General features: G+C 36.9%; 5 protein-coding genes and 2 long non-coding RNA genes across 12 annotated transcripts in view; 3 read left to right on the forward strand and 4 right to left on the reverse strand.

Moving 5' to 3' along the window:
• Window positions 1–5,309: 5,309 nt before the first annotated feature.
• LOC110928067 (probable amino acid permease 7) lies at window positions 5,310–8,000 on the forward strand. Its single transcript, XM_022171295.2, has 7 exons — window positions 5,310–5,478; window positions 5,550–5,783; window positions 5,864–5,957; window positions 6,191–6,405; window positions 6,579–6,712; window positions 6,802–7,029; window positions 7,488–8,000. The coding sequence occupies exons 1-7, from the start codon at window positions 5,424–5,426 to the stop codon at window positions 7,887–7,889; spliced, it is 1,362 nt and encodes a 453-aa protein (XP_022026987.1). The 5' UTR covers window positions 5,310–5,423; the 3' UTR covers window positions 7,890–8,000.
• Window positions 8,001–9,900: 1,900 nt separating this feature from the next.
• On the forward strand, window positions 9,901–14,083 carry LOC118490707. Its single transcript, XR_004889935.1, has 2 exons — window positions 9,901–10,398; window positions 13,856–14,083. It is a non-coding gene; the product is annotated as an uncharacterized LOC118490707 (long non-coding RNA).
• LOC110929895 (proteasome activator subunit 4) lies at window positions 10,683–24,578 on the reverse strand. Its single transcript, XM_022173078.2, has 35 exons — window positions 24,204–24,578; window positions 23,458–23,560; window positions 23,257–23,369; window positions 23,014–23,136; window positions 22,819–22,920; window positions 22,569–22,734; window positions 21,714–21,830; window positions 21,561–21,628; window positions 21,355–21,456; window positions 20,600–20,816; window positions 20,035–20,268; window positions 19,813–19,940; window positions 19,587–19,704; window positions 19,269–19,487; window positions 19,018–19,173; window positions 18,849–18,925; window positions 18,112–18,320; window positions 17,816–18,023; window positions 17,649–17,728; window positions 16,889–17,006; window positions 16,652–16,822; window positions 16,399–16,567; window positions 16,268–16,311; window positions 16,092–16,134; window positions 15,852–16,000; window positions 15,663–15,757; window positions 13,914–14,812; window positions 12,779–13,060; window positions 12,598–12,693; window positions 12,321–12,499; window positions 11,821–11,902; window positions 11,451–11,575; window positions 11,268–11,360; window positions 10,990–11,143; window positions 10,683–10,898 (listed from the first exon to the last, which is right to left on the reverse strand). Exons 1-35 carry the CDS (start codon window positions 24,362–24,364, stop codon window positions 10,857–10,859), a joined length of 5,442 nt encoding a protein of 1,813 aa, XP_022028770.1. The 5' UTR covers window positions 24,365–24,578; the 3' UTR covers window positions 10,683–10,856.
• Window positions 24,579–26,077: 1,499 nt separating this feature from the next.
• Window positions 26,078–27,154, reverse strand: LOC110928066. Its single transcript, XR_002586110.2, has 3 exons — window positions 26,719–27,154; window positions 26,462–26,575; window positions 26,078–26,363 (listed from the first exon to the last, which is right to left on the reverse strand). It is a non-coding gene; the product is annotated as an uncharacterized LOC110928066 (long non-coding RNA).
• A 22-nt stretch (window positions 27,155–27,176) lies between these two features.
• On the reverse strand, window positions 27,177–38,654 carry LOC110929894. 4 transcript variants are annotated; one of them, XR_004889938.1, is made up of 6 exons: window positions 37,042–38,654; window positions 36,591–36,939; window positions 30,423–35,850; window positions 29,971–30,319; window positions 29,143–29,219; window positions 27,177–28,127 (listed from the first exon to the last, which is right to left on the reverse strand). XR_004889938.1 is itself a non-coding variant. In XM_022173077.2 (2 exons), the coding sequence occupies exons 1-2, from the start codon at window positions 37,423–37,425 to the stop codon at window positions 36,811–36,813; spliced, it is 513 nt and encodes a 170-aa protein (XP_022028769.1). In that variant the 5' UTR covers window positions 37,426–38,654; the 3' UTR covers window positions 36,219–36,810. The 4 variants fall into 4 exon arrangements, 1 of the variants encoding a protein (XP_022028769.1); XR_004889937.1 differs by having other exon boundaries at window positions 29,143–29,230; XR_004889936.1 differs by having other exon boundaries at window positions 29,143–30,319.
• Window positions 38,655–46,586: 7,932 nt separating this feature from the next.
• On the reverse strand, window positions 46,587–47,940 carry LOC118490515. Its single transcript, XM_035988191.1, has 3 exons — window positions 47,743–47,940; window positions 46,781–46,835; window positions 46,587–46,693 (listed from the first exon to the last, which is right to left on the reverse strand). Exons 1-3 carry the CDS (start codon window positions 47,938–47,940, stop codon window positions 46,587–46,589), a joined length of 360 nt encoding a protein of 119 aa, XP_035844084.1.
• Window positions 47,941–68,632: 20,692 nt separating this feature from the next.
• LOC110929892 (phosphatidylinositol/phosphatidylcholine transfer protein SFH13) overlaps window positions 68,633–71,081 on the forward strand; it is a 7,947-nt gene continuing 5,498 nt past the window's right edge. For 2 of the 3 annotated variants that reach the window (XR_002587491.2, XM_022173075.2), the window contains exons 1-5: window positions 68,633–68,801; window positions 69,638–69,715; window positions 69,803–70,106; window positions 70,202–70,301; window positions 70,824–71,081. The exon at window positions 70,824–71,081 is cut by the window's right edge and continues 9 nt beyond it. Coding sequence is in view for 2 of the 3 variants with exons in the window: in XM_022173075.2 (XP_022028767.1) it covers window positions 69,709–69,715; window positions 69,803–70,106; window positions 70,202–70,301; window positions 70,824–71,081 (669 nt within the window). In the remaining variant the exon portion in view is untranslated. Of the gene's footprint in view, window positions 68,802–69,637; window positions 69,716–69,802; window positions 70,111–70,201; window positions 70,302–70,823 lie in introns of all 3 variants that reach the window. The other variant, XM_035988517.1, reaches the window with a different exon arrangement.

The following is a 71,081-nucleotide window of genomic DNA, read 5'->3' on the forward strand; positions in this document are numbered from 1 at the left end:
ATTAGTTTGCATCATCAAACAACGAACTTAGCTAGATATCTGCATGAAACAGCGACCTTGTCTTACTTTTTTAAACCAAACAGCGATCTTGAAGGAAATTTGTTTATCAAAACAGCGAACTTAACTTTTGCACAGCTTTTCCAGAAGTGTGTCAGAAGGTGGTGAGCTGAAGTTCGCTGTTTCATTCAGCGAAACACCTATATTTGAAAACAAATTGGTTGACCACCTAGCAGCACTCTTTTGTAGCTCAAACCACCTATTTCTGCAAAAAAAAAAAAAAAGAAAAAGAAAAAAAAAAACTCGGTCTTCTACATCACTATCTACAAAGAGCGACTTGCCTCTTACAAGGTTCTCCATCATCATATAAACAAGCACCCCTGAATTAGACCGGTGGTAAGGCTCGGGTGCCACACAACGAATCCTCTCCCAGGCCCACACTTGTAGAATTGACATTGGTCCGGTAACGCTTACAGCATCGGGTGCTGTAGCGTTACACAGGTTTCTGTAGAGAAAGCTTAAACATCACTGCCCCAGCTAATATTGGCACATGAACTTAAATTCTTTAAGTATTGTAAAAAAATGAAGATTAATCCAGTTGTTCGAATTATCTGGAAAAACTGTACAACCTATTAGATAAAATATTATTAAACGTGAACGTATAATGCACTGATCGTCCGTTGCCTCAGCTTCAGAAAAGTAGACTTTAACTCAGCGAGAATACGAACAGAGCTAACTCGTTTACCGCTGAGCTGATTTCCCACTGGAGTGAACCCAAGCAGGAGTACACACGTGTCCGCAGCCTCAGAAAATGTAACGGCGTTATCCGCCCCACAAACCGGCACCCCCTCAATTGGCAGGGCCCACGAGACGTTAACGTCCTGTAACGTGACAGTTGTTTCCTCCACTGGGAGATGAAACGTGTGGGTTTCAGGCCTCCACCGCTCAACCAACGCCGTTATTAACGAGTGGTCTATATAACGGTACCCACTATCCAGCACCCCACCAAATCCTGCTTCACGTATATAACCTTTCACACGTGGTCCTATAGGATTTTGCCTCACCAACTTCCAAAACGAACGATCAGAATGCTTGATGTTTACGGGTGACCGGAAATTTTCCGGGTGACTATAAACCTCTAACGCACGGTGTTCCTTGTGTAAAAACAAAACCACGTTACTGAGAGGACCAGGATTCAATTGGTAACTCATTTTTAAGTTTGAGAATTTCTTATGTGTGCTTAAACTAGGGTGAGGTTTTGGTCTGGATGGTTTGTATGAAAGTTTTTTTAATACGGTTTTTGTTGTATCAGTAAACCATATTCTAGGTACATATATGTAGCAAGATAGGTATGTGGATTCCATTGATAATCTGATATGACTAGAAATGTAAGGTGTGAGTAACCACAGTATTCCGCAAACTACTATTCTAAATTGTACAAAAAATGTAAGGTGTGATTAGATGGCTCTATACAATACTATTACAAGAATCTGCGTATCATACATATGGTTAAATGAATGCAATGCAAAATTTAATTATATTTGAAGAGACTATTCTCTGCAAAACACTATTTCCCTATTTCAAATTTTATCATTCAATACACACATCTCTTTTTTATGTTTTCAATGTTGCATGGCTGATGGAAAATTAATAAGGCTGCATGACAAAAACTGAAAAGGAGTCACGTGAAGCCTGCAGTTTAAAAAAAGAATCAAGATGGCACAAAAAAACAACGAGCTTCTTTAAGGTATTTGTAATAAACAGCGAGGCTCTTTAAGATTTTTGTAATAAACAGCGAGGCTTCATAGCTTTGTACATACAAACAGCGAGGCTATTGAGCCTTGTACATATAAACAACGACTGCATGACAAAAACTGAAAAGGAGTCACGTGAAGCCTGCAGTTTAAAAAAAGAATCAAGATGGCACAAAAAAACAACGAGCTTCTTTAAGGTATTTGTAATAAACAGCGAGGCTCTTTAAGATTTTTGTAATAAACAGCGAGGCTTCATAGCTTTGTACATACAAACAGCGAGGCTATTGAGCCTTGTACATATAAACAACGACGTTCTTTAAGCATGCACAAACAAACAGCGAAGTTATGTAGTTGGCTGAATAAATCAGCGAGGTTTCTTAGAAACATGTTGTTCAAAACAGCGAGCTTGTGTAGATGGTGGTTATAAACAGCGAGGTTCGATACATTGCTATTATAAACAGCGAGGTTCAGTCATATGTCAGAAAAGTGAAACCTGCAACAGGCTTTTGGCAGAATTGTTATTGAACCTCGCTGAATGAATTGGCAAGGTACCTAAGAATGCTTGTTTTCTTGGTTTGGACCTAAAGGTAATCTTTGGGGGCTTAAACCTCCTATGTAGGCAAAAAACTTAGAATAGAGTGAGAAAGCTATGGGTGACTCAATTATCTGCCTTTTCATTTTCACGTTTTTGTTTCTTAGTATTTATTCTCATTTTTTTACTTAGTAAACTTTTATTATAATCCTTTAAACCTTATGAATACACATTTGTAAAATTAAAAAAAAATGCGATGAACAAGAATACCAACTTAACCAGTAACCCCATGAATCCACAATACAGTAATCTTGCGTATTTTTATTCTTTTTTGTTAATTTAATTTGATTAATTGCATTTAAAGTTTGACTTTTATTGTAGTTAGTTTAGTATGAAAACCGTATTTTGATTTTGGTTAAAACTTTATATTTCATAAAATCTTTTATATTGCGTACAAAAAAACGAATAATTTTTGAAAAGGTTTTTTGATGAACCACACACACGTCAATACCCTTCTTTTTTTTTTTTTTTTTTGAACGGCCAACAAACTCAATCCCGAGCATTCTCGGGGACCCACTGGACAAACGGAGTACTCCGAGGGTAACCCGAGTCCACCACCAATTCCGGGGAAAACCCGGTAACCCACCCGCCCGTAGACACGACAGTGAAATTATCGGTAAAACCCGTTTGGCTTAAGGATCCAACCCAGGTTTCCCTGGGTCTCCTATCATTGCCCACCAGTGCCTCACTCTGCACCAAGTGGGAGTCGAACCTGCATCTCTCAAGAGAAATGCAAGCCCTCCACCACTTGATCTAGAGATCATTGGCACGTCAATACCCTTCTAGACATTTTTTGTTGATACTCTTTTAAACATATTTTTTGAATTTATTTTTCAACTTTCTATTCGTTTTGCTATACCAAGTGCACCGGAATCGACCGAGTTCTCAAAGCCACAATGCGCGAGATTTATCCCACCACTAATATATAAAATATATTGAAATGATACTATCGTTTGCTATACCAAGTGCATCGAAACCAACCGAGTTCTCGATGTCGCAACGTGCGGGGTTTATTCCACTATTAATATAGAACTAGGTTTAAAGAAGTTCTCCACGTTGCGGCGAATTTCTTTTGTTATTTAGTCTGTGTTTACATATGTTTTGAAATCACTACGAGCGTGTTGCAAACGGAACTGCTGACAAGAATAAAAAGAAAATGTAGAAAAAAACACTAAAAGATAACCGAAAGAAAATCAACCAAAAAGTTGTATGGTAACGATGTTGTTCGTATGAAACCCGTGGTTACCAGTACCAAATTTGCCGAACCGAAATATCTTAAGTACCAATTCGGTACCAACTTTTGGCATTTCTGGTACCGGTTCACTACCGTTTTTTACCTTCATACACTGGTACCGTAACCGGTATTTTCGATATCAGTACCGATTCTGTATCGGTTGGCACCGAGCTCATCCCTACCCCCTGAAACTAAAAAAAGAAAAAATTAAAAGTTGAAGAAAATCAACAAAAAAAGTTGTATGATACCGTTGTTCGTACGGTAACCGTGATCAGAGATGAGCAAATGGTACCGGGTAGCAGCACTGAATTTCCCGAACCAAAAGATTTCCAATATCAATTCGGCACCAACTTTTGATGTTTTCTGTATTAGTGCCGGATTTTACCTTCATGTACTGATACCGAATAGGACCGTCCCGGTATTTTCGATACCAATACTGGTTCGATACCGGTTGACACCAAGCTTATCCCAACCCCTGATATGAAAAAAAAAGATTAAAGTTAAAAAGTAAATAAAATAACTATTATTATAATATTAAAATCATATTCATTTCATTTCCTTATAGTAATAATATATTAAAATTATATATGTATTCTTTAAATTGGCTATTTAGTTATAATTACACGAAATTTATTTTCATCTATTTAGACTTTAAACCGAGCCAATACCGGCATTGTAGGAATTGAAGTTTTTTTCGGTTTAAGTTCGATTCGTCTACGTTCTACGGCACCTTTCGGTATAAGTTCGCATTTTTTCGACGTTTTATGTCACTTGACAGTATAAACTCATGTTTTTATTGTACGATTATTGTCGGTTTAAGTAGTCGTTTACCTACTACTTAGCGCGGTTTTACGACACCTCCTCACAACGCGGAGGTTAAATACTAGTTGAAAACAAATAAGGTTAACAAAAATTATAATAATAATAATAATAATAATAATAATAATAATAATAATAATAATAATAATAATAATAATAATTTTGTGCATTCAAACTCAAGTACTTTTATATTTTAGCAAGTCTTATATATGGCACACAACATAAAGATTTTATGAAGAAAATGAATATATTACAATTTAAGTGTAAGTTTAGATTGAAACATTGTTGGAAAATCAATGAAGCAACATGTACAGACAAAACTATAATAATAAAACAAGTTATACCATTGACTTTTTATTAGTCTAATCACTAGTTCAAAACTTTCACCAGAATCGCGTAAGAAGCGGCATGCAAAAATCCATGAATGAGATCTTCAGTTTTATACCACCCCACCATCTTCTGTTACCACAGAAACCTCCATCTCATTTTCATAAAATCTTTTAAGTTGCAGTCACGTTGTAGCAGCCGGCGAGTAAGTTTCGTCCCGTTGAACACGTTCCGTTTGATCACTCGTAAGCTCAAAATCATTGGTTCGGTATTAAGGTACAAAATCGAAACCTAATCTAATCTTATTCGGGTTGGGGTGTTGTTAAACGTCAGCTGCCAACTCATCATCATTTTTTAAACTTTTGTAGGTAGAAAATGGAAAATCAAAAATTAAAATTTCAAACTTTTGCATGAGCCAATTTTAGAAGGTGATCTTATTGGACCATCTATGGCGGTGCATATACATGCCATCTTTTTCAACTACTTCTTTCCATTTATATCCATCCAAAAATCACAAAACATTTATTGCTTTTTGGCACACAACTGTTAAGAAAGGGAGCCAAGAATCTGGACAAATATTTTTTACAAACGTTGAATCTGGACACATTTGTTAAAACAATGACATTAAATGACCATAAATGTTTGTGTAACAAAGATGCAATAAAAGTGGTTTTGGTTCAGTCAAATTCTTTGTGGAGAGATGGCAGTAGAACAAGGTTCCATCATTGATGATCATGACAAGACAATAAGAACAGGTGAAAATGATTTTAGCTTTTTTAAGATTTTGGTGAAACTGGTCTGAAAAGATTTTGTTGAACTTAACCAGGCACAGTATGGACCACGGTTGCACATATTATAACAGCGGTGATCGGTTCGGGTGTACTGTCACTGGCTTGGAGCACGGCTCAGCTCGGTTGGATAGGCGGGCCGCTTGCATTGTTTGGTTTTGCGGTTGTGACGTATGTTTCTGCGTGTCTTTTATCCGATTGTTACAGGTCTCCTGATCCGGTCACTGGCACTAGAAATCGGTCTTATACAGATGCTGTTAGAGTTATCTTAGGTGACAATGTTTGATCAGATATTTAGCAATCTTTGATCTTTTATATGATGGTAAGTAGTAAATGATGGTGTGTTTTTCAGGCGAAAAACAGGCGTGGATATGCGGTTTGCTTCAGTATGTGAGTTTTTATGGAGCTGCGGTTGCTTATGTGGTGACAACTTCTACTTGTATTAGGTAGTTAATCTCGCTTAAGGTTAATAATTGTCGGTTTCGTATTTGTAGAATGTCTTAATAGCTTTGAGGTTCTATGGTTAAAATCATAATAGTTTTTGACCTAGTCCACACCTCCTAACTCGAGTCAATTGTTTATTTCGTCTTATGTAAATTTAACCATACTAAAACGATTTTGATGGCGTTAAAATCACCAACACTTATGGGTCTAATTGCGGTTCTTGATAATTCATCAGTGCGATTCAGAAAGCCAATTGTTACCATAAAGAAGGACATGATGGTGATTGCGAATATGGTGGCAACTTTCATATGTTGGTGTTTGGAGTAGTGCAGATTTTTATGTCACAGATACCGGATTTGCATAGCATGGTTTTTGTGTCGGTTGTTTCAGCCACAATGTCGTTTAGTTACTCTTCTATTGGTTTGGGGCTCGGTTTTGCTCAAGTCATAGGTACAAACCCTTTTTAAATCTCTACCCCCACTCGGGTTTTTATGGGTGTTTGATGTTATGAAAATTGAAAGTGATTATCTTATTACAGTTTCTTCGTATCACAATTACTTTCAAAACACAATGCCGGACACCCTGTAATTAAATCGCATGTTCTGATTATTTGAAAACCACAGAAAACGGCAAGATTGCTGGGAGCGTTACAGGAGTACCGGCTGTCAGTGTAGCTAATAAATTATGGCTAACTTTTCAAGCACTTGGAGACATAGCATTCGCGTATCCGTTTTCTCTTATTCTCTTAGAAATTCAGGTTATTAATTTGTTATTTATTATCAAGTTAAAGTTAATCTTCAATTTTGGTATACACATGTTAAAGATAAAGCTTTTGGTGTATTAAAGGATACTGTGAAGTCACCACCAGCAGAAAACAGTAGTACTAAACGGGCTTCAGCAATTGCTATGGTTTTGACAGCTATTTTCTACCTCGGGTGTGGATGTTTCGGGTATGCTGCATTTGGAAATGATACACCGGGAAACCTCTTGACGGGATTCGGGTTTTATGAACCGTATTGGCTTATCGCCTTTGCTAATGCGTGCATTCTGATATATCTGCTAGGAGGATATCAGGTAAACCTTCATTACTTCACATAACCATTGACACTCTTTGACTTTTGAGGTCAAATTAATGACTTTCAAGTTAAAATGGATATGGGTTTTGATAAAGCTTCTATTGATAAAAAAATTCTTATGAAAGATTGAGGTTTATTCAAATATTAAAAACTGTAGCTGATAGTTTGACCTCAAAAGTCAAACTGTTCTTTGCTATCAGACTTTTAAGGTCAAAACTATCACTTTTCAGTTTTCATACTGAAACTCATGGGCATTTATCAAATTTTCCAGACCAAAATTATTCACATATTTGTATTTATAAGATTATCAAATAGTGAACTTTCTACCTTCTGGTTTGACCTTAAAATTCAAAGTGTTTCTTTTAACAGCTTTATGTTCTACTTGACCTTAAGTCAATTTCTTTTATTTGTAAATATATAAACAATGACCAACACAATTCTTTCGGTTTTAAACAGTTATACAGCCAGCCAGTATTTGCATCTGTTGAGAGATGGTTAACGCAAAAGTTCCCCGACACTGAATTTCTCGAAAGATTCCATGAATTGAAGTTGCCATTATTGCCGGTTTTTCGGTTCAACATGTTCAGGATATGTTTCAGAACAGCATACGTTGCAACGACAACCGCAATTGCGATGTTGTTCCCATTCTTCAATGAGATTCTGGGTGTGTTAGGGGCACTGAATCTATGGCCATTGTCGATATATTTTCCGGTGGAGATGTATATAGTGCAAAGAAAGGTGAAACCTTGGAGCCGAAAATGGGTGGTTCTTGAAATATTCCATGGTGTTTTGATGGTGGTATCGGTGGTGGCTTTTGTTGGGTCGGTAGCTGGACTCATCCAAGCAAAGATGAAGTAGTAAATTGAAGAAATGCTGATACAAATTTTTGGATGGTAAAAATGTTGTAAATGATAATCAGAGACAAAGGATAATCGAAAAGAACTGAATTTTATTGATTTAAATCTTGCATGCAAAACAGGAAAAACAAGCCTTTATTTAGGGGAGTGGGGTGGTCACTAGTGATGAAATTCCATCACTCACAAACATCCAATCTTGTTCCGTCATGTCAGCAACCATTTTTCCATCACTCAGAACCTTTTTTAGTTGTAATGGTCATCACTCACCACCACACCCAACAATTTCCCCCCAACCAACAATTTCTCTCACAAAATCATATCACGCGTTGAAAAAATCACGCGTTAAAGAAATTGGTATTTATCACGCGTTATAAATTGATGGTGGCGGTGGTATCTTCCTATTTTCCACGCGTTGAAAAGCCCATCACGGAACTTCAACGCTGCCACCCCCAGTGGCCTTATAGGCTTTACAAGAACGAATCCATTATTTTTCTAAATTATTTTTTTTCTTTTTCTAACACTCCCCCTCAAGTTGAATTATGGGATTTCCAAAATTCAACTTGGCCATTTGGGTTTTGGTATTCGATTTGATTTGGGTTTTTGGGTTTTTGGGTTTTTGGGGATTTTTTTTTTTTAGGTTTTGGTTTTGGGTTTTTGAGTTTTGGGTTTTGGTTTTGGTTTTGGTTTGTTTTGGTTTTGGTTTTGAGTTTTTGGGTTTTTGAGTTTTTTTGAGCGGAAAGGTAATATTTTTGACAAGAGCACTTCGCCTTTTAGGTGCTTAGTGCCAGGTCCAAAGATTTCCTTCGGAAGCTTCACCACCACCATCCTTCTCGGCGCTGTCGTTGCTAGTAGCACACTATAGTTGCCTATGGCAGTGGCAACCTTACCCTCTTGATTAGGGTTCTTGGTTTTGTGATTGTCACTCTACCAGTCAGGAAAACCCACGATTTTAAAGCACTACTCTTTGGTGTGTCCCCTCATATCACAGTGACTACATTTCAGTTTGGATTTGTTGATTCGGGATGATGATTTTCCAGTGAAATCTGACCACCGCTGTCCCTTCGTGATTAACCCTTGTCCATCGATTTCAGTGGTTCCGCCAGCGACAAGCCCCGCTGCCACGCCGGACTGTGAAGTTTCAGAGATGGTACCAAGGATTCCTTGATGTGCCATCTCCTTCCTTACAGTCGCGTAGGCTTGCTCAGCCGAGGGAAGTTGATCCCACCGAAGGATTTCTCTTTTGACTGGGTCAAACTTCCTGTCAAGAGCATTCAGGAATTGGAATAATTTTTGTTCAGACCTGATATCATATGTTGCTATGTCAGCAGAGCAGGTCATTGGGTTCGGATCCATTCGATCTATTTCTCCCCAAATGCCTTGTAACTTGATCCAAAAATCTTCTAGGGCCGAGCCGTTTTGCTTGAGTTCGTTTGCTTTGACGTGTAAATTGAAGGTTTGTAGTTTATCTTTCCCACTGCTATATGTAACCACCAATGCGTCCCACAACGCCTTCACAGTGGAAACTCGGTGAGGTTACCGGCTAACCCTGGTTCAATGTTTTGTATGAGCCATGAAAACACGACTAGATCGTCTTGTTCCCACTGCTCGTATTGTTCATCTGACGGGTTTGATGGGGCAGGTTTTCCTGTAATATGGCTCAACAGGTTCTTAGATTTCCCCCCTATAGCAACTCGAATCATTCGAGCCCATAGAGCGTAATTTTGACTATTCAGCTTGATACTGATCTTCAGACTATCGGATAAGGTTAGTTTTGGTGTTTGAGATTGGGTATTAAGGTTGGTTCGAAGAAGATTCGCAAGTTGAATTGCGAGATCGTCATTGTTGGTACGGTTGTTTGGGCTATCGTCTCCGGACATGGCAGTTGTGTAAACGCTAAACTGGACACTCGCAGCTGTGTTAGAAAAGATAAGCGTAAATTCGAATCCGCAATGCTACGAACACTAACTGAATATTTTTTCTTTCTTTTTTGCGCCAACACAAACACTGCCTCTTCCTTCTGCCTTCTATCGAAAATAAATAGAAATAAATAGCCCCCTTCTGTCGTCTTGTTGCTTTTCGAAAATTCTAATAGTAGGCACCACTGATGTTGTTGAATAAAATATGGAAACCTCCACTAATATTTTTCGAAAACAATATATTGAGCCCTCTGCCTTGTTGTCGCCTACTGTTTTTTTTTCAAGACCAATGATAGCCAATCTCCTCCACCAATAATAATCCCAAAACCTCACTTCATGCCGTTGTCTATTATTGAGCCCTCCTTGCCTGTTCTTTTCTTCGAAAATAATAGGGTATAAAGGTTCGTGGCGAAAAGTAGGTTTAAGGAATTCTTCGTGGGTTGGAGTGACGAAGACTGGATGTTCGTGGAGATGGTTCGCGGCGAAAAGGTTTTGGGGTTTTGCAGGAAGAGGTTGGATGTGGCGGCAGCGGCTGGTGTTGGCGGCTGCTGCTGTTGTTTTTGATACGGATTGGGTGAAGAACAAAGACGACAGGTTTGATGTTTGATTTTTGTTGTGATTGATTGTAGAAGATGAACAAGATGTTTCACGGACCAAAACTCTACTCTGATACCATGTTGTAAATAATAATCAGAGACAAAGGATAATCGAAAAGAACTGAATTTTATTGATTTAAATCTTGCATGCAAAACAGGAAAAACGAGCCTTTATTTATAGGCTTTACAAGAACGAATAAAAAGGAAAGACTTAAATATGGAGATGATGTTGATGATCCATTATTTTTCTAAATTATTTTTTTCTTTTTCTAACAAAAAATGTAATTAAGCACAGCTTATTTTATCTTATATGCCATTAAGAAAAATTATAATATTCTAAGAGAATAACTACAGTTTCTATCAGCAGACTAATTACCAAATTTTACTTTAATGTCGTTCTGCTCGTTCATCTATTTGTTCCCCACTCTGACATGAGAATTAGAATACAATATTTAATCAAGCAAAATAAGATGATGAAGACGATGTATCTGCCAACACCTGCAAGGATCGACAATAATTTTAGAAAAATTATTAATTTCTTTTACAGATTTTCTTTTCTTGGAAACGAATTAATGAGTTCTAACGCTACCTCAAGTTGTTCTTCAGTGAATGAATCTTTCTGAACACTCCAAGTATCTGCATGGGTCCGGCGGAACTCCGCAACTGCCTTTGTAACGGTTGATTTTACTGGTGATGGCTCACCGACAAAACGTGCCAATAAGGTGGCATGCTCAGGCAACCAACTAAAACATAATAAATGAGTTTCAGAAATTTTAGAAATAACTATTTTTATACATTTATTTACAAAAAAAAAAAATAATAAAAATAAAAATAAAAAAAAAATAAATTGTCTGTTAAAGAGGGTACCTGGGCATATCATAAGGAACCGACAACACACAAGCAGCGAGAGCAAGAACACGGCCATGTATGGAAGCAACAGAAGAACCACCACTTGAGCTTCTGCAATACACAATAACAATTAAAACATAAAATACATTCCGACAATAATAATATAAAATAAAAGATGAAACGAGTAGAAAGACAAACAACCTTTGTTTTCGTCTTTTTTGAAGCTTCATAGCCTCGGTGTAAGCTCTTTCACGGAAGTCCTTTGATAATTCTCCATCCTCACCTTTCATTAGGCCAGCTAAAACCGCTGCTGCATGTTCCCTTACCTGTACCAAAACAAATTAATGAATAACATAAAAGGATTAGATTAGTATTTTAACCATTTAGTTTCCACCAACTTTATTTATACATAAGTATTTATAAAAGCTAAAAAATGTTGATAGGCCATGGGTCGCCCCAAACAGGGCCCAACAAAAATTTTACCCGTTTTTTAACCAACTACCCAACCCGCCCATTTAGCCGCCTTATATCCATCCAACTAAGAAAGAAAGCCTATTCAAAGACAAATTACCTCCACTTGGTTATCTGTAAGTAGCTTCTCAACTGTTTTCCAGATTTTCTGTTTCTCATCATTGGAGAGAATGAATGTGTGCCTGTGAGAATTAAAAACCGAGATAAACGTTTCCAAATTCGCACAATATAAGTTTTAGAAAAAAAAATGCATTGAATAACTTCATAAAATATATAGGGATGAAGTTTGTAGAGCATTTTTATCATTAAATTACAAATGACTAAATTGCCATTTTCGTCCTTGAGGTTTGGTCATTTTTGCGACTTTCATCCAAAGGTTTGTTTTTCCGCATTTGGGTCCTCGTGGTTTCAAAATCTTGTCATTTTTGTCCCTGAGAGCCAAACCTCAGGGACGAAAATCCCAATACATTGAAACCACAAGGATCCAGATGCGGAAAAGCAAGCCTTTGGATGGAAGTAGCAAAAGTGGCCTAACCGCAGGGACGAAAATGACAATTCACTATAGAGAAAAATTAGATGATGGAAAAAAGTACCGCATACCTGTACATAAAGCTCCTTAGAAAAGTCAAGGTTGCAGATCTGGTCCGCCAGTTGGGATCTTCTGCTGAAGATAAAAGAACAGATACTGCTTTTCTAAGATGATCGTCCGTGAATATTCTCCATTTCAACAACTCAAAAGCTGCCTTGGCCAGCATTGATAAATCTTTATTCGACGTTTCCTTAAAAATAACAAATAATTCATTACAAATATATCTTTCATTACTTGATATATATATATATATATCTATCATCGTTAGTAAATTAACAGTTAACATACCTGTAATGAGATCACAGGGTATAAAAACCCCACAAGAACATCCACTAAGAACGCAGATCTTCCAGACTTCATTAACGAGATAACAAAATGGAACAGCTACATATACAACAAACAACATTTTAGTACGTCTGTAGTATTAAAATTTAAACAATAAAATAACCACAAATTTATTATGAATTACCGTTTCCATCCACTGAACATCATCTGGCGAACTACTACTACTATCTGACCCTGAGAGTGCGTTTGTCTCTGCTAAATTTTCTAAACTGTCAGAAGGATTTGCATTCTGAATTGCCACCACTAGTTCAGATGCCCGTTCTTGTAAAAGCCGATCCCAACTATCTGCGTTCTTTCCGTTTATAATATTTTTCCCGTTCTCAAATGAAGAATCTTTATTAATGGATACATGTAGTCGTATATTTGAGCACAGCACAGATAGTGCAATTGCAATTGCTTCCCTAACCTGTTGAGATATATCCAAAACTATAAGCACAAATATTATGTATATAAAATTATAAAGTTAACCAATATGTAGGCCTGTAAATGAACCCCATTTAACTTTAACCGAACATGAACATATAATCGAACACATTTTTTGTTCATGTTCGTTTTTTAAGAAAATGAGTACGTTCGTGTTCATTTATGTTCATTTGTTTAAAACCTCAACCAATCGTTCACGAACGTAAACGTAAACGAACATAAGCAAACAAACTTAAGCGAACATAATTGAATAAACATAAATGAACACAAATGGACATAATTTACTTGACATAAACGAACAGAAAGTAACTTTTTATATAAAAATTAGTGATTAATTATGATAAATTCTATTGGAAAACCCATTTTTATTACTAGAAAGCCCAATTACCATTTAGTTATATTTATATAAGTAGTTAGAAAGTTCCTTTTATGTTTAATATTTATATAATAATAACTACTTATGTATTTAAATTGAAACGAACATAAATGAACAAATGTAAATAAACGAACATAAATAAACACAAATAAACGAACATAAACGGACGTTCACGAAGAAAAATGAACGAACAAAACGTGTGTTCATGATCATTCATTTAATTAAATGAACACAAAATTGTGTTCATGTTTATTAAATAAACGAACATAAACGAACTTCCCGCCGAACAAATTCACGAAAAACGTTCAGTTCGTTTACAGGCCTACGAATATGTTAAAAACTCATTATGCATAAAACAAGTTGGTTTACTTTTTACTTCAAATAATCAACTCTTTTACCCAGGAAAATGCATCAGTCTTCGGTTGCAATATATAACTATTGCTAGCTAAAATATACTCACATGGGCAGTAGGATGACTCATGTTATCCAGCAATTCCTGTAATAGTTTATAATGAAGCTGAATTTCCGATAACGGCATCCTCGGGGGCGATACCTCAATTAAAGCAGCAGAAAGAAACGAGTAGCGTTTGGCAACAACTGTTGTGGTTACAGTCTGGGGTAACGGCTCAACCAAACAATCCAAAATCCGTTGCCTTAAAAGCGGTACTTTTATTCCATATTTACCCTTCCCAGTAACTGCATACCGTATACAAGCAGCCCACTCAGGAATTGACTCGACTGATGGTGCAAGAAGTATATTCTGCAATTGGGCCATCATCCAGCTATCCCAGGCCTCCACAAGCCCAACAACATCAGCATGCAACAAGCCCGCAAAAGCTTCAGCAGCAACACACTGTTTGGATCTCTCTTTGGCATTTACAAACTCGTTTAACGCAGTCTTCAACGACAGTAAAACCGGGACACCACACTCTTGAACTAAACGTTTAAATATGCGAGCGAAACTTGAATAAAAAGTGTCGGTTCCGAATAAGGAAATCCAAGTGGGTGTACGAGGCCATGAAGATGAAAAGTCAAAGTAGAAACGGGTGATTGACTTATCTGCTAAACTTTGAAATGAAGAATTTCCATGACCGCCCCTGGAAGAGTTTTCGTTGTCGCTTATAATATGGATGTTTGAAAGGCTGTCGAAAGTGTCGCTAAAGAATCCTTCTTCTTGAAATATATTACTTAAAGTGCCTTCGAGAGATGATTTGGTGTTTTCTTGTGAGTTTTCTGCGGAAATGGGTTGTTGTTCTGCTGATAATTTGTAAGGTGATTCTTTTAGCAACATATTTAGAGCCGAGATTGCTAGTATTCTTGTCTGTGGAAGCTGACTTTTCAAATTCTTTAGGAAATGACCTAAAATTCATACACATAGGTGTATATATATTCCATGTTAAATACTACACAATTGCAAAGTAAATATCATGAGTGGGTCGGGCAGATACGATTACATGAATTATATAACTTCAAAAAAAATCTACTTTTAGATAAAATTAAGAGTAAAATGCCATTTTCTTCCCTGAGGTTTGGCCAGTTTTGCAACTTTCTTCCAAAGGTTTGTTTTTCCGCATCTGGATCCAAAAGGTTTGAAATCTTGCCATTTTCATCCGGCCCGTTAACTCCATTCATTTTTCTCCGTTAAGTCAGAGGTATTTCCGTCTTTTTTGCTAACTTTAAGAGCAATTCGGTCTTTTTCAGGGGTATTCGGTCTTTTTAAATAAAGTGAAAAAGATCGAATTGCCCTTTAAGTTAGAAAAAAAAAAAAAAAAAAAAAAAAAAAAAAAAAAAAACCGGAAATACCTCTGACTTAACGGAGAAAAATTAATGGAGTTAACGAGCCGGATGAAAATGGCATAATTTCAAACCTTTTGGATCCAGATGCGGAAAAACAAACTGTTGGACAAAAGTCACAAAACTGGCCAAACCTCAGGGACAAAAATGGCATTTTTACTCTAAAATTAAATAAAATGGATTAGAAGCTATAATGTATTAGTAGTACACTTTGGATGCCTTCTAACCCATTTGACCCGTTTTCCCTTTTTTACATTTTTTACTCTTACCAATTTGGTCCGATAAAGCCCAACCCGAAATAACCATTTATAGTTGATGGATCAAAATTCCCATCTTTAGACTTCAGAATGATATTGCAGTGAAAAAATTAGGCCAGCTTAATTCACAATATATCAACATAGACCAAATAACTAACCGGCAGCTTCGTTAAGAATCTTTGGTGACATAGTGGGTTCATTTCTAGATGACATAGCCAACAATAGTAGAACCCTGTTGGCCATCAAGTTATACCTAGATGAAACAATTAAACAGATTCAGACTTCTTTAATTAAGTGGAAAAAAGAACATATATATATGGAGATGAAGAAGCATCACAAGCCCATACCTCCAATGTAAGTTAGTTGACTCGAAACTCATAGAACCTATCTCAGAAACCAAAGCTGCAAAGTCTGTCCCAGAATTGCCCTCAGCCTCAGACTTCCTGAACATCTTTCTAGAGATCCCCGCAAAATAGATGTTGTATTTGACAAAAAGCTGTTGATTTTGAATTTTTGTTAAATAATCGGTATAATGGAACAGGTACAACACATAAATGTTTGCTATGGAATCATCTTTGGAAATTTACCTCATTGATAGCTTTCTGAGATTTCAAGGATTCATGCTGAGAACTAAAAGCAAAAAAAAAAAAAAAAAAAAAAAAAAAAAAAAAAAAAAAAAAACAGAAGTGTGTCACACGAGTGCTAAATTTAACAATCATACGTTCATACTTCATAACTTGAATAATATTTTATATACACTCGCCTCAAAAGGATTCCAAGAAGAAAAGATGAGAAAGATTTGGGTTCCTGTATTTATATAAATCATGTAAGAAATAAAAAATGAAAGATAAAATTTAACTTTTAACTTATTATAATAATTGTATATTAATATACCAAAGTGAGATGCTTGAGAACAGTTTGAGTTCCAAGAACGGCACATGAACCCAAAACCAAAAATTCCGGTGAGCTCGGGGTTCTCAGGTTCTCAGTGAGTGTAAGCACACACTTTGCAATTAAAGATGGCCATCGTTTAATCATTTTCACAAGTGATCTCCCAGCAAGCCTGAAGAACAATATATGATATAAAAGTAACAAAAGAACATTACACCAATAAAGTTAACCGGAGGGTATGTAAAAAAGAACTCACGTCCGAACGGCATCATAGCTATGCACACATAGATTAAGAAGATCATCCATCAGAAGATTCACATTGTCTGAAGGAGATACGTTTTTACTTGTACGATACAAATGATACGATGATTGTGAAGTTCTCCATGTATTGTGCATGTATGCTTTGTCAATGAGAGCCCACCTTGGCCTAAAATAATAATATAAACAAATCAAAACCATATATTCAAAAGTAAATATATGTAAGAAACTTTACCTTTTCTTTCCTTTAGATTGAGATGGCACGATAAAGTTAACCGGAGGTTCCATAATGGCAACTGATTCTAATTTCCATGCCTGCCTATGGTTAGTCCACTCTTCATATTCAGAACTTCCTGTACAGCAAAGTTCGTCAATAAGTATACAAAAATAGATGATATAAAATGGAGGTTGCAAGTGAGCAGGTTGGTAACGGATCAAAACGGGTCAGGTCAAAACAGGTGAATATTTGAGCAGGTCATACGCCAATTATTAGTGTCAAGTATCAGTATAAAAATATATAATTTCACTGATAATGTAATGTTTTGAGTAAAATGCCATTTTCGTCCCTGAGGTTTGGCCAGTTTTGTGACTTTTGTCCAAAGGTTTGTTTTTTCGCATCTGGATCCAAAAGGTTTGAAATCTTGCCATTTTCATCTGGCTTGTTAACTCCAACCATTTTTTCTCCGTTAATTCAGGGGTATTTTCGTCTTTTTTCTTAAAGGTATTCAGTCTTTTTACATAAAGTAAAAAGACCGAATTGCTCTTTAAATTAACAAAGACAAAAATACCCCTCACTTAACGGAGAAAATGGACGGAGTTAACGAGCCGGATGAAAATGGCAAGATTTCAAACCTTTTGGATCCAGATGCAGAAAAACAAACCTTTGGACGAAAGTCGCAAAACTGAAACCTAAGGGATGAAAATGGCATTCTACTAATGTTTTAATGAAATGATTTATGAGGTCAAAATGATTCCAGTAATGCAGTCTACATTACCATAGTTCCCCAAAGCCTCAATAACACGAATAAGGAGTAATAAAAGAATGCTGTCATCTGATTTTTTCTCAAGCAAGTATCTGCAATTCCAGTGGACATATAATTATGCGGGAAAAAATAAATAAGGGAAACACGAGGAAAGGTAAACTGAGAACGTAATTATTTACTTGGAGGCGACGTGGATAATATTAGCAGCCTTTTCACGCAATCCAGTGCTACCAACAATTGAACCCGTTGCTCCAGCAATCAAAAAAGGCGGATTTTCCACTTTCCCATTTTTAAAAGACGGTATAAAATCAGGCAAACATGACAAAACACCTTGTAATGAAGAATCAATTCGCAAAAGAGTCACTTTCAAGTGGTCCTTTTCATTTCCTGTGCAACATAATAAATGGGAATTCATATAACTTATTTTCTTATGATAACAATTTATTGAAACTTGATTGAGAAATTAAAATTTTACCTGGATCCGAGTGAATATTATCTTGACATATTTTCAGAAGCTCGTCCAAAGCTGATTCCAAATGCAGGTTTAACAGTTCATTAGCAAATTGAATTTCTTCATCGCTGGGGATGTGCCACGTGGGGCCCATAGATGGTTGATCATTTGAAAAATCTTTATTACTAATCCATTCCTCCAGTAGGGTCAATGAAGAATGGTTTGAAACAGACCTGTAAAGTCAAAGACCATAGAATTTGATATGATGCTCATATTATTTAGAGTAAAATGTCATTTTCGTCCCCGAGGTTTGGCCAGTTTTGTGACTTTCATCCAAAGGTTTATTTTTCCGCATGTGGATCCAAAAGGTTTGCAATCTTCTCATTTTCATCCGGCACGTTAACTCCATCCATTTTTCTTCCTTAAGTCAGGGGTATTTTCATCTTTTTTCTTAACTTAAAGGGAAATTCAGTTTTTTTTCACTTCATGTACAAGCATTTATCATAATATACAAGCAAGTCCTTAAGTGAAAAAGACCGAATTACCCTTTAAGTTAACAAAAAAGACGAAAATACCTGACTTAACGAAGAAAAATGGAGTTAACGAGCCGGATGAAAATGGCAAAATTTCAAAAAACAAACCTTTGGACGAAAGTCTCAAAACTGGCCAAACCTCAGGGACAAAACTGGCATTTTACTGTATTATTTGTCATTATCGTTGTCATTGTTAGTATTATCATGAAACCACCAAAAGAAACTTACCTGTACTGATCAACAGGATAATAGAGAACCAGACTTCCAAGTAGGGACCGAAGGACTTGATCACCAGCTATGTTAACCTGTCAAGTTACAGAATTTAAAACAAATTATTTAGTCCAACGAAAAAAAAATAAAAAATTAAGAACCGTAAATCCAAGAGATTTAATAAAACCTTCCAAGATGGAGATTCAAAGGCAGAATGTATAGCCTCCTTAAACTGGTCCTTGTAATGAAGAAGTGACGGGCCACCATAGCTGATTGCAATCGACAACACCTTTAATTGGTAATCAATCGATGTTTCTAGGGCTGGAGAAAGTGTAGCTCTTGCCTGCAAATATTTAGTAAAGAAATAAATTTACCAAAAGATGAACGTCAAATATACAATAAATCATTATAAATTAAAAAAATATGACAAAAGAAGACCTTGTTCAAAGATTGGCCAGTGAAATTTCCACTTCCCCCAAAACCTGTGAGAGGGATTCCTTTCAAAGATGATATAACCGAAGATAAAAGCGGTTCAACAAGTTGATTAACGGCCAGTTCTGGATTTGAATGAATGCAAGCACAGCATAGCAGCCCAACTTCAGCTATCGCTCCAGGTAGAATATTTGTCCGCACGAATTTCGAGACTTTTTTAATAGCCTGTTCAGTATAAATGAAAAAAGTTACGATTTACAACCTTGAATAAATTTAATTTGAAATATTGGAATTAATAATGATTCAGTTTAATTTGGATTATACCTGGTTGTACAAGGATCTTGAAAGTCTTCCGAACAATATTTCCAACATGCAGAAGTACTGAGGACCATCTTCAACTAAGAATGTTCCAGATGTTGCGGGTGAATGAACATCTTCATTTCTGCAGGACATCAATTTTTTATGAATTACCAAAAATAAATAGACAAAAGAGCAAAGTTCCAAATTACAGGGGGTAAAAATGTAAAGAAGCCAAAATGGAAGTGCTTACAAAACACTACTAGGTTCCAAGTGTTGTAACAATGAGAAAAGGCGGCATAGAAACTCATCAAGCCATTCCGAGAACCGTTCCGCAGGCATGAATGACAAATTATCTGTGTCATCATCCAATGTTCTCATCTGTAATTAGCATTTCAATTAGATAAACTTATAAAAGACATTTTCTTTAAAAATATTGGCAGAGTTTTTAAATTAAATTAATATTTGTGATTACATTGGAAAATATGGAGGCAATGAGTTGCATAGTTGCTAGGGTTTTGGGTGGATCGTTGGCATCCATCCCAAGCAATGCATTGGTCAAAGATACCATCAAAAGATCACGGAACATATCAGCATCATTAACGTCGTCTGTTTCCATTGATGAAGCAGATAAAGACATATAGAATAACGATCGTCCAGAAAAGGCCACCGATGTTACAGCTGTCTTCAATTGATGTGTTGCTGTCATCTAACCAGATAAAAACAAACAAGAGTGGGTAAAAATGAGCCACCAGAGACATAACCTAACATTAGTTGTGGCAATTCTGACCCGTTTTCATAGAATCGGGTTGATAAACTTTTAAAACATAGCTAAATTGGTAGCGGGTCTAACCGGACGATTGGGTCAAAAGACGCCCAAAGTGTTTTCAAGTGCTTAAAACCTCCTAAAAAGCAATTTATTGAGAAAAAGAGATAAATATTGGGCAAAAAAAATGTTGACTAGTCAATCCAGTATGACCCGTTACTCAACCCAATATGTTGCCTCCTGCACCTAAGATGAAAACCTGTTTGTCACTAACCGTTTCTAAAGCCATATGGAACCGAGACACCAAAAAGGGGAGGACCAATGAGGGCTCCACATAAGATAAAATAGAAGTTGCAGCAGCAACCGTTTCAGAAAGGTGTTCGTTTTTGCTGTATTGGCCACGATCGATTAGCTTCAAAACAGTTCTCACAAAAGATTCCCTTTCTGATTGCCCTAAACATAGCTTTATCTGTTCGTTGCTATCTGGATTCCTGAATTAAAAAAATCATTATATAAGAAACTATATAATTAAGAGAAGAGTAAAATGCCATTTTCGTCCCGAGGCTTGACTAGTTTTGTGACTTTTGTCCAAAGTTTGTTTTTCCGCATCTGGATCCAAAGGGTTTGAAATCTTGCCATTTTCATCCGGCTCGTTTACTCAATCAATTTTTCTCCGTTAAGTCAGGGGTATTTTCGTCTTTTGTGTTAACTTAAAGGGCATTTCGGTCTTTTCACTTTATGTACAAGCATTTAGCATACTGTACAAGTATTCCCTTTAAGTGAAAAAGACCGAACTGCCCTTTAAGTTAACAAAAAAGACGGAAATACCCCTGACTTTACGGAGAAAAATAGATAAGAGTTAACGAGCCAGATGAAAATGGCAAGATTTCAAACCTTTTGGATCCAGATGCAGAAAAAAAAAGCTTTGGACGAAAGTCGCAAACTGGCCAAACCTCAGGGACGAAAATGGCATTTTACTCTTAAGAGAAAGAAACTACAAAAAACAACAAGGTGGAAGAAAACCCTTACTCTTTTTCTCGTTGTAAACGTTTTCTGAATGTATAAACCAAGTGAAACAAAAATCTCTCTAGTGAGTAAGTCCAACGACCACCATTAGAAGGATGGTAATATCTGTAAAAAGTATCCCAACATGTAAACACACATATCCTCACGCATATAGTTAACTGAAAATGCAAGTAATAAAATATTAAAATATTAAAATATAGAAAACAAACTGTTCTAAGAGATTGACCAATTTGTCAAAGTGTTGTTGAGCCAAGCTACCGGGCTTTAGTAAATAAACCTATATAAAATTAGAGAAATAAAATCTGTTAAGGACCAAATACGATTTAGCAAACATATATTTATAACTTGCGTATTGATCTTACAATTGATTTTGACATGGCTTTAGCTGGAGTTTGTGATCTATTGGTGAACAAGAACCTTGTATTTCTCGGGACATCAATAGTAAAAGGGTATGATCCACCCCCACTTGCCACAGGCACCTGCAGAAGTAATATTATATGTTCACCGTATTTTTTATTATATTCAAATGTAAAAACTATATAACTAGTATTTTGACCCGCTGCACATTGCGTTGGCGTCAAAACTTAAAGAATATACCGTCAAATATCTGACCCGACTCGTTTCCAAACAAAATTTACGTCAAAACGTAAACCAACTGAAAATGCATATAAGAATAAGCACGAAAACGTATAATATTTGACCTGATTCATTGCCGAAATATATTTACGTTGAACGTAAACTAACTTGGATACATACCAAAGTCCAAAACGTACTAAAAAATAAACACGTAAAAAAATATTTTTTTCAAGTTAAAGCAAAGCACCGCGCGCGCGTTGCGGCGGCGTCGAAACGTAAGGTAACTTGAATTTATACCGCCTAGTGAAAACTTATTCATTTGACCAGACTCGTTTCCAAACAAATTTATATCAAAACAAAGACCAACCAAACACGTAAATAAAAATAAGCACAAAAACGTATTATATTGACTCGCGTACATAAAGATAAGGACGTAAAACGCGAGAGGCTCAAAATGAGATTTTACAAGACTTATAGAAAGTTGAGGGGTATAAGTATTAAATGCTGAAAGTTGAGGGGTTCACAAAAAGGAAAAATACAAAAACCAAAAAAAACAAATCACTGGAGCTAGATGTGACACTAGTAGCTACAGTGAAAATGTCACCCTAAATTGTTACATATAAAATATCTGTTAAAAGTACCTCAAACATGTTGAGGAATCGACTGAATAATTCAGGTAAAAGATCCTCCCAGTTCTTGACTTTGTAGTTCTTTATAACACGGGCCATAATAGCTGCCCATTGGCTGTTCCAAAACTGACAGTTTGGTATAGAATCCCATTGATAAATACACTCGTTGATCCACTCACTGTCATGCAAGTAAGATGATTACTTTGTTTCCATAATCAATAGTGAAACTAAAATAATAAACATACGTAAAAGTATAAATTACCGTGAATAAAAGTCCTCGTTATCTACGTTTGTAGGAAGGAAGAGTCTCACAAATCCAGAACCTTCAAAAGCCGAGTTATGCCATGGATTTTCAAGTAGAGACCTGAAACTCAATTTCATTCAAATAATTAAGATTCAAAATTGTATATAACATAGGATCAATTTGATTATAACTATAAGAGATTCAGAATTTTACCTAAATTCAGACCATATCTCATGAGCCGAACCTGGTGGGAAAAATCGTCTGCAGGAACGAACAAGCGAAGTGACTGTTTCAAAATGTCTTTGCCTTATCCTCCATCCCTCGGGTCCCGTATTCCTGTGTACAGATTCATGACGACCATTAAAAGTTTAAAACCAATCATTTTGTTATCTTCTGATACATATAACGTATGTTTGAATCCTATGATGAATGTACTTCAGTCATGAATGGAAATACCTTGTAAAGTGTGTTTGAACCAAAGTATCGTAAAACGGGCGCCAGTCAACTCTCAAAGTCAACTTCTTGCGGAATTTATTCAGCAATCTCACAAGAACATTTCCCCATCTCACCTAACAAAAAAGTGACACCGATTTCAGCACCGTAGTATATAATGGAATAATGGGTTGAACATATTCCGTTGACACAAAAGAATAATACCTGAGCATAAAGTTTGTCTTGTGAAGCATTGAACACTTGCAGTCCAAATTCCACTAGAGCCACAACGTCTTCCAATGATACTTCACTTTTCGCCTTTATGAATCTGCCCGATTGATCATCATCATAATAATAATAATAAAGATATTGCTGTTTAGAAAGATGATTCCATCCAATGTTCTATCATAATAATTATAATAATAATCATAATCTTGTTGTTTTAAAAGATGATTCCATCTAATATTCTATCACAAATGATCATGCCATAATAATTGCAAGGATATTCATTCAATCAGTATAATACAGAAAAAATAATATATTTACAGGAATCAAAACACTAACAACACTTGTAACACATTTAATAATAATAATAATAACATGAAACTGTAGAAGCACAAGCACTTGTCTATCTGCCTATTGGCAAAGTTATACCAGAAAAAACACATCAGAATTCAGGTATATACCTACTACTGTAGAATGTTTGTATACAGTAAACTTATTAAATAAAAATGGGTTAAAAAATATAAATTATTCACAAAATTAAACTGTTGAATACAACTAACAGTTGACTTTCAAACTAAAACCTCAACAACATAGCAAAATTTCAATAAAATACTAATCAATTTCAAGAAATAGGAGCCAAAAGAGATCAAAATTGAGATGAAAAATAAGTAGAAACGAACACAAAAAAGGCGATCGTTGATACGAATGAGCAAATATAAAAGTGAATTATAGAAATTAGAGCTCACAGGTCAATGACTGAGATCCATTTGAGAGTGGAGTAGACAGATTCAGGATCATCGGTAGAATAGGATTCTTTGACGGAAGAAACGACACCGGCGAATGATTGTTTCTCCTTTTTGGTGGCGTCGGCGACTGGTGGCGGAAGCCAGGCGTTGTAGCGATGCATTTGTACCGGTGGTTGTGTGTGTATTTGGGGGTGTGTGTGTGTATAGAGAGAGAGAGAGGAGAGGGGTGGGTTTGGTTTGGTTTGTGTTTCTTTCTGGGCAAGACAAGGGTTAGAGGATCGGTGTGGGGTGGGTAAGGGGGGAATGGGTGACCGGCAACTCAAGTCGGCTGTGAACTTGATCTGTAGTACGATCTTGTGAAACTGATTATATGTGAGTGCTCTTATAATATCTAGATGTAATACAATTATTATAATACAATGTAATAACTAGGATTGCGACCCGCCGCAATGCGGCGGGGATTCTTTAGTTATAACAAAGTAGATCTAGGACCCGCACGTTATGTTAAACCTGTCAAACGGGGAAAAAATAGACGATGTAAAAACGTTTACCCACACACGCACGTTGCGTGGTGTTAACTCGCAAAATTTAGAACGAAACGTAAAAACGTTAAACCAAAGACGCACGTTTCAATGTGTTAAGTCACAAAATTTAGAACCAAGCATAAAGCGAAAAATTTGCGGAAAATGAAAACTATAAAAGGCCAAAGTTGAAAGTAAAAAAAGTTTTGAGAATAGATTGCAAAACATAAAAAATTTTGGGTTAAAAGTAAAAAAATAAATAGTTTTGGATTAAAAGTAATTTATGACATGCTTTTTGGTGAAAAGTAAAAAAATCAGTTTTTTTTTTTTGGAAAACCTCCAAAGCCAACGTTACGACAACCATATGCATAACCATTTTTTCTTTAGAAAACCCTCAAAGCACACCCCGTGTTGCGGCGGGGCGTAAAACGGTGTCAAATGGTACTAATGTCACACAACCGTCATCGACCACCAACACTGACTCGACCTAGGATATGCGTGTTGCGACGAACCTTTCAAACGTGAAAAAAATTGAGGTAAAAACGTTGAACCACACATGCACGTAGCGTCGTATTAACTCGAAAAATTTAGAACTATACGTAAAACAAAAATTTGCGAAAGATGAAAACTATAAGGGAAAAAAGTTGTGAAGTTAAATTGGAAATAATAAAAAGTTTTGGGTTAAAGTTATAAAACCAAACTATGTAGGGTTAAAATTGTAAAAGATATAAACCTTTGGGTGAAAAGTAGAAAATCAACTTTTTTTTTTGGAAAATGTCCAAAGCATAGGTTACAACTCATTATGCATATACATGTTACTTCTTTATATAGGTTTTAATATGGCTAAATTGCACTTTTCGTCCTTTATGTTTCAGGGTTTCTGCAGGCGCTGTCCTTTAAGTTTAAAAATTACATTCTATGTCCTTTATGTTTGCAACCTATAATGGGCGGTGTCCTTTCTCATAAACCCAGTTATCTTTTAATGTTAAAACCCCTTGCCTCTCTCAACTTCAAACATGAGGGACCTTTTATGTAAAAAAGTGAAACATTCAAAAACAAAATAAAAGCATCAGCCGCCATCTTCTACGTTTATCCGGCCGGCAATTTCGCAGGATTCGCAACTCCGGAACCCCATTTCTACGCTTTTTCGGTCCGTCTCTTTCGCGATAAACATCATCTCCATCTTATAACAACTTAACAACGAAGTTTAATCAATTTAATGCAATTTACTAATGTTGTTTTGTTTGCATCATCAGTGCATATGTTATTTGGAATTTATTGTATTTTTTTTCCAGAACGGTTTGAAAACAGTTCTATCAATTCACTCTTTGAAACTTATACCTTGAAACTGATTCTAATACCATTACCCCTACCTTATTATTCTCTAGAAATAAACCCAATGCTCATTCTAACCCAAAACAGAGCATTATGCTAGGATCTTCACCTTCACTTTATTCATTCATTCATCATATTCCTTTGATTCATTCATCCATACACCACTTAAACAAAACCAACTCCTATACTATATTATGCTTATATGTAACGATTTCCTACTTAAATTCTCCATCATTATCATCAATAGGTCCATTCTTGAGGAAGCCTGAACTCCGTCATCCCCACCGATACATAATCTCCGCATCTAAAAAACCACCCAAAAAATATTATTAGCTCCAATTCATACCAAAAAAAAATGTTATAAACTTTCTTAAAATAAAATTAAAAAAAGGGTAAAGTTACTGTAGTCAGATCCTCCATTGCAACGAGATTGAAGCTTTGATTCACCTCCCATGGCTTCCAATTTTAAATCGAGAGCCTGCACCACTCTATCTGAAAATAAAACGGCCGAACATCCTGTAAACATCCAAATGAAAAATACCAAAACAGAGTCAGATCTAGAAACTGTTTCAAATTAAATTAAAATCTCACTAAAATCCAAAATTAGTAAAACTTAAAAACGAAGTTACATTTAAAATGTTAAAATGATCAAAACATACCCCGTTTTTTAAAGGGCTCAGTCGGGGCTCGGGTTGCCGGGGCATGAAAACTCCAGTACACGTGGATTCTCGTTTGGTGGTAGGTTGTGTAGCAACATATCTTTTGTTATTATACAACCGTGAAGCAGCTTCTTCAATCAACCTCATCCTGGCAACTTTCCGGCAGCAGCGTAGAGCATATCGCACGACGGTTGGTCGCAGTGTACGGCGGTGAAGCACAATTAGGGCTTCCCCTGCTTGACCCATGTTTCACTTTTTTATATAAAAGGTCCTTCATGTTTGAAGTTGAGAAAGACAAGGGGTTTTAACATTAAAAGATAACTGGGTTTATGAGAAAGGACACCGCCCGTTATAGGTTGCAAACATAGTGTAATTTTTAAACTTAAAGGACAGCGCCTGCAGAAACCCTGAAACATAAAGGACGAAAAGTGCAATTTAGCCTAATAATATTATATCTAAGAGTAAACTGCAATTTTACCCCCGGGGTTTAGGTCAATTGGCACTCTGACCCCCTCTAACGAAATAATTGCAATTTTACCCCCCAACGTTGGTGTTATGTCGCACATTTACCCCCCGGCGTCAATTATGTTAACAAATCTGTTAACTTTAAGGGTAAATTACACTTTTCGTCCTTTATGTTTATACTGCGTTGCAACGGATAGCCTTTAACTTTAATAATTACAGTCACAATCCTTTATTTGAGAAACTCAATACACTTTAAGTCCTTTAAGTCCTTTAACACTAACTTAGTTAAATTTTTTAGTTAATTATGGCATGTGCATTGCACTTGAGGGTAAGTTAGTAATTTTACTCACTTATTTAAAATATTTAATAAATAAAACAAATAGATAATGTTCTGTAACAACCACTTCATCTGTTCTCAAAACCCTAACCACAAACTGATGCAGCTTCGCGTGCAATCAAATGGCTCAAGAACACTTAGTTAATCAAAGACAATAAATTGAACCACAAGGTTCCAAGAACAAAGTTCTTTATATTAATAATCAACCAAAAACTCACTAAATAATAAACCCTAGCTCCTAATTTGTAATGAATAAAATAGATAAACTAGCCCCACAAAATAGGAAACTAAATAAAAAAAATTAAAATTCAAATAATAAAAGATTATAAATTATTTGGGTTTGACTCAAGATGCTCCTGCATCATACTCCTCCTCTTCGAAAAAACTCGTCCTCGAGTTTAGTCATTGGACCGAAACCACCTGGGTCGAAGGGAACATCAACCCGATGTCACACCCCGAAATATCAGAGCTGGCGTGACTGGACCGGTATCTTCATTGCACAGCGGAAGCAAATAAGCTAAGACTTCTAGAAATTAAACGCCTGCTAAGTACTCGAATTCCCATGGGTTCTCCAATTCCAACCGTACCATAGTTTTGAAAATGCAACCTGAGAAAGAACATGCGAAAAAGTCAACATAAAGTTGAGCGAGCTAATAGTTTGTTTTGAAAAGATTTAAAATAAATCTTTTTGATAACCGGTTTCAAAGTTGGTGAGAAAATATAGTAAAATTATTTTCTTGGCATGATATATGAAAAACTGTGAGTCTAGCCCACAAGAGTATTCGTGCATTGCACGAGAGAGAATGGGCCGAGCCTAAAAGAGTATTTGTAAGCAGGACCAACACGTCCTCTTACTTGTACATAAGTTGAAAACATTATCAAAGTTTGTAAATACATGTATTACGAGTTTGCGTCAAATGAATATTAAAAACATTTGAAAGTTATAGTGTTGTAATTGGTATGTAAAGCGTCTATGAACATGTTGATCATTAATGTTTCGCGAGGACATTAATATATGCGACGACATAGGAGGTACTCAACCCGCGTAGGCAATTTAAGTGTCGAACTCTCGACGCTGGACACAACAGCACTCTAAGTGGTCACCCATGGACCGTGAGTGGGGCTCGCCCGTACCCATTAGATCTAACCTTTGTTCCTTGGTCCTCAAAAGGATTAATGGCACCTCAGTTACAGCCTATGCTCACATAATCTAAGAGTTCATTCCATAACTTAATCATACCTAAGTTTGACATGTATTTCCCCCGAAAGTTGTAAACCAAAACATTGAAAGAAAAGGGGAACATGATCTCACTGAGTTGTCTCGTTTTTCGTACGCAGGCCAACTCAGTCCCGTTGTTGTCACTAGGACCTTCTCGTCACTAGTTATGAAAATCATGCACGTTTGCGAAAATACGCGTTTGTTTTGTAAAACCGGTATGTTTAGTATAAACCTTTTGTAAACCTTTCGAGTTCGTTGAAATTCATTTGCAACATGGTTTATAAATATGTGTTTTCGTTTATCGAAATAGTGTTTGCTTTTGCAAAAACTTGCATGTCTTTCCACCCCCGAAAACATTTATAAAAATGTAAAACCGTAAAAAGTGAGGGGGTTATGAACTCACCTGGACTTCCATGTGCAATCATCGCCTAGCGTGATTCCGTAGTGTCGTTCCAAGAACATGAATTAGCTAGCGTGCACCTATGACATTCCTACGAAGGAATACTTATGAGTTTTCTAAATTAAACGTAGCTAAACTACGTGTCCGAGCTCTACCGAACCGTTAATAAAATGACTCCAAGGAAATGTTATCGTCTAGATTTGAAATAACCACTCTATGGTTATTCAAATATACTTACGAAATCGTGTTAGTCGTCGCGAATAAAAAGCGTAAATTATATATATAGCTCGTTGTTATCGAATCGAGTCGGTTAATGATATCGTTTGTTATGAATCTTATGGCAAGGTTTCATACTTCGAGTAAAGACGTTTAAAATAAACATAAATAATTATACTTATTTTATAAAAGTATACGGATTTCGTAAACTAGTAGCTCGTGTTTTGTCGAGACGTTATAACCTTTTTTTTTTTTTTGTAATTCGTAAAACGTCGCCAAAAGTATAGATATACTTTATATTTATTTAGCGAAAATACTTCGACAGGCGTCGCTTATACAATATAGATATGTTTGGTATTTCGGATTTTTAACGAGATTCGAGCAGAGTTTCCTCTATTTTTGGAATGACCCGACATTAAAGTGTCGATTAATTTCAAAATTCAATCAACAATTCAACAATAGTTCGGCGCAAGGTTATCGAATATATATAGTTTTGCCAAAAAGCGCCAAGAATAAAACGTATATAATCGCTAAAGGTATCGGTCGGGCTCGGTCGCGTATAACTTTAACTATATAAAAATAACGCAATAACAACTTGCTTCGTTTAAACTTTACCGGTCTGGGGTTGACCGTCTTTGACCCGACAGTTGACCGAGTGTTGACTGTGTTGACCTTCTTTGACCGATTGACTTTTGCTGACATGTTTTGACTGAGGCCCGAAACCGAATCTGACCCGACGTGAACCCAAACATAACTGACGTGAACCGAACCAAGTCTGAACTGAGTTGACTGAGTGTTGAACGAGTCAACTCGGTTTGACCGAGTTGACCCGAACCTAATGAGTTGACCGGGTTGGTTGGCTTTGACCAGTTGACTCGACGGTCGACTGAGCTTGTCCGGTTGACTTGTGTTGATCGTACCCGCTGACTTGTTGACCGAACTTGACCAGAACCCGAAACTCAAGCTGACACCCCCATTGTCATCATCATCATAAAAAAAAAACGATTATCATCATTACATCTTCAAGCATCAGACATCAAAAGAAAAGAAGGGGAGATAAATCTCACCAGAACCACTCGTCGGTAAAGGGTAACCGAGTCGCCGCCGTGTACGGCGGTGCTGTCGCCGTCCAAAAATACCCGCCATCCTGTCTCTTTCTCCTCTCGATCTCTCCGTCTCTCTACCCGAGTTGTACATCGCCGGAAAACGGGTTCCATACCCGTCACCGGTTCGTCGCCATTAATGAACGAAGGGGGGGGGGCTGTGTCGTCGCTCTGTTTCACCGCCACCGGCGCGTCCTCATCCGTCGCCTGTGAAGGTGTTGAGAGGTGTGTGGTGGAATTTTGTTTATGAAGAGATGACCCTCCATGTTTTGTGTGTATATTTGATTTTGTTTGCAGAGGTTTAAAAGGAGAAGGAATGGGAATAATGTCTTGAGGAAGAAGAGACATGGGAGGGAAAGATAAAGCAGATGTTTGTGCGTGTATTTTGATATGAGTTTTCAAAGTTATGATAAGGTCTTGATTGAAGTGAGGCTAGTAACCTCATATATGTAACCAAGGGTCATTTAATCAAACAAGTTGGTAAATGGAGCCATACTAGCATGCGTACACGAAAAGAAAACTTTAGAAAGATATGGTAATCGGTATGGGTAAAGATTTGAAGCAGTATGCTTTTCTTTTTTTTTTTTTTTTTACTTTCAAACACTACATATCTTTTCTTTTGTTCCATTTTCTTATATTAATTAATTAATTTACTTTATTTAACTTTTTTTTCAATTTTAACTCCAACGAACACATGTTGGAGAATTTGTTTGGTTTTCTTTGTTTCACATTTTCTTTAGTAATCATTAATATATAATCCATATGCATGTATATATATACTCCCAAAACCATATTTAAATGCATATAATTATATATATTATGCATACAAATATTTTGTTAAACGCTTCCTAGTATTTTGTTAAATATCACCAACGTTCATGTTTGTTCGGTTGAATCAAATATTGCGTGCCCGCAAGTTTCTCAAACTCAGTTGTGTATCTACTAACTTCAAATGAAAAAAAAAAATGGACTTTTGTATGGCATGGAACGACCTAGCCTATATAAATTTAGTCTAAATCGTGAGATCACAATGTGTGTGAGATTCGGGTTTGTACGAATGATAGCCTGGATTTGTCGGTTACGAAAAAAAAGAATCGCGTATTTCACGACGGTCGTTGCATCTAGTTGTTTTCTTTTTTTTTTTTTTCGCTACGGTTTCAACCGTGAGTTTAAAAGTTCGAAAGCGAATCATATATATCATAATATATTAATGTCGAGACGTAACTCGCGTCCGGTGTTCCATTTCGTTATTGGTGCGTCCCTACTATCGCGTTTTTCGTTCGCATACGCGTTTTGTGTCGTTCAAGAGCATGAAAATTTCGCCAAACCAACTTCATATGTTTTAATTATGCGTATAAAATTCGTATTGGTCGGCGTTGTCAGTATTTCGTTCGGTGTCAATTAGTTATCGTATATTGTGCCGCAGATCTTCTGAAAATCGTCATACGCGTATTGTAACGTCGGATAAGCGTTCCTAGGCATACCGAGAGCCTAATTAAGTTAATTCGTGCCTTAAACACTATTTATTATCGACTTAAATGTTTGTTAATCGCGTAAATAGAAGCCGTTAATTACCGGTTGTCACATTCTCCCCCTGTTACAGAAATTTCGTCCTCGAAATTTAGTCTATGTTATCTCCTCAGAGTTGTGTCGTTCCTAGGTAAGTCCGAATAATACCAAAGTGAATGACCGCGTAATCGAATCAAGACTTATTCGGATTACGTGGGTGTAAAGACATTTTGCATCAATAAGAACCCAACAGTTCAGCTGAGTTTGTTCCAGAAATCGATGTCAAGTGAACGCAACGTAGTGATACTATCACCAATGCGACCAAGTTTACAGGGTTCAACAAAGGAGGGATTTCGACCAAGAGAATTCCAAATGAACGTTCACAATATGCAAATCAATTTTGAAACAATAGAATTCACTACCAACGGAAACTTGCGTTGGTTGTTGTATGAATGAAACTCGGATTTAACAAGCTCGAATAAATAGAATCATAAAAATGATTTGTGAACTATCGAACCATTAAATGAATAAAATTAACATGTTGACATTGTTGGGTTGCAAGGATACACCGAAATGAAATACAACCGAACCTGGTGTATCATCGTCTTAATACATAGTTGCATTAAGACTACTTAAATGATGTGTCAAACGAAAACATATATAGTTTCTCATGAGAGGGCTGGTCGTGATTAGCACAAGCTTCAAGTTCATACCGACGCCACAAGGTGTCGTAGTGAATGAAACAATTCAATAATAGAGGTGATCGAACAAGCATCACCTGTGTTTTGCATGAAACGCTCGATGATGATTAGCCCAAGCTACAAGTTTATACCACAAGGTGTTGTAGTGATTGAAATAATTCAATAATAGCGGTGATCAAACAAATATCACCGTCTTTGAAATCAATTGAAGGCTCAACGAAGTAAATTTGAATGCTCGTTCCAACAAATCTCATAGGATTTTCAATTGAAAACGAAACAAATAAACAATGTTTTCGAGCGAAGATGAAAAGCAATGAATATCACAAAATGTTTGCTCGAAGGTGAAAGAACCGTTAAGAGGTACACCGGAATATAATATGAATTTGTGTACCATTGTCTTAACACACAATTGGGTTAAGACTGCTTTAATATGATAAATCGAAGTGGATTTAAAATAAGTAAAGAAATAACAATTAAATCCATGCATGAGACGTGTAAACGAGATTAGCGCAAGCTTCAAATTTGTGAAAACGTCACCACAAGGTGATCGTGATCAAAGAAACGATTCAATGAAGTCAAAGACCAAACAAGCCTGTTATGGTTCAAAGCAAATGAAGTGCTTGTTGGGATTATTTCGAATATGATGGCTTCAATCCATCATATGGAATCTTGAATCGAATATATATAACGAGCAAGTTCAATCAATTGAACTTGGTTGAAACATAATCCAACAATGAATTCATGTATCAATAAGAAAGTTTCGACATGGCCACAATGAAAAACCATGTATGCCACTCAAAAGAAAATGAGTTTTCCAAGAAGTCCGTTGACTCGATACCAAGGAGTCAACACTTAAAAATAACGTCGGTCATCTAGATCACAATGAAATAATTAGACATATCGAAATGGTATTTGCACTTGATAAAGCAACAATTTCGAGTGAAGCCACATGTGCAATAAACAATGCATGTGTAACATATGAATTTGTCAAGAAATGAAGCAACTGATTGTTGGCTATCCCGAAAGAAAATCGTCGTGATACAATGACCCTTAAGAGGAGTAGAGATGTGAAATTCTACTCACTATATGCAAAAATCGGAATTTCAATAAAAGAAATTTGAGGACATTACCTGGAATTTCGTGTGATAGCCGGTTGTTAGGTGACATTACCATGGAATGTCGAACATAGCGTAATCACCATTAATTAGGTAGGGGGATGCGAAGACATGTAACTTCTTTTGCAGTGCCAATAATTGTAAGTCTCATCAGACTAAACACCGATTGCTGTGAAATATCGTTTGAGCATACCTTAGCGTGATTCATGTTGTTTGCAGGATAACGTGACAAATAACCGCATTGCAGTCGATAGTTCTCCCGCTGACGGGATTAGCATCGTTGTTGTCGTGACCATTTGTGGTTTCCCCAAGGCCTTGCCTTGAAAGTCGTGTGTGATGTACTCCGACGTCCGCTGACGTATAGTTTAAGTTTCATGTATACTTGTGCAATAGCGTTTTGTTCCACGTAGGTTACCTGCTCGGGTAAGTAAGATAACATAGACGACATAATATAATTGCATTTGCCCGAGATAATAGTCGCAGTCCCTACGTAATGACCTTTAATGGATTTTAACATAAATTCTCCAAAGGTCCTAGACGCATGTTATCAAAACCCTCAAGGTTTTGCTTACTGTATGTAATCGTTTCGTGTACCGCGTATTCAACACAACACTTGTGTACGTTTAAAACCAAAATTGTTAACTCATTGTTTTCGGCAACGGTTGTAACCCATATTCGAGTCTTAGGCGTTCTGTATGTATTCGAATCTTAATAATCTAAGTCCCCAGAAGGAAAGTGAGGTTAAAGCCTAGGTATCTCTACAGAAACCTAATTCGCTGAAACCTATAGCTCTGATACCAATCTGTCACACCCCGAAATATCAGAGCTGGCGTGACTGGACCGGTATCTTCATTGCACAGCGGAAGCAAATAAGCTAAGACTTCTAGAAATTAAACGCCTGCTAAGTACTCGAATTCCCATGGGTTCTCCAATTCCAACCGTACCATAGTTTTGAAAATGCAACATGAGAAAGAACATGCGAAAAAGTCAACATAAAGTTGAGCGAGCTAATAGTTTGTTTTGAAAAGATTTAAAATAAATCTTTTTGATAACCGGTTTCAAAGTTGGTGAGAAAATATAGTAAAATTATTTTCTTGGCATGATATATGAAAAACTGTGAGTCTAGCCCACAAGAGTATTCGTGCATTGCACGAGAGAGAATGGGCCGAGCCTAAAAGAGTATTTGTAAGCAGGACCAACACGTCCTCTTACTTGTACATAAGTTGAAAACATTATCAAAGTTTGTAAATACATGTATTACGAGTTTGCGTCAAATGAATATTAAAAACATTTGAAAGTTATAGTGTTGTAATTGGTATGTAAAGCGTCTATGAACATGTTGATCATTAATGTTTCGCGAGGACATTAATATATGCGACGACATAGGAGGTACTCAACCCGCGTAGGCAATTTAAGTGTCGAACTCTCGACGCTGGACACAACAGCACTCTAAGTGGTCACCCATGGACCGTGAGTGGGGCTCGCCCGTACCCATTAGATCTAACCTTTGTTCCTTGGTCCTCAAAAGGATTAATGGCACCTCAGTTACAGCCTATGCTCACATAATCTAAGAGTTCATTCCATAACTTAATCATACCTAAGTTTGACATGTATTTCCCCCGAAAGTTGTAAACCAAAACATTGAAAGAAAAGGGGAACATGATCTCACTGAGTTGTCTCGTTTTTCGTACGCAGGCCAACTCAGTCCCGTTGTTGTCACTAGGACCTTCTCGTCACTAGTTATGAAAATCATGCACGTTTGCGAAAATACGCGTTTGTTTTGTAAAACCGGTATGTTTAGTATAAACCTTTTGTAAACCTTTCGAGTTCGTTGAAATTCATTTGCAACATGGTTTATAAATATGTGTTTTCGTTTATCGAAATAGTGTTTGCTTTTGCAAAAACTTGCATGTCTTTCCACCCCCGAAAACATTTATAAAAATGTAAAACCGTAAAAAGTGAGGGGGTTATGAACTCACCTGGACTTCCATGTGCAATCATCGCCTAGCGTGATTCCGTAGTGTCGTTCCAAGAACATGAATTAGCTAGCGTGCACCTATGACATTCCTACGAAGGAATACTTATGAGTTTTCTAAATTAAACGTAGCTAAACTACGTGTCCGAGCTCTACCGAACCGTTAATAAAATGACTCCAAGGAAATGTTATCGTCTAGATTTGAAATAACCACTCTATGGTTATTCAAATATACTTACGAAATCGTGTTAGTCGTCGCGAATAAAAAGCGTAAATTATATATATAGCTCGTTGTTATCGAATCGAGTCGGTTAATGATATCGTTTGTTATGAATCTTATGGCAAGGTTTCATACTTCGAGTAAAGACGTTTAAAATAAACATAAATAATTATACTTATTTTATAAAAGTATACGGATTTCGTAAACTAGTAGCTCGTGTTTTGTCGAGACGTTATAACCTTTTTTTTTTTTTTGTAATTCGTAAAACGTCGCCAAAAGTATAGATATACTTTATATTTATTTAGCGAAAATACTTCGACAGGCGTCGCTCATACAATATAGATATGTTTGGTATTTCGGATTTTTAACGAGATTCGAGCAGAGTTTCCTCTATTTTTGGAATGACCCGACATTAAAGTGTCGATTAATTTCAAAATTCAATCAACAATTCAACAATAGTTCGGCGCAAGGTTATCGAATATATATAGTTTTGCCAAAAAGCGCCAAGAATAAAACGTATATAATCGCTAAAGGTATCGGTCGGGCTCGGTCGCGTATAACTTTAACTATATAAAAATAACGCAATAACAACTTGCTTCGTTTAAACTTTACCGGTCTGGGGTTGACCGTCTTTGACCCGACAGTTGACCGAGTGTTGACTGCGTTGACCTTCTTTGACCGATTGACTTTTGCTGACATGTTTTGACTGAGGCCCGAAACCGAATCTGACCCGACGTGAACCCAAACATAACTGACGTGAACCGAACCAAGTCTGAACTGAGTTGACTGAGTGTTGAACGAGTCAACTCGGTTTGACCGAGTTGACCCGAACCTAATGAGTTGACCGGGTTGGTTGGCTTTGACCAGTTGACTCGACGGTCGACTGAGCTTGTCCGGTTGACTTGTGTTGATCGTACCCGCTGACTTGTTGACCGAACTTGACCAGAACCCGAAACTCAAGCTGACACCCCCATTGTCATCATCATCATAAAAAAAAACGATTATCATCATTACATCTTCAAGCATCAGACATCAAAAGAAAAGAAGGGGAGATAAATCTCACCAGAACCACTCGTCGGTAAAGGGTAACCGAGTCGCCGCCGTGTACGGCGGTGCTGTCGCCGTCCAAAAATACCCGCCATCCTGTCTCTTTCTCCTCTCGATCTCTCCGTCTCTCTACCCGAGTTGTACATCGCCGGAAAACGGGTTCCATACCCGTCACCGGTTCGTCGCCATTAATGAACGAAGGGGGGGGGGCTGTGTCGTCGCTCTGTTTCACCGCCACCGGCGCGTCCTCATCCGTCGCCTGTGAAGGTGTTGAGAGGTGTGTGGTGGAATTTTGTTTATGAAGAGATGACCCTCCATGTTTTGTGTGTATATTTGATTTTGTTTGCAGAGGTTTAAAAGGAGAAGGAATGGGAATAATGTCTTGAGGAAGAAGAGACATGGGAGGGAAAGATAAAGCAGATGTTTGTGCGTGTATTTTGATATGAGTTTTCAAAGTTATGATAAGGTCTTGATTGAAGTGAGGCTAGTAACCTCATATATGTAACCAAGGGTCATTTAATCAAACAAGTTGGTAAATGGAGCCATACTAGCATGCGTACACGAAAAGAAAACTTTAGAAAGATATGGTAATCGGTATGGGTAAAGATTTGAAGCAGTATGCTTTTCTTTTTTTTTTTTTTTACTTTCAAACACTACATATCTTTTCTTTTGTTCCATTTTCTTATATTAATTAATTAATTTACTTTATTTAACTTTTTTTTCAATTTTAACTCCAACGAACACATGTTGGAGAATTTGTTTGGTTTTCTTTGTTTCACATTTTCTTTAGTAATCATTAATATATAATCCATATGCATGTATATATATACTCCCAAAACCATATTTAAATGCATATAATTATATATATTATGCATACAAATATTTTGTTAAACGCTTCCTAGTATTTTGTTAAATATCACCAACGTTCATGTTTGTTCGGTTGAATCAAATATTGCGTGCCCGCAAGTTTCTCAAACTCAGTTGTGTATCTACTAACTTCAAATGAAAAAAAAAATGGACTTTTGTATGGCATGGAACGACCTAGCCTATATAAATTTAGTCTAAATCGTGAGATCACAATGTGTGTGAGATTCGGGTTTGTACGAATGATAGCCTGGATTTGTCGGTTACGAAAAAAAAGAATCGCGTATTTCACGACGGTCGTTGCATCTAGTTGTTTTCTTTTTTTTTTTTTCGCTACGGTTTCAACCGTGAGTTTAAAAGTTCGAAAGCGAATCATATATATCATAATATATTAATGTCGAGACGTAACTCGCGTCCGGTGTTCCATTTCGTTATTGGTGCGTCCCTACTATCGCGTTTTTCGTTCGCATACGCGTTTTGTGTCGTTCAAGAGCATGAAAATTTCGCCAAACCAACTTCATATGTTTTAATTATGCGTATAAAATTCGTATTGGTCGGCGTTGTCAGTATTTCGTTCGGTGTCAATTAGTTATCGTATATTGTGCCGCAGATCTTCTGAAAATCGTCATACGCGTATTGTAACGTCGGATAAGCGTTCCTAGGCATACCGAGAGCCTAATTAAGTTAATTCGTGCCTTAAACACTATTTATTATCGACTTAAATGTTTGTTAATCGCGTAAATAGAAGCCGTTAATTACCGGTTGTCACACCCGATTCCCATTTACTATTATCATCATGACCCGTCTAAGCAACCTAACTCTACGGGTCGCCATGTCCGGTTCCTGACCAGTACCACCCGGGTCAAATGGAGCATTGGACCACCTAGCGTTCGCTATCGACTTGAACCGCTCAACATGTATATTTTGGAGTGGCCTCCTTGTAAATTTACATTTACCAACCGAACCCTTAAGATTGTTGATATTAATTCCTTTACCACATGTATGGATAACCTTCTTTTGCTCACTATTTGAATAAAGGTTATCAGTATTTTTTTCACAAAGCCTCATTGTTGCTGAGTCAACATTTTGAATCAGTTTATCATCTTTTTCTTGAAGCCAACGTATGAATTGCATGGGACACATGCTATCACTTAATATTATTGGACCCACCATGTAAATTAAAACCTTAATATCTCCAATTTTTTATAAGCAAATATCGAATTAGTAGCAGTAATCACCGAAGGTTTATGCATGGCAACCGCAATATTATCTTCTTGAATTTTGAACTTGATGTAGGATCCCGTAACTTGTGGCAACATGATTGGGACGTCCAAAATAGGCTCATCACCATCAACATTCACCCCAAATCCACCAATAACCACCGCATCTTCACCCAAAGCCACCGTGGCGTCACCGGTTTCTACCGCTGTAACACCAACCTTACGACTTTTGAAACCCGATTCATCTCCCAATAAGCTTCGATATGAACCACAACGATATGAACCACCGGTTGCCCAAGCATACCACACATCATCCTCATACTCATCAAATACGGGAGAAGAATCATAGATAAGGTCAGGATCCTCGTTGCCTCGGGCGGCAAATCTACGGGGATGATAACCATCACATGATTCACGAAAGTTTTCATGGTCCACAATCTCGTTGCCTCGGGCGGCGAATCTACGAGAATAATCACCATATCCTCGCGGATTAAAAGGAACTTCGTCGTTGCCTCCGGCGGCGAATCTACGAACGAAAGTTTCTTCTTTTCCACGTAGAGCCATTTGAAAACCAAAAGCTCTGATACCAAATGATACAGTTTCGCGTGCAATCAAATGGCTCAAGAACACTTAGTTAATCAAAGACGATAAATTGAACGACAAGGTTCCAAGAACAAAGTTCTTTATATTAATAATCAACAAAAAACTCACTAAATAATAAACCCTGGCTCCTAATTTATAATGAATAAAATAGATAAACTAGGAAATTCAAATCCCCACTAAATAGGAAACTAAATAAAAAACATTAAAATTCAAATAATAAAAGAATATAAATTATTTGGGGTTGACTCAAGATGCTCTTGCATCACAAACCCTCACCAAAACCCATAACAATCCTCTCAATTCTCCGATCAATCCCCGATTGGGCTGACGGGGTTCAAGAACGACGTATGAAGGGCATGTTTGGCTAAGCTTATTTAAGTCAAAAAGGACTTTTGAGAAAAGGACTTTTGGGAAAAGGACTTTTTGAAAAGAAGTTTTTAAAAAAAGTGTTTGGATTAGCTTATGGGGTGGAAAAAGCCAATAAGTCAGTAAGTAGTTTTTTAAAAAGTGTTTAGCTTAGCTTATTGATGTAAAATGACTAAAATGAGCATTCATAAGGGGTGTTAAAAAATAAGGGGTATATTGGTAATTTGTTGTTTGAAAAGCTATAAGTTGATCAAGAAGTCACAATCTCTTAACTTTTCAAAAACTCCTTTTCCTTCATATCAAAAAGTCATTTTAAAAAGCACTTTTCCATTTGCAAAACACTAAAAACTGCTTATTGGCTTTTTGATAAGTCAATAAGCCAATAAGTTGGTTGGAAAAGCTTAGCCAAACATACCCGAAACAACCATAGCCACTGTACATACACTCTGACTGGATCCGTCACCGGAGCTCCGGATGTAACCACCCCTTAAGATTCTGCAACAACACTCCATCTCTGATAAGGTTCTGCAACAACCACTTCATCTCCGATAAATCTCACAAGAATCTGCAACAATCGGCGGCGACGGCCGAGCGATTGGTGGACTTGCGGTGGGAGTGGCGGTTACAGGGAAGCAGGTTTTGAAGAGATATGTGCCGATTTGAGGTCGGTTGTGTTCGGTATTGGTTAATTTGAAGTTTTGATCATTTATCTGATGAGACTTTTTATAAGATGATTAGATGAATTGTTTGTAGTGTTTTACGACATTGATGCTTGACATATATTTATTTTGGCTTGGCAATACACTTGATCCCCTTTGTTTTGTGTACTGTGTATCGGTATGTTGAAGGGTTTAGTGGCGAATAAATTCGTGTTATCGTTGATGTGAAATTTGTGTCACTGTTCTTTTCTAAAATCCCAAATGGCTTCACTAACTGATCTAAAATCCCCAAAGCCCAATTTCTCAAAGATGGTTGTAAGAGTGGTGGCTGATGATGATGCTGATGATTGTAGAAGAAGTATGTTGAGAGAGAGAGAGAGAGAGTACAAGGGAGAGAGAGAAAGGGAAGATAATGATGATGATTTAGCTTAATAAGTTTTAAAATTTTGATATTCTTTTTTTATTGAATGACTGTTTTGCCCTCACATGTGTTGCATATAATCTCACTTAACTGAAAGTTTTAACCAGGTTAGGGTCAAAGGACCTAAGTTGTAACAGGTTTTGCAAACAAAGGACTGTGACTATAATTATTAAAGTTAAAGGTTATCTATTGCAACCCGCTACAAACATAAAGGACGAAAAGTGTAATTTACCCTAACTTTAATGTGAAATCACTATCTTACTCTTTAATATTACCCCCCAACGTTCTTGTTATGTCGTATAATTACCCCCCACTGGTAAATTACTAAATTGTCCTTTCTTATTACCCCCTATTCTTTGTGTTAAGAAACAATATTACCCCCTGCAACTTCCAAAACCCTTCCCGCCAAAAAAGTTTGACCACCCAAAGTCAACTACACATGGAAATTCACAAGAAATCTGTTTTAAACTTAATAAACACTTGTATTCAAACTTAATAAACACATATACTAGAAGAGGTTTAAATACAAACATGTGTAGTTGAACAGGTTTGAAGTTAACCATTGTAATGCTTATGGACATGAAACTGCTGATAAACAAACTAATGGATCATCTGAATCTAATAAACAGGTTTGAAGTTACCCAATGGACATGAGACAGCAGCAGGTTTTATGGTTGCAAATGCACATGAATCCAAATGGACATGCTGCAAATGGACATGAAACTAAATGCTCTAACTGAACATCTAACTGCTGTCATAAAACCTGATGTCATCAAATGGACATCTAACTGTCATCATCTAAATCTGCAAATGCACATAACTGAATCTGCAAATGGACATCTAACCTATTGCACATAAATGGTCAAAATCAAATGGACATCTAACCCGTCATCATCAAATGGACATCTAACTGTCATCAAACGGACATCTAACATGCTGCACATTTTGATCCTAACTACAGTGTAATCTAACATGGTCAAAATCATCTAACATTTTGATCCATCAATAGACATTCAAACATACCTGCTGAGGGGAAGTTCAAACATACCTGCTTATCAATCTGCTGTTCTTATAACTAGGCACATTATAGGCACATCAATCTGCTGATCAAGCATATATTAATGTCTGGCAAAGCACATCAATTTGTTGATCAAGCTACTAACAACATTGACCTAGATCAGCTAAGTACTTGGTAACCAAGCTAACAACATACCCAAAATTCATCATTTTACACAAAATGCATAAAGGATTCCAACAACAACAACACTGACATAAGGAACATTCTTCATTTTAAACAAAATGCATGTTTAACCTACATATACATAAAGGCTTCGATTAAGTTAAGTTAACCTACATATTACACAAAAGCTAAATAACTACTAGTCTAAACATCCGCTCAACTCTCCGGTGGATAATGGAAGTTGAGGACAGGCCTACCAAACATGGAGACCACCAGGTGGACCACCACTGATGAGCTTGATAGGCTCATCATCAGGTCAACTGTAAAAAAACACCAAACATCACAAAATTAACATGGAAATCAGATTCAATTAGACTAATCGTTAATACCCTGTTTAACATGAGACTCAATCAGACACAAATCCGACCCTAACCCTCTTTATAACTTGATAATAACTAACAGTTACACAAATCCGACCCTGATTAACTAACATTGGGCGATTGTACCTACCGTGTGGCGGATGACGTAGCGGATCAGCCAACAAAGAACCGGCATCGTAGCTGAAGGTCTGAAGGTGGTGTCGCCGGAGAAGGTGATGTCGCCGGAGCTTGATCGATTTAGCAGGATATCTTACTTATAGGGTGTTGTATTGAATAAGCTACACAATCGTTTGTTGGAAATTACCTTTTTACCCTTTGACCTTTACATTATTATGTTGACTGTTAACCATAATTGACGTCGGGGGTAAATGTGCGACATAACACCAACGTTGGGGAGTAAAATTGCAATTATTTCGTTAGAGGGGGTCAGAGTGCCAATTGGCCTAAACCCCAGGGGGTAAAATTGCAGTTTACTCTATATCTAATCCCACATGTATTGTATATACTTTTTATGAACTAGAAGCGTGCGGCGGTAAACACGTACATTGTCAGGATATGCATGATTCAGATAGTTTGATTACTACACTCAACCAAAGCCGAAATTGAAATCATTGGTTTGTCTATTTAAAAAAAAACAGTTAGTTTTCGGTTAATCAGTTCAGTTTATTCTGTTAGATTGACGATTTTTGGTTTGATACATTTAATTTCGGTTAATAGTCAAAACCAAACTTTGGCTAAAATTTTTATTTAAAAATACATGAGATTGAGGTATAAATACATGAAATGAATGTATAGATACTTGGAATTGAAGTGTATATACATGAATGAAGGTATAAAATATTAAATACATGAACTGCGGCTGTAAAAGCTAGAAATATATGAATATATGAATGGTTCGATTCGGTTAATTTTGGTTAAATGAACGTACAAAAAATAGATTACCATTTTTTGGTCAATTCGGTTTCAGTTGATCAGTTAATGTAGTTTTTGGCCAATTTTAGTTCGGTATTGATTGTCTCGTTTCGGTTAACGATTCAGTTATTGCTCACCTCTAGACACTGTTAATCACGTAACATATCATTATTTTAGTTAAAAAAAAACTATAACAATGCTATACTCAAATTAAAGAGAACAAAGTGCTCATTTTTATGGTGTATTTAAAAGAAAATTATTAATATACGAAAAGGTTATGATTATTTAAAAATCGTAGGGGTAATTAGTTTTTTATAAGGGGATAAAGTGTAATTTCTAATTAGTTAATCATGAGGGATCAAAATGTAATATTGATGAGGGATTCAAATGCAATAAGTGTTTAAGAGACTAATTTACCATCATTTTAGAGTTTTGTTTTATACATTAGACTAATTTTTTTTTTAACTTTTGGGTATCTTAATATACTCGTCTCTCATGCATTATAATATAGTATAGATATATGATATATAGGAAATGGGTTAGTTCGATATAGCATTAACGAGTGGGTTACATTTGTGCTTCGCAGTGAGGGCGACCAGAATTTTAATAAATATTAAATGGAAACATAGACGCGCTGATAAAAATAACATTGACGGTGGGAGTTCGGTCGATGTTTGTTTGGTTCATTATGACATTTATATGGTGTTGACACTCGATATAGCAACCGACAAAAGAAAATTTAAAATAAAGTCGTGATAAATCCAAAAGGATGTCGACACGTGTTTTATATCAATTAAAAACCATAATAAATGAATACCAGTAATGGTTCTAATAGTACGGGTACCGGTGTTTTTCGGTGGGTACCGGCTCGATCCATTTTCAAAAAAAAAAAAATTATATCATGTATTTAGTTTTGTAAAAAAAAAAATTAACGAATGAAAGTTCAAAGAGAAAACATAACTATTGTGTCAAATGCGTGTATTATTTATTGCAAGGGGTAAACTAATGGTTCTAAAAATCTCGACTAGTCTATAATTAATCACTTATCGGAGGTTCACCTATTGATGGTCGGTTATTCACTAGGCAGTCAATGTCGGTCTTATTCTGGCCAAATTTTGGCCAGATCTCAGCCAAATTTCAAACAAACCTTATAAATTCCAGTCAATTACTTTAAAAAAATGGGTCAATAAGGGGTTAAAACTTGACTACTTTAAAAAACTACATTCAAAAATCCCAATAGAAATACGATTAATTTCGATTAATCCATATTGGTCTCGATTAATCGCTAGTCGATATCTCACAGACCGACTAGTGATTCTTACAAAAGTGATTACTTGAAACATGAAAAGGTAAAGAAAAAGGGGGAAAAGACAAAAAAGTTATTGTAGCTAAGTTGTGTTTTAGACTTTTAGTATATAGCAGTGGGTTACACCGTGTTCTGTGACGGTGGACTTGTTTTTTAAGTGATTTTATATGGAAACGTAGACGCAATTGTAAGAATAACGCTAATGGCAGGAGTATAGACGACATCGATTTACTTCATTATGGTATCGATACAATACTTACACTTGATATAGCAACCAAAAATAAAACATAAAAAATAAAGTGATGATAAGTCCTAAAGGATGTCAACATGTGTTTTACATCGACCGAAAACCATAAAAAAATAATTCTGATAGCAACGATCCCGGTACTGATGTATTTCGGTCGGAATTACCTTCGTAACGATATTCTTAGGACGACATAAGTTGGTCTATTGTGAATGGAACTTTGTTTTCAATGAAATTTATAGGTGGATCAAAATAAGCACTTTGTAACGATCTATTTAGAACTTTATAAAGCTTATAAATATAATTAATAATTTTAAAGAACAACCTTGGGAAAAAATAGATTGTGAGGTCACTTTGATAACATCTACATTTGTGCTTCAATTACTTATACATTATTACTAACAACATGATTTCACGAAAAAAAATATATCGAGATCAAGACTTAGATAAAAATAGGCACGTCACAACGGCATACTTATAATTTCATAAAAGATTGTATATTAAAAGTTTTATGAAAAAAAATATACTCAACTTAATTATAATAATTTAGAAATAAAGCTTTGAAAATTTGTAAATCTACGCAGTGGGAATTGAGTCAGTATTGGTTCGGTTCGTTATGGTACTGACACTCGCTATAACAACTAAAAGAGAAACAAAAAATAATAATCAATAAAAAAACAATAAAAACGAATACGGATACTAACATTGTTCGATCGATATGAGTCCAATTTGTTTCGTTAGTTATACAGTACCGATAATAGATACAGTTAACGAATGCAAGTTATTAAAAGTATAAGGGTGTGACTTTAAAAAATATTGAAACTAGAAATATACTATAGCTATTGCAGCTCAAAGCTTGTTCTTCAATACTATTTAGGTGGTGTTTGTTTTTCTAAAAAAATCTGCGCAGGCTCTTCTGTCTGCCTACCCCTACCGCTCCACAGCCCACTACTCCAAACACCCTACACCCCACCGGCCCACTTCCTTTCACACCTGACCCACCCAACTCCCCCAACAGCATCCGCCATAGCCCAAACCACAGCCCACCCTCCCCTCTTATCGGCCCAGCCCACAGTCTCCCCCTTGGATGTTGACAGAGTCTTCAGTACGAGACGTCAGTACGTCAAAACTTCAGTCTTGATCAGTCTTCACCCTCTTTTCAAAGTATTTGACGTTGAAGCATCCTTCAAACTCTTTCTTCTCTTCAATCATCGCGCATACCACACGCAGACACTGTTATTTGCATAATGTTTGTTTTTCTGAAGACGTTTCATTAAAAAAATGTCTGCGCGGGCTCTTCTAGGTGCAGACTTGGCCTAGCCACTTTTAAGATCTTCTAAGGTCTGCAGAAGGTTAAACACCACCACCCACCACCATCGTCCATCACCACCACTGTCCACCACCGTCTACTTCCACCGTCCACCACCATCGTCTACCACCACCACCATCCACCGCCACCACCCACCGTCCACGTCCACCACCGTCCCACACCACCGTCCACTACCACCATCGTCTGCACAACACCACCAGTTTTTTTAGAAGTCTACATATATTAAAAATAAACAGTCTTCTTCTTGCAGACTGCAGATGTTTAGTCCACCTCTTCTTCTACAGATGTGTACAGGTATGTTTTCCGCAGACTGCAGACATCTTACCTTTTAAAAAACAAACAACACCTTATAATTATAATTATATAAAGAAAGGAGGGATTGTTTTTAATATGTGAAGTGTAGAAAGCCATCATAATGTGACAGATGTCTTGGGGCGAGGAGTATATGTGCCAATATAGATCTATATTGTAACTATACAAAATATACGCAACGTATTTTGCGACATATATACATAATAACGTAGTGTATATAAATCATATGCAAGTATATAATAGTGCGCCGTATTTTTATAACTATACACATTTATGTATATAAATTACCCATACTATATATCAAATATTTTTATAAAAGACAAAAATTTTTTAACAAATATATAACAGCAAATTACTAAATTTAAAGACAACTAAATTCTTGATTTATGGTGTTTTATAAAAGAGTAAATTACAAATTTTGTCCTTTATGTTTGTACCAAATTGCAAGTGGTGTCATTTACCTTTAAATTTGACTAGTTTTGTCCTTAACGTTTCAAAATCTTGCATGTTATGTCCTTTAACCCTAACTCAGTCAGATTTTTTTGTTAAATAAGGGTATTCTTGTCATTTTACCTTCTTAGGGACTGTTGAGTAAATAATTTAATATTCAATGGACTAATTTTGTAAAAAATAAAAAATAAATATTAAAAACCTTGAATATTCTCTCCCTCTATCTCTGACTCTCTCTATCACACACCACCACCTTCCACCACCACCTCCACCCCCACCACTGCCCTTCAGCCGCCGCCACACACCCCAGTATCAACCATCCTAAACCACAGTATTCACTCTCTATGTATAAATCATTATAAAACCTTAACAACATAAACAAACACCAATCAATAATTAATCTCCATGATGCTTTTGACTTCCAGCGGCAGCGAGTACATATGGTACACTAGGGCTTGCCGTTTGGCAACCTGCCGCTGATAATTGCCATCGGAGAAGGCGGTGGCAACAGAGCTAGGGTTTGTTAGGGTTATTTGTGGCAAAATGCGTCTATTGTACGGGCGCTTTGTGTACTCTCTTATGTTGTAATCGGTGAATTGACGGGATGATCGGAGGAATGAGCCGAAAAGTGAGAGGATTTGCTTCCGGGAGGGCGGTGGCGCCGCCATGGCCGTTTTGTTCAATGGTGGAAGGGTGGCTGATCGGGTGTTTTGGATTTATTTGTGAATAATTTCAAAGTTTAAAATGATTTTTACATGCCATGTGAGACCAAGTTTTTTGTATAAATTTTCAGATGCAGACATGGAAATTTCCATGTGGTGAACAATGACTACACCCACTGGGATATGTATGCCATTGGTGGAAGTAGAAACCTAGGCAACAGATACCTTGCCCCTAACAATCCCTTTGGTAAGTGGTGTGTGGCAGCGGCTGGATGGCAGTGGTGGGGGTGGAGGTGGTGGAGGTGGAAGGTGGTGGTAGTGGGTGGTGTGTGATAGAGAGAGAGTGAGAGAGAGAGAGAATATACAAGCTTTTTAATATTTATAATTTATTTTTTATTTCTTACAAAATTAGTCCCTTGAATATCAAATTATTTACTCAACAGTCTTTAAGAAGGTAAAATGACAAGAATACCCTTATTTAACAAAAAAAATCTGACTGAGTTAGGGTTAAAGGACATAACGTGCAAGATTTTGAAACATTAAGGACAAAACTAATCAAATTTAAAGGTAAAGGACACCGCCTGCAATTTGGTACAAACATAAAGGACAAAACTTATAATTTACTCTTTATAAAAATAAAGCATATAAAAGTTATTCGAGTTTAAACGTAGAAATGTTTATTTCCAAAATACATATTTGTCTTTGAACCCAAGACTTGTACCCTTTAACTATCTATATGGATCACTTTATCTGGAAATGTTCAACTTAAATGAATTAGTATAAAGCTAAGTGAGATCATACGATTTAAGTTAACTTGTAGTTTGAAAATCGATTGAAGAGGAAATACTATATTAAACTTTAATTCGTCAAAATTTTCCAACTTGGCATGCGCCACCCCTTTAATGTTGCTTTTGGTGTATAATTAGTGTATAAAAGAGAACAACTCTAGGTGCTCCATATAGCTGGCTTACAACTCAATTATTGCATTATTTGTTTTATTTCTGTATGATTTTCTCAAACTCGTGTCACAATTCTATATTTTTATCCTTTACATTTGTTTGTCACATATATACAAACGTTTCAAACAATCAGGTGAGGTTGAAAAACTTCAATGTTAAAACACACATAAGACGATCTTTATCAATAACTCAAGCAGGGAATTGTTGATTGAAACCAGGTCCATGATTAATGAAATCTAGTCATTATTAAACTTCATGTTTATGTTTATGATTTACGTTATATGATTGATAATCGATGATAAATTGTTTATATATGACATTTGATGCTAGAATTATTGATATCTAGTATTTTGTCACTAGAAAAATATTGATGGATCTTGTGGGCGCGACGAAGTAGTGGGAAATGGAGTCTTATGTCTCCACTTGGCTTTGTGACAAGTAATTGATCATGAAGTTTGCTTCACAAATTGATGTTTATATTGATGATTGATGTTGACGTGCATGATTAATGTTTAGTATGTGTTAACAGTGGCAGACTCAGAAAGTATTTACTGAATGTGCGAACGTGGGTTTTAACCAACATTTTAAGGGGTGTGGTCGAGATTTTTGCTTATAAAATACACTAAAATTTTCTTTTCAAGGGGTGCGCCCGCCCACCCAGCCTATAACCTAGGTCCGCCCCTGTGTGTTAACACTACTCGAGAAATATTTTTACTTAAATGATAACTCGTGCATGATTAATGTTTAGAATGAGAATTCACTCAATGTAGTTGACTATTTTTAGCATGTATGACATGCGTAGCTAATTGCTTTTAGCAGGTGTCAGGTTGGTGACGGCCATTTAGCATGTATGACATGCGTAGCTAATTGCTTTTAGCAGGTGTCAGGTTGGTGACGGCCTAGGGCCCAGATTAACAAAAAAATACGTAACACGAAGGCAGGGGCGACATTGTTTTGTCTATCGCAAAATTCGAAATCCACCCACATCCCACTGTCATCTTCTTGCTCTCCACGCAACGCCGACTTGGCGACTCGCAACTCTCAAGGCTCCGTGGCATTGACCAGGTATGATTAGTAGGTGTCATCTGGCGTATGATTGTCGATTTTTGCGTGTTAATTGTCGATTAGTTAGGTGTTGTTTTGCCTGTTATGTGGCATTATATTTCGTTAAGCCCTAAGGGGCACATTTTGTCGAGCTCAGACAGGATACCTGAATTCTTAGGGTTGATCTTACTTCGAAATAACATTTGTAACATATTTTATGGAACGAAGTTGGTGCTTTTCAAAAAAGAACAAGTGTTAAGAGTCTAATTATCTGTTCAAAAAAGTTGAAAAATGTAACAAAGTTGTGCTTTTTCCGCCAAGTTATTCTTTTTTTCTTTTGGTTTCTACTTTATATGTAAGTTTTCATTTTCATTTGTGTGTATTTTCTTCACTTATAACAAGAGATTACTAAGTTTTTCCACCTACTATGCTCCTTTTTTTTTGGTTTTTCCATAATATAGTATCTAAAGTAAAATAATCTATTTTTTTATGGAAAGGTCCTTAATTTTATCATTCGTTTTGGGCCTTCAAAGAGCTTGGGCCGACCCTGTTTTTATTGCATCAATTTAGTAACTAACCTCATGTGGTATACGGGTCTTTAACCTAGTGTAAAATATATTGGTAGTTTTGCATATCTATTCTCAAGTATAATCTTCACTGATTCAAATGAACTAGATTTGTGTGACTTCTTCGGTGTCCTTGATATTTGCATACAATATGGTTGAATAAGAGCACCCACATGCACAACTGCAAAAGCAAACCTCCTTGTTGGAGGAGGTGGTTTGACGGGAGCTAGTCGCTCAAGTGGACGGGTAATCGGGTATGGTTTGGAAGGAGTGGGGATCACTCACTCACAATACTATTTTTTTTTTTTTTTGTAAAAAGTGGGGTGTGATATAGATGTTTGAAATGGTTTATTGTTGGAGAAAAAAAACGAGGTTTGAAATTGTGGTGATTTGAAATGATGTTGCATACTGACTAGGCAGTCTGTTAGATGGACCACGCTTGTTGTTGTGCGTGCTCCAAGTGTGTACAAAAGTTTATAGTATACTAATGTATCCCAACAAATACGTCAACTTTGGGAATTCAACTAAGTAATAGAGTTGAGAGCTAACATATTAACTCAATATATTACTCGCTAAACATTTCGTACTTGGGGATTCACCGCATGCTATTTGGTGACTATGCAAGTTAATATGTGACTATGCAAGTTCATTCTTTTTAGCGTCTTATGCCTTGTCTGTATCTCAACAACATGTAACCATTAAAATATAGAAATTATAAGATAAGCATTTTGTTATAATGTAACCACAAGCAGTCTAGTACAATTATTCACTGCCTTTTGTTCAACACCAACTGTTATAATATAGTTATGGCTATGCAGGTGGATGGCTAGTTAGTGTATTCGTGGTTATAAAAATATTATTATAGATGAGTAAAGAATAAAATATAAATTATTGTATCATGTGTTATATGTTTTAATGTCATACTCCGATATTTCCACGTATTACCGGTGGGTCCGGTGGGGAGTATCGTGACGTAGTTGATATCATCATTGTCAAACAACACAAATTTAAAATGCACAGCGGAAGCAAAAGATAGATTGTAATATTAAGTATCACAAAATAGTTGAAACAGATCCACAGGCAGATGAAATAAAAAGGAAACTTTGTTCAACAGACTTTATGCATTTAAGCTTGCGAGACTTCTATTTGATGCTAGGAGAGACCAGCATATTCCGATTAGTACCTGCACTTAGCCTTTTTGGGAAAATACGTCAGTTTACACTGGTAAATACAATTTAACTAACACATTTTGAAAATGTTTAAAAATTGATTTGAATGCACATGGCACAAAAGATTTTATAACTTGGGATAATTATTTATATATAAATTTGTAAAAGAATTACATGTTCGTTATACGTTCAGTAGCCCGGGCTGAACACCGGGTTAAAGATTAATTGACACACCACATGATATAGTCCCGCGGCGAGCTATTCTCGAAACGGGCGGTTATACCTTATTATTTATAAATGCACTTGCGGGTGTACGCCTACACCCGCGTGCTAAGGTCGTGGCCATTTCTGTGAATGATGCCAATGATATCCGGGACATTGTCATTAACCCCCCAAAGACTTTAAGTAAACAAAACAATTTAAACGGGTCATTTCAATGAATTAATCATCATACAATTAAAGATTCAATGCCCGACCAAGCGGTATTTTATATACCATACCCCAAGCCCGTATAGGGAAAATAAGTTAAAAATATTTACCTTTGCAAGTAATAATCACAATAAGCAAGTGCACGTAGCTTTTACCGGGTCTCCTATTCTGGAACGAAGGTTTATAATAACCTATTAGATTCCTAACGGTCTTTAATTAAGCCTAAACTTAGACCGGTTAGAAGATACGGTTCAATCGCATGAATAAGCGATGACCAGGATAGAATGTGATTTAGACCCGACAAGTTTGAGGACTTGTATAGTATGGGTAAACTAAACACATTCTGGATTTTGAGACAAAAATGATAAAGTTTGACCCGTATCGGCTAATTTATGCAAACTAGTTACATAAACCGAACCGAACGCGAATAATGCGTAACGGGTAACCATAATAGTCATATACAGGTTTCCTAAGTTAATATACATTAAATATGTTGTGACATCAGTAAGATATCTTCTATTATGCCCAAAATGATTTTAAACTCCAACTATGCCCCGAAGGGGTATTTTGGTAATTTCACATAAGCCTAAAAGGTCAATTCTGGAAATCTGAGTTTAAAACTTTTACCTACTGTTAAAATATAAAAATTTTCTGAAAATATCAGTAGGCATCAAACCTTATATGTTTAAAATAGTTTTAATGCATACTATGCGTTAAAAATGCTTAAAAAGGCGATTTTGAGCTATTTCCGGGTTTTTAAAGGAAAGCTGATATTTTTATTATTCCAGAAGGCTCGAAATGTTTTATTTATCATATTGGATCAGTAGAAAAAAGGTTTGGTACCAAAAGGATTTGTAAAACTCATTTTATAGCCAAGAAGGGCAAAACCGACAATAACCGGATCAAGCTTAGAACTCTACGTTATGCTCAGTCTAAAATAAATAAAAATCTCCAAAAATCCCAAAATATTATATTACATTAGTGGGTAAAAAGTTTGATATCAAAAATTGGGATTAGATAGGCTATATGCTAATTACGCCGTTTAATTCATAAAAAGCTTTTCATTTACGCTAATGAGCATAACTCCTAATCTAGACCTCAAACTGATGTCAAATTTTAGGGACAAGTCTATAAATCAGTAATGAAGGTTTCTATTCTTTTATTTTTCCAAAAATCATGTTTTAAGGTGAAAAGGGCATAATAGTCAACATTTAAGCATTTAACGGAAACATGCAAATGATTTAGATAACTAATGAACCAAGTTGTATAATCACAGAGGGTTATACTTATATGAAACCTGGTCCTAATAAGGCTCCAAGGCATTTCTAAACTATGCTTAAACGGGTCAAAACTGAAAGTCAAAGCAGAAGTCAAACTATGCGACTTTCGGTCCCGAACCGAGCCTAAACTGAAAATCGTCGGGGTGAACATGTTTAGACATGTTCCTACATTAATTACCAAGTTATATTAATGGTAAAACAGGTTGCATGGCTTCTACATTGCTAATTATGTATTAATTTGAAAATAAGCTTTATGTTGACTTTTTAAGATTAACTTTGACCCGACAATTGACCTACTTAGAGTGAGAATCAGAGGGTACCCTTTTAAGGGTTTATTACCCACATAATTACCAACTCGTAGGTACTTTCAATTTAACTAATGACTGGACCATTAGTGATTAATCACTAAGTCAAACTTTAATTACGATAAGTTTGACTTATGGTCATTAAGCTAATTATAACTATCAATAGGAGGTTAAGGACACTTACAAAGGTCCTAAGCACGATTAGGCAACTTAATAGAAGTAGCTTGAGCTCCAGGAACTTCAGAGAAAGCCTTGAGGTGAGTTTGGAATGAGCAAACAAAATGGTTGCAACTCAACCTCCTTATATAGTGGTCCTAAGAGTACAAGATCATGCCAACATAGTCTACAAGTGTTTCCTGATGATCCCCATGTGTTCGTATGCATGCAAATCTGCTGGCCACACTCCTGTATTCGAATACCATGCAAATAAGGCGGTGTAACAGGCTGAACAGGCAGCTGTCCATTTTCTGCGGCCAGCGACAGTCTTACGGACTGTAAGCCCTTGGCTTTGCGGTCCGTAACCGACCTTTATCTTAGATGCCCAGTTACCAGCCTTACGGACCGTAAGCCCTTGGCCTTGCAGTCCGTATCTGCTTTTTAATCACAATCGCCCAGCTCCGCCATCTTACGGACCGTAAGGTAACCCCTTTGCGGTCCGTAAGCCTTCATCAGAAGACAAAATCTTTGTAAACTTTTAGGCTTGACCATGCACTCCTTTAAAGCTCGAATCTTCAGTCATTGCTAGCAGGAAGGGACCACAGAGACAGACTTTGCATGTCCTTGCATGTGTTGCTGAGCATATGAATTCTCTTGGACTCATGCAAAAGACTTTAATTTGATATTTTGTCGTGAAACTTCATTGAATCCCATTCATTGAGATTTTAATTAATTATTACCATGGATAACCGGATTTGAAATTTATTTAAATCAGATGTTTATTATATTAAGGTTTGGGATTTATAATTTAGGTCGCTCAGAGGTATATCTTAACATGTCGACACTTTTAAATCCTACCGTGCATCCTTTAACTTGATCTGGGTTCCTGACACGTTTATCTTACATGACATGTGTCTGTATTTTATTGGGTATGAATTTTACGAAGTGTTACATCCTCATCCCCTTAAAAGAATTCTCGACCTTGAGATTTACTAAAATAAATGAGGGTATTTTTCCTTCATGGTGGACTCTACCTCCCACGTATATTCGGGACCTCTGCGGGCATCCCATTTGACCTTTACAATAGGCACATGCTTCCTTTGAAGCTTCTTTACCTGTCGATCCTCAATCGACAAAGGTTTTTCCACATATTTCAAGCTCCCATCTATGTACACATCCGTATGTGGTATGACTAGCGACTCATCGGCTAGACATTTCTTCAGATTGCAGATGTGGAATACATTGTGAATACCACTAAGCTCTTCAGGTAAGTTTAACTTATAAGCCACTGTCCCTACACATTCGATGATCTCGAATGGTCCTATATACCTTGGGCTTAACTTACCTTTCTTACCAAATCGCATCACCCCCTTCCACGGTGATACTTTAAGCAAGACTTTATCACCAACCTCAAACCTTAGAGGTTTTCGCCTTTTATCAGCATAACTTTTCTGCCTGGCAGTTTTCAGGCGGTCACGAATCTGGACAATCTTGTCCGTCGTTTCAAAGACGACGTCAGGTCCTGATAATTGAGTTTCCCCTACTTCTGCCCAACAAATAGGCGTTCTGCATTTCCTACCATATAATGCCTCAAAAGGCGCAGCCTGAATGCTTGATGGTAGCTATTGTTATAAGAGAACTCGATCAATGGCAGGTGGTTATCCCAACTACCACCTAAGTCAATCACACATGCACGAAGCATGTCTTCCAAAGTTTGAATGGTACGCTCACTCTGCCCGTCCGTCTGAGGATGGTAAGCCATACTAAAATTTAAGCGTGTGCCCAAAGATTGTTGGAACTTTTCAAAAAATGTGAGGTGTATCTAGTATCCTTGTCCGAGATAATAGATACTGGTACGCCATGAAGAGCTACAATCTTATCTACGTACAGCTGGGCTAACATGTCAGAGCTATAAGTCTCCTTAATGGGTAGGAAATGTGCTGACTTAGTCAGTCTATCTACTATCACCCATATAGTATCATTTCCTTTCTTAGTCTTTGGCAACTTGGTGATGAAATCCATTGTCACCATCTCCCACTTCCATGTGGGAAGTTCAGGCTGTTGTAGCAAACCTGACGGCTTCTGATGTTCAGCTTTGACTTGCGCGCACGTCAAACATTTAGCTACATAGGCAGTTACAGACTTCTTCAAGCCTATCCACCAATAGTTTGTCTTCAGATCCTGGTACATCTTGTCAGCTCCAGGATGAACGGAATATTTAGAACTGTGGGCTTCCTGGAGAATAACATCCCTAAGTCCTCCATAAACTGGAACCCATATTCGTCCATTTAACCTTAGAATTCCGTCCTTGCCATAGGATAACTTTTCTTCAGTTACTCCTAGCTTTTCATCAGGATAGTTAGCTTCTAATACAGCTTCCTTCTGCGCAGCTAATAACCTTTCATTCAAACTATTCTTTATCTCAATGCTCTTGGCATTGATTCTTATAGGCTTCACTCTCTCCTTTCTACTTAAGGCATCAGCGACTGGAACCCATAAACTGGAACCCATATTCGTCCATTTAACCTTAGAATTCCGTCCTTGCCATAGGATAACTTTTCTTCAGTTACTCCTAGCTTTTCATCAGGATATGTAACACCCCAAAATATGCTATTCATTTACTTATTTTACTAAAGGTGTATAAATTGTAAGAATTAACCAAGTTAAAAGATTTTGGTATTAGTTAACTAGAAAGAAAACTAGTGTGATAACTATCCACACTTATAACCTTAGGGACTAAAGTTGTGATTGTGACAAAGTTTTAATAATAATAATAATGTAACAAAAACCAACACACTGGTGTGTTGGTGGGGATCGATCGAACAAGCAAGAGAAGGGGAGAAACCCTAGCTCAAGCAAAAACAAGCAATTGGATCTTAATTCTCAAGATAATCCAGTGCATGAGTCCATAAATCTGAATAACTAACCTCAATTTCGTAAGTGGTAAGCTTGATTTTCTGAATCTGTGATTTTTAGAATGAGGGGTTAGACCCAATCTCGATTCCTTGTAACAATTGTAATAAATCTGAGTTAAGATTGCTTTTTAGAACAGGAATCATGCTTGAAATTATGTTCTATGAAAAGTGTAGTGAAAACCCACTTTGTAAAGATTATGTTACTAATAGGAAATTCATAAGGATTATGATCATGTGTTAGTTGATATGTGAAATTGTTGTGATGCTCGAATGCTAGATAAACTGATTTTAGGATGGAAATTATATGAATTTAGAGGAAGGTGATTCTTGTGTTGTGATGAGCTAGTAGGAACATGCTTAATAAACTTGTACCTTGTGCCTTATGTATGATGCTTACCAAGTGTTCGATGAAATGCCTAAAAGAAGAATGTATGTGGAAATAGTATAATGAAACCACAAACTAAATGAAGTGAATGAATGTTCTAATGTAGGCATAAAGGAAGAAGGTACAAGCGCCAAGAAAACGGAAGGAGCGCAAGATCGAGGTATGTTTCGTTGCATACGAGTCCTTGTTATATTCTCTATTTATATAAAATTTGATATAAAACTATCCTTGTGTAACAAATGCGACAAGTAGTAAGCAAGCGACAAATCCCTTGTGGATTTGGGCATGTTAACGAAAGTGGTGTTAAGCTATGCATTTTGATCGATTGAAATTCAATCGTGTCAAGTAAAAGATGAATGCCATCCGTTCCAACGGATAGCTTGAATGCTATAATAAAGATGAAAGTTATAATCCGTTTTACGGATAGAAGAAAGAGTAATGTTGAAAGCCAATAAACCCAATTAAATGGGTCGAATGTGTATGCTTAACTCTCTACGAGAGTGTTTATGCAAAACCCAATTAAACGGGTTGAATGTGTATGCTTAACTCTCTACGAGAGTGTTTATGCCTAACCCAACTATTGGGTTGTTGAATGCGTGAAAGTAAGAATGTTTTGTATGGATAAAGCTAAAACGAAAGGTTATGATTTACTATGGTGATAACTAATCTTTTTAAATTTTGAATGTTTATGTAGGTAAAGCACCTTTATAGGCGATTTGGAGATATGGAGCGAGCACATGTTCAAGCCTCATTAAACCAAGCGCTTCCGCAAGTTTACATGCATGCTTTTGGGTCTATGTTTTTGTTACTTGTTAAACCTTGTTAGAAGTTTTAGATTTGAAAACTTGTTGTTTTGTTTGGGATGGTTTAGTGTAAAAAGGGTCTTATGTAAACGTTGTCTATTATGTCAAAACAGGGGTGACGTCCGTTTTACGAACGGGTCATGCCCAATTTTTGTAAAATTTTTCATTATGTGTTAAGTTGGTATTTTAATTGTCCGAAAAATCATCCTTTTGTGAGTAATCTAACTTTATTGAAAAGCGGACGTTACAAGTTGGTATCAGAGCCAAGGTTTGAGGGATTCGAGCTTTTAACGCGATGCTTGAACTCAAACCGATGGCTCGTTCGAAAGTGTGCTCGCTCCTGAATCGCCAATGAGGTAATAATGTATGATTTCGATAAATGCTAGTATATGTCATGAGTTTAAGATGTAAGGTTAAGTTAAATATGTGAAGTAACAATTATGGGTAGCAAAACAAGTAATTCCGGAACCCGGGCAGCTGGTACGGACCTGGAAATGGGTTAAAACACAAAAAAATGAAGTTGCAGCGAAATGATCAGGGGAAGGCCGTCGCCGACGCCCTGTATGTCCGTCGCCGACGCCTTATTTTGGCCGACGGCCTAAGTTCCTGCCTACGGACCTTTTTACCCGACGCCCACTTTTAAGAGCCGTCGCCGACGGGCTACCCTGCCGTCGCCGACGGCTAGCGTAGGTCTGGTTCGCTGATTTGCCTTGTTTTTACACATTCTAAGTTTCCGTATCAATTGAAAGCCTATTAAAATGCGATGAAAAGTCCATGTGGGACTCCATAAGTATGGGGAACCATAAATAGAAATTATGAAGTGATGGACTCGAAAGAATCAGAGGTGACGAGTCGAATAATATGAACGAATAGTAAAAATTTAAAAAGGCAAGTAAAATCTAACTAAGGGAAGGTGGATGAAGTAAACTTGGATTAATGAACTATGACGTAATGAAAGCTTGTTAATTGTGTTAAATGTAAATGTGATGTTGTGTAGATGGCCGATGCAAGAAATATCAATGATGATAATGATGATAACAATGATGCGGCTAGACAAGAAGCATTCGAGAACAAAGTCACGGAAGTAGCGGAAGGGGTTATACAAGCCAATCTTCCACGATTGGCTCAAGAAGTAGAAAGCCGGGTTCTGGGTGTGGTGGATGCTATGATGACCAGTAGGTTTGAAGAATTGAAAGAATTAATCGAAGGATCCAAGGGTAGAGGTAAGGAACGAAGGTGCACTTATAGGGATTTTATGGCATGCCATCCGACGACGTATGACGGTAAAATAGATCCCGTTGAATGTCAACGATGGGTCTCGAACATAGAGGCGGTGTTTATACGAAGTCGGTGTGATAAGGAGGATCAAGTGATGTTCGCTACAGGTTTACTAACCCATCAGGCGAAGGATTGGTGGGATGCTCACAGCAAGGAGGTAGGCGAAGACAGACTGCAAGTTATGACTTGGCAGGAGTTTAAGGGGCCCTTCATGAAATATCATTGCCCTCAGTCGGCTATTGACAAGATTCAGGAGGATTTCTTACGCCTCCGACAGAAAAACGAATCAGTAAATGAAATAGCAAACACTTTTATGGACAAGATGAAATTCTGTGGGGATTTGGTGACAACCGAAAGAATGAAGATAAATCGTTTCTATGGCGTGCTAAAGGCAGAAATTAGAGAGTTCATCACCCCCTCGAAATGTGAAACCCTCGAGGAGCTCATTAACTTAGCGCGGGATAGAGAGATCGAAATTAAAAGGCAAGAGGAGCGAGGTGAAAAGAGACCGAGTGAAAAAGGTGCAAGTTATAGTCCATCCAAAAAGGGGAAGTTTCAGGATCAAGGAAGAAAGGATAAGTCGAAAGGTGGGATTACACCATGCAAGACGTGCGGAAAGCTCCATACCGGAGAGTGTTTGTTAGGTAAGAAGGGGTGCTTTAAATGCGGTAAGGAGGGGCATTCGTCCTATCAATGCCCGAACAACCCAAAGACTTGTTTCAACTGTTTCGAAAAAGGGCATATCAAGTCGGAATGTCCAAAGCTTCAACAAGAGTCAAAGAAAGAAGATAAGAAGCAAGAGGGTTCTAGGGCAAAGGGGAGAATGTTTCAGATCACATCTGAAGAAGCCAAGTCCCAGCCAAATGTGGTCTCAGGTATTTTTCTAATAAATTCTATACCGGTTTACGTTTTGTTTGACACCGGAGCCACTATGTCGTTTATCTCTAGTGAAATTGTTCAACATCCATCCTTTAAGATTGAACGAATGTCGATGCCCTTAGAAGTAGAGATAGCAGATAGTAAAAGTTACTTGTTGCACGAAATATGTAAAAATTGTAAATTGACCATTGAGGATGAGGAGTTTGCTATTGATCTTATACCCATGATCTTGGGGGAATTCAAAGTAATAGTGGATATGGATTGGATGTCTCAAAACCACGCGGAGATAAAATGTGAAACCAAATCTATACTTCTCCAAACTCCAAGTGGAAGACGATTAAATGTACAAGGCGAAAGAAAGATGGAAGCGAAGCTATGTACTCTCGTTCAAGCTACTAAGTACGTGCTCAATGGGAGTAGAGCATACTTAGCTTACGTAGTAAATACTCAACAAAGCTCCCCAAAGCTTGAAGATGTTGAAGTTGTGAACGAATTTCCGGATGTATTCCCGGAGGAATTGCCGGGACTCCCTCCCGAGCGAGAAGTGGAATTTAATATCGAATTGAATCCGGGTGCGAAACCGGCCGCGAAGGCTCCCTATAGATTAGCTCCCACGGAAATGCGGGAATTAATGACACAAATACAAGACCTCTTAGACAAGGGCTTTATACGCCCAAGTGTGTCGCCTTGGGGAGCGCCCGTCTTATTTGTTAAGAAGAAAGACGGGTCGATGCGCATGTGCATCGACTATAGGGAGTTAAATAAGCTAACCATAAAGAACCGCTACCCTTTACCTAGAATTGACGACCTTTTTGACCAGTTACAAGGGGCGAGTTGGTTCTCCAAGATAGATTTGCGATCGGGGTACCATCAAGTTAGGGTACGAGAAGAAGACATTCCAAAGACCGCATTTAGAACCCGTTATGGACATTATGAGTTTTTAGTTATGTCCTTCGGGTTAACAAATGCGCCGGCGGCATTTATGGACCTTATGAACCGTGTATGCCGACCCATGTTGGATAGGTCTGTGATCGTATTCATAGATGATATTCTGATTTATTCTCGAAGCAAGGACGAACATGCAGTACACTTGCGTGAAGTACTTGAAGTTCTCCGTAAGGAAAAGCTCTACGCAAAATTTTCAAAATGCGCCTTTTGGCTTAGGGAAGTGCAGTTTCTGGGGCACGTAATAAATTCGGAGGGAGTTTTGGTTGATCCTTCAAAGATTGATGCTGTAATGAAGTGGGTTTCTCCGAAAAACCCAACAGAGATAAGAAGTTTTCTGGGTCTTGCGGGATATTACAGAAGGTTCATACAAGATTTTTCCAAGATAGCCTTACCCTTGACAAAATTGACAAGAAAGAAAGAGAAGTTTGTATGGGAAAAAGAACAGGAGGAGGCTTTTCGAATGTTAAAAGAGAAACTATCAAGCCCCCCGATCTTAACATTACCAGACGGAACCGAAGACCTGGTGGTCTATTCAGACGCTTCACACCAGGGATTGGGTTGTGTTCTAATGCAAAGAGGGAGAGTTATCGCTTATGCTTCGCGACAATTGAAGCCACATGAGGTGAACTACCCCACACACGACTTGGAATTAGCGGCGGTAGTGTTTGCATTAAAGATTTGGAGGCATTATCTATATGGGGCAAAATGCACCATTTCCTCGGACCACAAAAGCCTTAAATATTTCTTTGAACAGAGAGACCTAAATATGAGGCAGCGGAGGTGGTTGGAACTTATCAAGGATTATGATTGTGATATCCTCTACCACCCGGGAAAGGCAAATGTAGTAGCCGATGCGTTAAGCCGTAAAGAGTATCCATCTTCCATAAGAGTGAAATCCATGAAGATGATGGTTACGCCACGATTACTCGAGGCGATACGCGAATCCCAAATAAAGTCGCTCGGAGCGGAAGACCTGAAGAGGGAAAGATTAAAAGGTGTGATCGATGATCTAGAAGAGAATTCGACCGGGCTTAAGACACGGTTCGGCCGAATTTGGATCCCACGATTCTGTGAAGTCAAGGCTGCCTTGCTCGACGAGGCACATAAGTCTCGATATTCGGTCCATCCCGGGGCTACAAAAATGTATCGGGACTTGAAAGCCAATTATTGGTGGCCGGGTATGAAGCGTGACATAGTTAAATACGTCGCGAAATGCTTAACATGCTCCCAAGTGAAAGCAGAACATCAAAAGCCGTACGGGAAGTTACAACCTTTGGAGATACCGGTATGGAAATGGGAGGAACTAACGATGGATTTGATAACCAAGCTTCCTAAAACAAAGAAAGGGCACGATACAATATGGGTAATCGTAGACCGACTTACAAAAAGCGCTCACTTTTTACCTATCAAAGAAGCTTACTCTTCCGAGAAGATGGCAGAAATTTATATGAACGAGATCATATCCCGTCATGGAGTGCCCATGTCGATTGTCTCGGATCGGGACACTAGATTTACTTCTCGTTACTGGCAAAAGTTTCACGAGAGTGTGGGTACGAAGTTGCACATAAGTACCGCCTACCACCCTCAAACTGACGGCCAGTCAGAAAGAACCATTCAAACACTCATTGATATGTTGAGGGCGTGTGCCTTAGATTTTGGGGGAAGCTGGGACGACCAATTGCCACTGGTCGAATTTTCTTATAATAACAGTTACCACAGTGGTATTCAAATGGCACCTTACGAACTATTATACGGGAGAAAATGTAGGACTCCCGTATGTTGGGGTGAAGTAGGACAAAGAGAACTTGCACCAAGTGATTTAATAACAGTAACGAATGAAAAGATCGAAACGGTTAGATCAAGGTTGAAAGCAGCTCAAGATCGGCAAAAAGCTTATGCAGACAAGAGAAAGCGTCCTATCGAATTCCAAGTCGGAGATTTTGTTTTGCTAAAAGTGTCCCCATGGAAGGGTATAATCCGTTTTCGCAAACGGGGAAAGTTAGGTCCTCGTTACATCGGGCCGTTTCAAATCTTAGCTCGGGTTGGAAAGGTTGCATATCGACTAGAATTACCGCCTGCTCTAGACGGGATTCACAATACCTTCCACGTGTCGCAATTAAGAAAGTGTCTTGCGGATGAGACAACACTAGTACCACTCGATGATATCGAGTTGGACGAAGGGTTAAATTATGTCGAAAAACCCATAGCCATTAAGGATTTCAAGGTGAAGAATCTCCGCAACAAAGCTGTTAAACAAGTGTTGGTTCAATGGCGACACCGAAAAGGTTCGGATCTTACATGGGAAACTGAAGACGAAATGAGGAAGCACTACCCTTTTCTTTTCGGTATGTCAATATTTAAATTGTTATGTGATCAGGTTTCGGGGACGAAACCACTTTTAAGGGGGGTAGACTTGTAACACCCCAAAATATGCTATTCATTTACTTATTTTACTAAAGGTGTATAAATTGTAAGAATTAACCAAGTTAAAAGATTTTGGTATTAGTTAACTAGAAAGAAAACTAGTATGATAACTATCCACACTTATAACCTTAGGGACTAAAGTTGTGATTGTGACAAAGTTTTAATAATAATAATAATAATAATAATAATGTAACAAAAACCAACACACTGGTGTGTTGGTGGGGATCGAGCGAACAAGCAAGAGAAGGGGAGAAACCCTAGCTCAAGCAAAAACAAGCAATTGGATCTTAATTCTCAAGATAATCCAGTGCATGAGTCCATAAATCTGAATAACTAACCTCAATTTCGTAAGTGGTAAGCTTGATTTTCTGAATCTATGATTTTTAGAATGAGGGGTTAGACCCAATCTCGATTCCTTGTAACAATTGTAATAAATCTGAGTTAAGATTGCTTTTTAGAACAGGAATCATGCTTGAAATTATGTTCTATGAAAAGTGTAGTGAAAACCCACTTTGTAAAGATTATGTTACTAATAGGAAATTCATAAGGATTATGATCATGTGTTAGTTGATATGTGAAATTGTTGTGATGCTCGAATGCTAGATAAACTGATTTTAGGATGGAAATTATATGAATTTAGAGGAAGGTGATTCTTGTGTTGTGATGAGCTAGTAGGAACATGCTTAATAAACTTGTACCTTGTGCCTTATGTATGATGCTTACCAAGTGTTCGATGAAATGCCTAAAAGAAGAATGTATGTGGAAATAGTATAATGAAACCACAAACTAAATGAAGTGAATGAATGTTCTAATGTAGGCATAAAGGAAGAAGGTACAAGCGCCAAGAAAACGGAAGGAGCGCAAGATCGAGGTATGTTTCGTTGCATACGAGTCCTTGTTATATTCTCTATTTATATAAAATTTGATATAAAACTATCCTTGTGTAACAAATGCGACAAGTAGTAAGCAAGCGACAAATCCCTTGTGGATTTGGGCATGTTAACGAAAGTGGTGTTAAGCTATGCATTTTGATCGATTGAAATTCAATCGTGTCAAGTAAAAGATGAACGCCATCCGTTCCAACGGATAGCTTGAATGCTATAATAAAGATGAAAGTTATAATCCGTTTTACGGATAGAAGAAAGAGTAATGTTGAAAGCCAATAAACCCAATTAAATGGGTCGAATGTGTATGCTTAACTCTCTACGAGAGTGTTTATGCAAAACCCAATTAAACGGGTTGAATGTGTATGCTTAACTCTCTACGAGAGTGTTTATGCCTAACCCAACTATTGGGTTGTTGAATGCGTGAAAGTAAGAATGTTTTGTATGGATAAAGCTAAAACGAAAGGTTATGATTTACTATGGTGATAACTAATCTTTTTAAATTTTGAATGTTTATGTAGGTAAAGCACCTTTATAGGCGATTTGGAGATATGGAGCGAGCACATGTTCAAGCCTCATTAAACCAAGCGCTTCCGCAAGTTTACATGCATGCTTTTGGGTCTATGTTTTTGTTACTTGTTAAACCTTGTTAGAAGTTTTAGATTTGAAAACTTGTTGTTTTGTTTGGGATGGTTTAGTGTAAAAAGGGTCTTATGTGAACGTTGTCTATTATGTCAAAACAGGGGTGACGTCCGTTTTACGAACGGGTCATGCCCAATTTTTGTAAAATTTTTCATTATGTGTTAAGTTGGTATTTTAATTGTCCGAAAAATCATCCTTTTGTGAGTAATCTAACTTTATTGAAAAGCGGACGTTACAGGATAGTTAGCTTCTAGTACAGCTTCCTTCTGCGCAGCTAATAACCTTTCATTCAAACTATTCTTTATCTCAACACTCTTGGCATTGATTCTTATAGGCTTCACTCTCTCCTTTCTACTTAAGGCATCAGCGACTACATTTGCCTTGCCAGGATGGTATCTTACCTCACAGTCATAATCATTTAAAGTTTCCATCCAACATCGCTGCCTCATGTTCAAGTCCTTCTGATTGAACAGATATTGAAGGCTTTTGTGATCAGAATAGATCACACACTTAGTTCCATACAAATAATGCCTCCATAGTTTTAGTGCGAATACAACGACACCCAGATCCAAGTCATGGGTGGTGTAGTTCTTTTCATGCACCTTTAACTGTCGTAAAGCATAGGCAATGACCTTTCCTTTTTGCATAAGCACACATCCCATCCCGGTGTGTGATGCATCACAATATACTACAAACTCATCAATTCCATCAGGCAACGTCAATACTGGAGCGTTGCTCAACTTTTGCTTCAGAATATCAAAAGATTCTTGCTGCTTAGGCCCCAATCAAATTTGTTATTCTTGCGGGTGAGAAGAGTCAAGGGTGCTGCAATTATTGAGAAGTTTTCAATAAATCGCCTGTAGTATCCTGCCAATCCTAGAAAGCTGCGAATTTCCGTAGGCGTCTTCGGCTCTTGCCAGTTCATAACAGCTTCAACCTTAGCGGGATCTACTTGGATACCACGCTCACTAACCACGTGTCCAAGGAATTAGATTTCGCGAAGCCATAATTCACACTTTGAAAATTTGGCATAGAGCTTTTCCTGATGAAGCAGTTTCAGAATGCAACGAAGATGCTTCTCGTGGTCAGCTTGGCTCTTCGAGTAAATGAGAATGTCATCGATGAAGACGATGACAAATTTATCTAGATAGGGCTTGCATACGCGATTCATGAGATCCATGAATGCGGCAGGAGCATTAGTGAGCCCAAAAGGCATCACTAGGAACTCATAATGACCATAGCGAGTCCTAAACGCAGTATTGTGTACATCTTCATCCTTAACCTTCAATTGATGATAGCCTAACCTCAGATCGATCTTCGAAAAGTAGCTTGCCCCTTGCAATTGATCGAACAGATCGTCGATCCTGGGCAAAGGATACCTATAAAAGAAATAGTTAAGAAATGGAATATTAAATAAATAAGAGATAAGCGGAAAAATATGATTTTATAATATGTAAAGTATATAAAGTATGCTTGTTCTCTCTAAATATTGATTTAACCGGGTTTATAACCCAAGTTCAAACTCTATATATATAATAAAGCTAATTAAGTTATATCTTCATCAAATAAAAAATATATATTTCAAATTTTGTGGTTTTACATTAATTTCAAAAGTTATTTTAATAACTTAATTATACTATATTATAAAAAAACACAAATTAACCTTATTAGTTATTACTAAGGGTGTTCATAATTCGATTTAAAACCGTGAAACTGATTAAAATGGTCATTGGTTTGATTTCACAGTCGGGTTTGTTATTAACTTTTGATTTATGTATTAACACCCTCTAAGTTTATATATATATTACTTTTGGATTCAAATTTAAAAATTTAATTAAAAAATCAATAGTATCTTATAGCAAAAACCGTTTTATAATATTTTAATCTTTATTATTAGATATATTTATTTTATTCAACCTGTGTAATACACGGGGTTTTAACCTAGATACATATAAAGAAAATACTATATAGTTAATAGTTAAGATTTAGAAAATTATAAAATGATATTTTGAAAGAAGATTAGTGTAGAGGAATACGCTAGTGGTCAAAAAGCACCATCACAAGTGATACGTTAAGGTCTATAATTTCACTAAAAATAACAATATTTTCTCTCTCTTTTTAATTAAATAATATTATTTTTATACTTTTATCATTATATTTTCTTTCTCCTCCAGTCACAACCATTTTCAAAATATATTAAAAAATTTATAGAGGGTGAACAATGTCCAACCAAATTTATAGATGAACAGGAACAATTTCTATCTCCTCTACTCACAATCACTTCCAACCACCTACAATCACTTTTCATAATATAAAAAGCTCTTTCGTAAAATTTAGAGGACGGATTGTGAATGCTCTTAGAGCATTCACATCCATTCCACCAAATTGTGCGAGTGTAGTTTTTATAATATAAAAAGTATAAAAAGTGGTTGTGAGTAGGAGAGAGAAAATGTTATTGTTCATCTGTATATTTGAGGGGACACTGTTCACCCTCTATAATTTTTTAATATATTTTAAAAGCGTTGTGAGTGGACGAGAGAGAAAAGATAGTGATAAAGGTATAAAATATATTATTTAGTTGAAAATAAGAGAGAAAATATATTATTTTTAGTGTAGTACAAATATGATGGAATGAATGTGAATGTTTAGACAAGTAAAAAGGGGTGGAATGACGCAAATCAACAAAGTGAAGGGGATATGTGGCATACTTAAAATTCTAAGACCGTGGGGTGTGAGCTTAGGTATGGGGCGTGGGAACCAAACCAACGCCACTTTAGTCACACCAGGCTAGTTTGGGTAGTGGCGTTGACCCTCTAGCCCGGCTATGAAGCCTGACGTGGGATGGGTTGGCTAGATGATGTGGATGGCTGGGATTGGCTAGCAAAATATGACCGTTAGGCATAGCCGTTTGGGCTAGCCGTTGGCCATGGCAGTTACCTCTATGTAAATCAAATTTTTAAAAATTTTTACCTATAAATTTTATTTTTAGAATTTATTATGAAGTTATTTTTAGTTTATTAGGATTTATTAAGTTGTTTTTTTAATTTTTTAGGATCTATTAAGTTGTTTTTTTAATTTATTATGATTTTATGTAGGTTTTTTATTTAAATTAAATTAGTGGTGTGTTTTATTTTATAAATGTCAATATATATATATAAAATTTCCACATGTCAACCCAAGCCCCTAACCCATGCCGCTACCACACCCATATTTTTAGGGGCGGCCTGATGGAACCCATCTCACATCATCTTCGTTAGCGCCCTGTGGCACCCCACACCCATCCCTTGCCCGCCAAAGAGGGGGCGCTATCCACGCCTCGCCAGCCCAGTAACGAGCGCTAAAGGGGTGTGCAGGTGAGATCCATTCTTTTCAACCAATCAAATATTTTGTTTTATTGTTTTGTTTAATAGAGGTCTTTAAACCATTGTATGCACGTCAAAGAGATAGATTTTAAAGCCTCATATGTGATATGGCACTCTGATGTAGTACTATAGCCCCTATAGGCTTTAAACCACGTCCTCCAACAAAATAAGGGAAAATACAAAAAAAATAAAAAATAAAGGCACGTGATTACGTAAAGTTGGTGAGAGAAGAAGAAACGGAACAAAATGAAACAACAGCTTCAAGAAACCTATACATACAACATAATAATATACGTATAGATTGAATTTGTTCCAACTTCCAGCATCCTCTCATTCTGTTTCATTCTTCACGGAAATTTTCTTTTCCGAAAATTTCCAATTTCCGCCAATTCATAATTCATTTCAATCTTTCCACAATTATTATGTCATAGGGTTTCTGGTATGATTTCATTTCTCTCGAATCGCATAACGATGCAATCATATAATATTGTTGTATTAATTCCATATATGATTGATTCTCTGCTTTTTCTGTTTATATTCCATTATTCGATATAATAATCATCAATTTGGTTGCATTTGTTCGATTTTATGTGAGTTAGATTAACTATGCTAAGTTTGTAGATTAACTTGAGTCGTTAATTACTTAATTTCTTGTTGTTCTGATACATATCGATAGTTTTTAATGATTTTGTGTTGGAATTCAATAGAGTTGAGGAAGATATTAATTAGATTAGCAATTTGTGGTGATCACGTTACCTAGACTGTTGTTGTTATGAGGTGTAAAAGGTGGTTCGGGTACACAATTCTCTTAACCTGAAAACCGGTGAGAAGTAAAGTGATTACATGTACCATAAAGTGCTGAAATGTAACAACACATACACTGTGTTGTTACATCTCAACATGTAAACAACAAAGTGCTGATCTCAGCACTTTGTTGTTTACATATCAGCATTTTACTTCTTACCGTTTTTAGGTTAAGAGTATTGTGTACCGGAACCACCTTCTACACCTCATAACAACATTTTACTTCTTACATGTTGAGATGTTACAACACAGTGTATGTGTTGTTACATATCGGCACTTTGTGTTACATATCGGCACTTTGCTTCTCACCAGTTTTAGGTTAAAGAGTATTGTGTATATGATCCTGCCTCATGAGGTGTATGAGTTTATTAATTAGCAGATTAACTTTTGATTATTTTAGAGAGTATATGATAATATGATGCATTAGTTTTATGCAGCATACTATATGATGTCTTATTTATGTAATTCCAGGTGTGCTGACAGTAGTATTGGCGTTCACTCTATCCTACTGTTGAGTCTCTTCCCTTCTGCACCTGTCTCAAATGCCAGGTGAGTTGCATGTTATGTCCTTAATCACGATATTTTACAGTTTTAATCAACAAAGTAAGCATGATTGGGTTGTGTTCATGAAACTAGGCCTAGAAGGAAATGAGGCTGTTGATGAGAAAACAGATAGGAAGTTAGATCTCGAGAGTTCTGAAGATGAGATTCGGTCATCCAGAACTAGATCCTTAAATAAGAAGGCAATGAATGCTTCTAACAGATTCAGCGATTCGTTGAAAAAGAGACAAAAGAGGAAAGTTCATTACCAAATTCCTTCATTTCCCATAGAAGATGTTCGTGATGCAAAGCAGGAGAAATATGTATGTGAATTAAGAGAACAACTCCTTGATAAAAACTTACTGCCAGCTAGACACGACGACTATCATACCTTGTTGAGGCTAGTAAATTCTTACATTTCAAACTCACTGTTTTTATTTTTAGTTTTTTTTTTCATAAAGAAAGATGGGAGTAACTTCGGCATTTTTCTTTAAGGTTCTTGAAGGCCCGGGATTTTGACATTGGAAGAACAATCCTCATGTGGGAAGAAATGCTAAATTGGCGAAAAGAGTTTGAAGCAGATACAATACTAGAGGTAGCCAAATAAGTACATCATAAGTTTATAATCTGTGTAGAGTAAATGCCATTTTCGTCCTTGAGGTTTGGCTAGTTTTGCGACTTTCGTCCAAAGGTTTGTTTTTCCGCATCTGGATCCAAAAGATTTGAAATCTTGTCATTTTTATCTGGCTCGTTAAGTCCATCCATTTTCACTGTTAAGTCAGGGGTATTTCCGTCTTTTTTGCTAACTTAAAGGGCAATTCGGTCTTTTTCACTTTATGTAAAACGACCAAGTACCCCTGAAAAAGACCGGATTGCCCTTTAAGTTAACAAATAAAACAAGAATACCCCTAACTTAACGGAAAAAAATGGATGGAGTTAACGAGCCGGATGAAAATGTCAAGATTTCAAACCTTTTGGATCCAGATGCGAAAAAACAAACCTTTGGACGAAAGTCGCAAAACTGGTCAAACCCCAGGGACGAAAATGACATTTTACTCATCTGTGTATATATAAACTATATTCCTGTACATGTATCTTGATTAATATGAACGGTCAGGATTACAAATTTGATGAGCTGGAAGAAGTATTGCAACAGTATCCGCAAGGGTACCATGGAGTTGACAGAGAAGGCAGGCCTGTTTATATTGAAAGGCTTGGCATGGCTCACCCGAGTAAGCTTATGCAAATCACTTCAGTTGATCGTTACCTAAAATACCACGTTCAAGAGTTTGAACGGGCTTTTAAAGAAAAATTTCCCGCCTGCTCAATTGCCGCAAAGAAAATGATTAGTTCAACTACAACAATTTTGGATGTA

Source organism: Helianthus annuus, chromosome 3 (genome assembly GCF_002127325.2).
Source record: "Helianthus annuus cultivar XRQ/B chromosome 3, HanXRQr2.0-SUNRISE, whole genome shotgun sequence".
Classification (NCBI taxonomy): domain Eukaryota; kingdom Viridiplantae; phylum Streptophyta; class Magnoliopsida; order Asterales; family Asteraceae; genus Helianthus; species Helianthus annuus.

What these genes read in the sequence shown, in the direction of transcription:
- LOC110928067 (XM_022171295.2), top strand. Translation starts at nt 5,424, where the DNA reads ATGGCAGTAGAACAAGGTTCCATCATTGATGATCATGACAAGACAATA. An exon ending in TGCTGTTAGAGTTATCTTAG is followed by an intron (nt 5,784 to 5,863) that starts GTGACAATGTTT and finishes TGTGTTTTTCAG; the next exon opens with GCGAAAAACAGGCGTGGATA. An exon ending in TTATTCTCTTAGAAATTCAG is followed by an intron (nt 6,713 to 6,801) that starts GTTATTAATTTG and finishes GGTGTATTAAAG; the next exon opens with GATACTGTGAAGTCACCACC.
- LOC110929895 (XM_022173078.2), bottom strand. Translation starts at nt 24,364, where the DNA reads ATGCATCGCTACAACGCCTGGCTTCCGCCACCAGTCGCCGACGCCACC. An exon ending in ATTATCCACGTCGCCTCCAA is followed by an intron (nt 17,729 to 17,815) that starts GTAAATAATTAC and finishes CTGGAATTGCAG; the next exon opens with ATACTTGCTTGAGAAAAAAT. An exon ending in AGCTATGATGCCGTTCGGAC is followed by an intron (nt 16,568 to 16,651) that starts GTGAGTTCTTTT and finishes ATTGTTCTTCAG; the next exon opens with GCTTGCTGGGAGATCACTTG.
- LOC110929894 (XM_022173077.2), bottom strand. Translation starts at nt 37,425, where the DNA reads ATGTCTCTTCTTCCTCAAGACATTATTCCCATTCCTTCTCCTTTTAAA. An exon ending in TTTACCGACGAGTGGTTCTG is followed by an intron (nt 36,940 to 37,041) that starts GTGAGATTTATC and finishes TGGGGGTGTCAG; the next exon opens with CTTGAGTTTCGGGTTCTGGT.
- LOC118490515 (XM_035988191.1), bottom strand. Translation starts at nt 47,940, where the DNA reads ATGGCGGCGCCACCGCCCTCCCGGAAGCAAATCCTCTCACTTTTCGGC. An exon ending in ATGGCAATTATCAGCGGCAG is followed by an intron (nt 46,836 to 47,742) that starts GTTGCCAAACGG and finishes GTTTTTTAAAAG; the next exon opens with GTAAGATGTCTGCAGTCTGC. An exon ending in ACACATCTGTAGAAGAAGAG is followed by an intron (nt 46,694 to 46,780) that starts GTGGACTAAACA and finishes GGTGTTGTGCAG; the next exon opens with ACGATGGTGGTAGTGGACGG.